Source organism: Lygodium microphyllum, chromosome 11 (genome assembly GCF_053477565.2).
Source record: "Lygodium microphyllum isolate KBCC chromosome 11, Lygodium_microphyllum_v1.1.10, whole genome shotgun sequence".
Lineage (NCBI taxonomy): Eukaryota > Viridiplantae > Streptophyta > Polypodiopsida > Schizaeales > Lygodiaceae > Lygodium > Lygodium microphyllum.
Genome location: NC_141145.1, coordinates 118,442,734 through 118,514,822, shown reverse-complemented (window position 1 = coordinate 118,514,822; position 72,089 = coordinate 118,442,734).

Below are 72,089 nucleotides of genomic sequence, written 5' to 3'. Positions count from 1 at the left end.
AAGAGATTGTGAGAGAGAGCTTGAGAGAGAGAGAGAGAGAGAGAGAGAGAGAGAGAGAGAGAGAGAGAGAGAGAAGAGTTACCCTGAGAGGCTGTATAATTCCCTCTATCTCGATCCTCAACGTAACTATCTTCTCTTACACTCTCCCATCTCGAATCTATTTTGCATTCTTAATCTCTTGAGTCTAACTGTGGACAATGGCCTCCAAGCGAAGAATGTCGCATGTAGATGGCAATCCTACAACCAGTAAGGAAGCTTCAGGCGAAGGCATCACTGTCAATCCAACTGCGGTTCCGGTCGTAAGTAATGTATTTCTAAATTGATAGATGCTTGCTTTGATTCTTGCATGAGATACATTAGGCCCATGCTATGATGTATGAGAATAGGTCATGGGAAGGGATAAGCCTCTTCTCATATATTCGAAAGATGGAGTTTGCAAAATGCATGTATCAAGGGAAGTTAATTGCACTTAGTTGCATATTGCTTATTCGTTGATAGAGCAATCGCTCAGGGGTTATGAATAGCATAATCGTAAAAAGAATGACATTAAGAATTGAGCATACAAGTATTAAGTAAATTTTGCATAGAATCGCTCTTTGATCCCAAGGGGGAGGGCGAATATGCGATAGAATTATTATCACGTCTATTCTTGTATTGTTTGAGAAAAATACAATTAGTTTTGTTGGGTGATTGAACATAACTGATTGTTGCATTGTGATTTGGATAAATATTGCAAGTGCTTGTGTTTGATGGTAAAAGCATGGCAAGGGTCAGAAGTGACAAGTAGCCATGGGAAATAAATGAATGTTTCATTGGAAGATGATATTAGGTTGATTGCCTTGATCATGTTTGATTCCTAAATGGATTAATTAAGGAAGGATATTTGCACGGGTGGATCATCTCCAAGATCGCACCGCGGATTACCCTGAGAGGGCACTGCTCGATTCATGAGCCGAAGGTCGAGTGGTGAAAAGGCCAACCACGGATAGTGTGTCTCACTCCTAGGTCTCTTGGGGTTAGTGGAGCTCTGGACAATCCTTGCCAAGTTTGGAATGGAGTTGTAGACTGGTGTGAGCCCAACGTCTAGGGCATTGGAAGGTCCTATTCTAGATAAAGGATGGACATAAATGTGGTAGGACCTAATTAGAAAACTAAAGCTATCAAGAGAAGCGGGTGGGCAGAATCCCCGATGGGTTCATCTTATGACAGGGTGGTCCCAGAGAACTGGGAGGCTTCTCACAAGGTTTTACCGTCATTTGACCTTTAGGTATTGTTAATTTAGAACCCGATTCATTTTTTATAGGGGACCGGAATGGGACTATGCCCTATCGGCAGAGAGGTTGAGTAACACATCCCTCACGTTTCCCATTCTCCTTAAACCAAGTGTGGCATGGGTTTGCTTCGGATTGGGTATCTCTGCGTAAAGTAGGATGTCCAAAACTCGATGCTAGAATGTTGTTAGGAGACCTTGACAACTAGGAACCCAGATTTCAAGTCAATCCTAGTGGGTTCGATCACGAACATTGCGTTGCAAGGCGGACTCGGGAAACCCTAAGCGACAAATCCTGGAACATTCCATGGGAGTGATGGGTGGCGACGCTTAGATTCATTTCTCCATGGACCACTAAAACGTGCTTGGACAGCCGATAGGCGGGCACGTTACATTTTCAAAGTGTGGGCAAGCTTTATCTATTTTTAATGCCAATTACTCATCATCACTGATAAAGGCCCAAAGGCATAAGGCCTCATAGTAAATCATTTAGCCAAAACGATACTTATTTGGACAATTTTTTATAGGTAATTGGAAACTCACTCAAACCAACTGTAAGGCTTGATCTTAGAGTTTTTCTCATTTTTGTGGAGTCTTTAGGGTGTTGAGAAGGATCAAATTGAGATATAGACACCCGTCAACATCACAAGCCAGTATCGTGTGAGTTGGGTGGTGCTTGACTTGAAGCCTTAGACGAAGAAAAAACTCACTTAGACATATCGTGAAGAAGTGCAAGGCCAAGTCGAGTTATCAAAACCCAAGAGTTGGTGAAAACCTCTTGATTTCCAACATAGTGGAAAATTGTGATTCAATTAGAAATCAGAACAAAGGATCCACTTATCCCAAGCTCAACAACCCAAGAGTTGTTGAAAACCTCTTGATTTCCAATATAGTGAAAAATTGTGACTCAATTAGAAATCAGAACCAAGGATCTACTTATCCCAAGCTCAACAATCCTAGCTCTAGGTGGAGTTGATCACATCATCTTGTTGACAATCAATTGCACCTAGGATCCATTAGTTACATGAAGCCTTAGATGAAGAAAAACCTCACTTAGACATATCATGAAGTGCAAGGCCAAGCCGAGTCAACCAAACCTAAGAGTTGGTTAAACCTCTTGATTTCCAACATGGTGAAAAATTGTGACTCAATTAGGAATGAGAACTAAGGATTCCACTTATCCCAAGCTCAACAATCCTAGCTCAAGCTAATCAGATCATCTTGTTTGACAATCAATTACACCTAGGACGTGTCAATTACATGAAGCCTTACACAAAGAAAAACCTCGCTTAGACATATCATGAAGTGCAAGGCCAAGCTGAGTCATCAAAACCCAAGAGTTGGTGAAACCTCTTGATTTCCAACATAATGAAAAATTGTGACTCAATTAGGAATGAGAACCAAGGATCCACTTATACCAAGCTCAACAATCCTGGCTCGAGCTGATCACATCATCTTGTTGACAATCAATTGCACCAAGCTCAACAATCCTAGCTTGAGCTAATAACATCATCTTGTTGACAATCAATTTCACTTAGGATCCATAAGTTAAATGAAGCCTTAGACGAAGAAAAACCTCGCTTAGACATATCATGAAGTGCAAGGCCAAGCTAAGTCATCAAAACCCAAGAGTTGGTGAAACCTCTTGATTTCCAACATAGTGAAAAATTGCGACTCAATTAGGAATGAGAACCAAGGATCCACTTATCCCAAGCTCCACGAGCTGATCACATCATCTTGTTGACAATCAATAACACCTAGGATCTATTAGTTACACCATTCTATAATTGACCGTAGATCTCCACAATTGAGGGTAAGATTTGGGGCACCTATGGAACTTTTGCAAGTTAAAGTTGGAAAGGTGTGCTAGGATCTCTTAGGCTTGCCATGTGAAGCAACAATATAAGAACCATGCATGTACCACTTAGAAGCCTTTTGTGAGAACAATCTGAGCTAAGAAACTGAACGATAGAAGCCATTAACACCTCTACAACTACAACTAGATTGCTAAGAGTGACCTTCTTGTAGACCTAACACCTATAGACAGAAGCCTTTACACGTGAGAAATTGCAAGTGGTTGATTTGGGGCACCTAGGTGTTCCTTTTGCAAGTCAAAGTTGGAAAGGTGTGCTAAGATCTCTTAGGCTTGCCATCTGAAGTGACATGAACCATGCATGTATCGAGCATGTACCACTTAGAAGCCTTTTTGTGAAAACAATCTAAGCTGAGAAACTAAACTATAGAAGCCATTAAGACCTTTGCAACTAGATTGCTAAGAATGACCTTCTTATAGACCTAACACCCAAAGATAGAAGCCTTGACACATGTGAGAAATTGCAAGTGGTTGAATCATTGCAAATAGAGTTGAGAAATTGTGAAATGTGTTGCACTAATTGTGGCTTAATTCTTGTTCATGCACATCACACTCAAATTGCAAAGTAAAAAGCCTACTTGAGTACCATAGCCACAATATTGCTTGCATAGCATTGGATCGCATTGCTCATGGAAAACTGACAATAGTGCTTGAATAGCATTGGCTCGCATTGCTCATGGAAAATCGACATCCAAATCTTAGAAAAGCTACAATAGAAGAATTGTTTGCTATGTGTTGCTATGCTTGGTTTATGAGTTTTCTTGTGAATTACTAACAAGATTTAAGGAGGATATGTGGCTAGATCCACAGGACCAATAGACCCATTGGTAGTTGGACTCATCCCAAGGTCTCATGGGAGTGGCAAAGTGATTGAGATGGCCCAAAATAGTACTACTTGGTATCCAAGGCCAAGAGCTAAGTTGTGCGAAATGCCAAGAACATTGTTTTTATATCACCTTAGTTAGAGAATCTTCAAGGGGCTTTGACATAGTAAATCCCTAGGTAACCTATGATAGGGACATAGAGCTTTGTGATCCCCATTGTAGGGATGAATGGCCTTGAATCCTAGTCAACTGGTGGAATGACATTGAGAGGATGAGAGTCCTTGTAGGAATTGATATGATTTATACACATTATAATAAAGAAATTTAACCTTAACTACAAAGAACTAAAATTCAATGTTTGGTTATTTATGCTATGTGCCTAAATTACATGTAATAAATATCATGTAATGGGATAATAAAAGGAAACTAATTTATATGTTCTCATAGTGGAGTACTAATCAAATCACTAAAAAAGCCATTGAGAAAAGTGAAAAACATTGATCCTAATGATTGAGCATCTATGGTTGGGTGGAATCGATAAGTGTAGTAGCTTTCCTCTAAGATACTACAATGTTTCCCCACTTCAATTGAATGGAACTTGACTTAACAATGTTTTAGGAGACTCGAATGTGACCATTACTCATCCTAATTGCCATGAAAGTTTAAAAGGGACTCCACTCTCTTTGAACCAAGTGCAATGTTAGACTACTCTCACCTTTCATTGGTTATAAAATGACCATTCTTAGATGGATGTTACGCTCTCTTTGAACCTCGGGGGGTTTACTATATATATATTCTCTATATAACGTGCGTTCATGGTCTATTTATAAATATCCTAATCTATGAAATTTTCTTGAATAAAACACAACCCTTTTCTATTCAATCTGTAAGTACACCCTTCTGTATGTAAAAAATGTATAAAAATAGTATTTTAAAAACCCCTTATTTTTAACTCACGTTATATATACATATATTCATGAGTGACCCCCCCCCCCCCCCCCCCCCCCGAGCTTTGAACCAACTGCAATGTCAAAATCACTCTTACCTTTGATTGGTTACAAAATGACATTTTCTTAAGTCAATATTAGAGTGTTATCTAAGAGACTTTAGATATTTAGGAACCCTTAGGCCAAAAATCCTTCCAATTGAGCTCTTCATGACTCGCTATGAGTTAACTTGGAAACTATTCAACTGCTTAAGTCCATGTATCCTATGGGGTCTAAACAGTGTTGCTCAGGGAGAGGTGTAATAAAACAATTTTGTACCCTTTAGCTTAGGAGGAATTAGCTTAATTGTTAGGATTGGAGTATAAAAGGCAAGAGTATGCCATTGTAAACATATTTTTAGCACATTTATAAACTTCTCCATTTTCTTGGAGCTTGAGGGTTCTTGTCTTCCCCACTAAAATCGAGGGTAAAGACTCAATGCCCACCATCGCAAGAGGTCCATTTCTTACAATAGTCTCTTATCCATGATTCTCATTGTACTTTTGATTTTCTAGCTATGGCCTTCATTGTGTTGTATATTTAATACATTTTCATCTATGGCATGGCTAAGGCCAATTGATTTGATTGTTGCTTCTTGATTTTCCTATTATTTTAATTTAATCTAGGCTAAGTTCATTTCAATGGTATTATAAGCTTGAATTTGATTCTTGGCAAGGTTGTTTTCAAGCCTAGATCTAGTTATCAACACCAACCAAGGTAACTGGAGTTCAAGATTTGGTTACAATACTTAGTATAATTTAAACTATGACTAGTTGGGGTTTCCTACAATTAGTCTTTACTATTTTTGGAGCTCTTGGAAAAGATCTAAAGGAGGGATCTTGGATATTTTGCTAGGTCATCGAGAAGAAAAGGCCCATTTTGAAGGCTCCAAGACAAATCAGGATTAATAGAGTTTAGAAAAAGCCTAAATTGGATTACATTTTTTTAACCAAAGATTTTCTTATTCTCTTTCAACCTATCCCAAGCTCCCATGGCTGAAATCTTGCTTAGATGTCATCTCCATGCCAAGATCTTTTTTCACTGGGTACACTTCATTCCCCTCATCATCTAGAGCATTTGGAGCAGTGGATTGACCAGCTTATGGAGTAGATTGCCACGTGGATTGATCAGTCTGATCAGCATGAATTGCACTACATTTTTTGGGCTAACTCTTGGCCATTATTTCTAATTGAGATCACCTACCTGATGCATCAAGAATCATCATTGTCACTTCATGAAGGTTCCTCAACAAGTTGATGACATTCTTTCACTCAAGGATTGTATCAAGATTCAAGGTCACCTATGGATTCTCTCTCCTCCCCTTGCTGAGTATTCAAGACAATAGCGAATCTTCATCAAATTCTTCAAGATTTCATGGGATTTTCACTTCTTTAAGCTCTTGGAAGCATTCTCCTATCTTATTCTTTAGACATGGAGCCATTTCCTCCTCTTGAAGCTTCTTCAAAACCTTAGCTATGGGGTTTATGGATAATAAGAAAAATGTTACTTGATTCTTGTAAATTTCATGGGGCTTTTACTCAAATATCTCCTGAGTATCACTCTTAACCTTTAGCATGTATGACGAGGCAAGATTGAAAAGCATTTGGATAAGATTTTGAGAATTTTTTGTCTCTAATTTGGGAAAAACAAGGCAACAAAATATTCTTCAAAATCTTGATCAATTTGTGGTCTAATCCTAGTGATTATAAAGTATTTTACTTATCAAGTACAAGGCCATTCCATCAAGATTGATCCAACATTGGAGCAATAGACCTTGGTTCATAGCATTTCCTTCTTCTTGAATGCTTGGATGGTTATGGATTACTAAAATCACTTGGATTCTTGTTTTTAATCAAAGAATTGAAGTATTTCTTGAAGATTTTGATTGATCTTTGGTCTTACTTGAAAACATTGGTTAAGATTTGGGGATATTTGATCACTCTGTCATTGCAAGAAACAATGGTTCAAGATTGGCATTCTTGAAGCTTTTGAACACTTCAAGTGGAGTCTTAATCAATGGAAGTCTTATAAAGAGTTCCCATCAGCTATTGTGAAGGCACTTGATCTATTTCAACAAGCTACATCAATCTCAAGCTGTAAACAAGGTATCATCTACTCTTTTTTAATCTCTTCAATTCCAATTGTTGAGGCTTAAACAATTGTTGAAGGAGGGGTTGAATTGGGTATGTCCTCTTTGTTTGATTGACAAATTCACTTCACTTATGTTGAAATCTAATGCCCATTCATTGGTTGATCGAATATCTATCATGAATGATGAATAATTCAGTCTTTTAGCTTGATTTCCATCATTGATATTTTCATGGTTAAAACATGCATGATAGTACATTTCAATCTAAAAATTTGAGTGAATTCTTATTCATGTGATTTCTTAATCTTTGAATATTGATTTCTTGTGATCCTATACTTTGAGATACCTAAGAAAATTATAAAAGGTGAGTTTAGTATATTAGTGAGTCATTGATTACTAAAGGCAAACCTTTCTTAGCCCTCTTCATTTCATTCTACTTTCAAATTCTTGCATCTCATCGAATGTCCAAAGCTTTACTTCAGCTATACAAAGCATCCTTGGTTTCTAGAACACTAGCTCTACCATGTATACATAATGACTTAAGAAAAAAGTTGAAGCTAGATGAGATAACAAGACAAAAGAGAGATGACCCTCCTTTGCTATTTAGGACTCCGTAGGGGTGCATAGCCTGCTGATCCTGGAAGAAATTTTGCACACCTTTAAAAGTTTCAGAGCCCATTCAGGAACCTCGTCTGATGTTTTATTCCTTGCCACAAGTGGAGGACTATGAAAGACCATTTAGGATAGAGTGAAAGAAGATTGAAAAACTTTGGAAAATAGGGCACTAAAATATGGTGAAATAGGGTAGTGAACACTAAATAATTACAAATCATTATAGGTGTATAGATCTTTTACACATGGCTATATAGTATTTGAAGAGTACATGTGTTGTACTTCAGTGGACATGTGTATGATGCATACCCATGATCAAATTTGACAAAACATGACAATTATAGAATCAAATAGGTTGTTGTCATAGTTTGGACATTCATAGAAAAGTGAATTTAGAATTAGATATTTTAATTGTAACATAGAGCTTTTGTACTCCATGGGTAGAGGACAAAGAAAGCTTCAATTCTAACCAAGAAGTTTAGCAATTAGAGTTGTTGAGAAAAAGTTATGCCCATTAATCTGATAGGTGGTCACTAAAAATAGCTCCCAGATAGCTAGGTAGACTACATTGTTTTGGTCTAGGACTACCCCTTACTCAATTTTAGCTTGTAATTTCAGTAAATAAGCCCTACCTACACATAATAATCTTCACGTTAAGCCCATAAACACAAGGATTGAAGGAGTACAACTCTTTTTATAGTCCATTTAATAATAGATAGTCTTCTTTTACGGCAACCATTTCAATGACCAGAGATAAAAAGTAAGAGTAAATGTGAGAGAGCATAAATGAAGACTTAACTGAGTATCAAGGAGAGATAAATTCATCCATTAGAACAAAAAATCATGGAAAAAATGATAGGAATGATGGCAACATACATTAAGAATCACAATGACCAAGAGATCCTATTAATGTGGTACATATGTCTAAAGCGAATGTATCACATGATTCAAACAAGTTTCAATAACTTTCTCATAGGATTGAATGCATGAATGAGGGTATCGTTCAATTGAAACAAACCATTCATGACAAGTTTAGACAAATGGTCAAGCATTTTGAGAAGTTTGGGTAGTATAATCAATTGTTGGGCACTAAGTTTGATCAGGTGATCACCATTCTTAGCAAATCGGGTAATAAGTGGCAAAGAACTCCACCTTTCAATGATAATGGGACATCAATTGCAAATGACAATGTGAAGTCAAGGGCAGTCCATCAATTTATACACTCAACCTATGAACAAGGTGATCCATCAAGGATTAAGAAAGCAATTCAATCTTCTTCTAACTCATGGAATAGGGGGATAACAAATTTTAACCCTTCAAAGGATCGTGGATAGCTTGAGAAAGCTCAACATGCTAAAAAAGAACAAGAAATTCATGGGCGTGACTTTTTCTATAAACAGTTTATCCACTGGCAAACTCTTAAATGCCTAATGCAAGGAATAGACAAAGTCAACACCTTCAACTAACTCACTCGGTCATTACTCTTTTGGCAACAATGAAAATGGTTAGCAATCATTTAACAATAACCATGGATAGCCAATATTGGATAATCTCTCTCCAAGGTAGCAATCAAGTGGTTTACCCACAATAATGATAGCCATCATTATCACTATGATAGAGAGTACAAAGAGAAAATCAGTATACCATAGTTCAAAGGGGAGAAACCCTCAACCAACGGAGATTGAAGAATGGATCAATAAGTTGGAAATGTAATTTATCCTCTATGCACACCATGATGAGGCAAACATTTGCTATGCAACTTAACAATTAGAGGAATATGTACATACATGCTAGGGATGCATAAAGAAAATTGGGCAAGATTTTTAAACATGGGAGGACTTTGTTAGAAGTGTAGCGTGGAAACCCTGAGTAAGCAAGGGTGCATGAGCGAAGAAGAATGATCTGGAGGGTAGGAAAAAAACCTAACCCTAGCCCATAGTGAGGCTATACAAACAACTTGGAGGCCACTTTGAAGTGTAGCGAGAGTGTACAGATTGTACTTGTGAGCAACTTACTAAGTAAGATCTTCTTCTTGTACTTGAGCTCTCTCTCCCTCTTGTGCACACATCTATAGGCTCTCACTCTAATTTTCAACATGGCATCAGAGCCATCTCTAATCCGTTGAGCTTCCCACAACCACATCTTAACTTAAGTGTGCATGAGACTTTCATCTCTTTAACCTACCCTCCTTTCCACCATAGCTAGTTTTGAGCTACCTCCATTGGAGGAGCTAGTGTGAGCAATGGAGGCCATACCTGCTTCTGATTTCTTCTAAAGTATTGTTTCTCAAGTCAAAGCATAGAATCCTAGTATCTTAAACCTTCACATTGGGCAACCAAGAAGGCGACATTGAAGAAAACATAGAAAAAGGCACAATTCGGACATCATCAACTTCATCAACTTGACGTAACCTATGAAAGTGCAATGTTGACAAGATTCATGGGGATTTGTTAGCCGCACAAGTGGACTAATCAACCCTAAAAGGGTTTCCTCAAATTCCTTCTCTGCTACTCACATAGAGCAAAATCCTAACTATATACCCTATAGAGGCAGCCATAGCCAAAACACTTGAACTTCATTTTCTTTAGTTTTTTAATCACTGAATTCATGAACATTAATTCTAATAATTGATTGAGTAAGGTTCAAGCTCATTGCAAACCTAGAAGCTCATAGCTCAAAACTTATTGCCTTGAAGTTAACTCTCAAGTTGACATCGACTCCAATACAAGCACTTCACTAAGGTTGGATACTAGTGCTTTTGAACACTACTGATCAAACCACTAATCATTTATTGCTAGTTAATCTAAAAAATCTAAGTTTTTAATACATCCTAAGAATATTCATTAAGTGCTTAACTGTCACCATCTCTCCTAAAAATTGTACGGCTATGTGTCAGATATAAACACATAGACTATTTTCTTCTCTTCATCTAATCTATTTGTTTAGTTGTTTTCAACTTGATTGCTTCCAATTGTATTGCCAAACTTGTAAAGAAATAGATACTTTCATTGCCTTGTGTAATTGGTAAGACCTTTCTATCATGGCCTATGTTGATGTAAAGCCTCAAATCCGCAAGTTTGATGGAAGAGACTTCCACCCATGGAAAGTTTTAGTAAAATATAAAATGATGGGGAGAGACTATTGGTCCTTGATCAAAGGGACTGAATCCATTGATCTATCCAACCCTATGGATGTTGAAGATGATGAAAGAGTCCAATCCATAATAACGTTGCACCTAGATGAATCCTTAATTTACCATATTAACTAGCTTGCAACTACAAAAGAGAAGTGGGATGATCTCGAGAAATTGTATGGTGTAAGAGGGAAGAATTCCAAAATCTTCCTCAAGATAAAGTTCTTCAGCTTGGAATATAAGCAAGGAGAAGACCTTGGAAGGTTCATTTCCCATGTGAAGAGTCTGATGGCTCAATTAGTTGCAGTTCAAGCTCTAGTTGTTGCTGAAGAAAATGCCATTACAACACTCTTGAAAGCCGTAAGAAAAGTCTCTTCAACTCTTGTCTCACTACTCTAACAAATGTACCAAATCCCACACTTGAAGGATTCTTCAATCTTTTCTAGATGAGAAGAAGAGATATAAAAAAGAAGGCAGCATCAGCTTAGCATCTACCTCAAGAACTCATGAACAACTCTTAGCATCAGCCATTGAGGGGAGGTGTTAGAAGTGTAGCATGGGAACTATGAGTAAGAAAGGGTGCATGAGGGAAGGAGAGGTGTGAATGAACTAGAGGGAAGGGGAAACCCTAACCGTAGCCCACAATGAGGTTATATAAATAGCCTAGAGGTCACTCTCAAGTGTAGAGAGAGTGCACTAGTTGTACTTGTGAGCAACTTACTAAGCAAGTTCTTCTTCTTGTACTCTCTCTCTCTCTCTCTCTCTATCTCTCTCTCTCTCTCTTACACATATTTAGGCTCTCGCTCTAATTTTTCAATAGACTTTAAATCACCCCATGACACATGTTTTTGTATTTCCAATGGAAAAAGAAAGATTGAAAAGAAAGTGGTATGATCTTAGATAGCTAGGCTCTACAATTAGGGAGTATTCTAGCTAATTCATAAACCTTTTGATGTATGTTGAGGGAATTTCTAAATCAACTAATGATGAATAAGTATATTTTTGGATTAGATCCAAACCTTTTAGTAGAGGTGGGTGTAGCAAAGTCTATGAATATACATGTAGTCATATAGTATGTTGAATGTTATAGCCAGAAATATAGAAGAGAAGTGAGATATTTTTAGCTGAAAATAGGAGCCACTTATCATTCAAATTAACAAACAAGGATTGGATAGCAATTTAGCCAGCAATGAGAGGCTTATAGACATGAGAACATGGCTTCAAACACTTTGAGCAAGATTCTTGCATACCCTATAACATATACTTCCAAACAAGGGAACAATGTTAGGTATAATGGTGATTCAAAAGGAGATTTCAAGAGAGTTGAAAGTGGAGCTAAATAGTAACCCAATACCCTTAGTAGTACACCCTTCTCTAATGACAAGCAGAAAGGACTATGTTTCAAATGTGGAGAAAAATAGTCACTTGATCATAAACAAAAGTGCAAAGCTAACAGTGTAAAGTCTAATATGGTGATCATAGAAGATTTAGATGAAGATGAAGCCCATGAGGAAGGTCAAATACAATATGAGATAGCTCTTACTTGTGGTGAGGCGCATGACCATGATGATCGGTTTGTACAAGAGGATATTATAGTCAATCAACATGTTTCCATTCGATCTAGATGGGTTCTATAGACATCATTATTGGCTTAAAAAGATTGGAAAGTTTTTCTTAGATCTTAATTAGATGTTTACAGAGTTTACTTAGAAAGGGCAACAAGTAATAGTTATTAATGGCATAGAGAGAGAACAAGTGGAAGTAATCAACAAAAAGAAGATGAAAAGAGAAATCAATGCAATGTCTTGTATTTTCACACTTTTCCTCTCAAAGGTGGATGAAAATATCATGAAAATCAACAATCTTTTGTACCTAAAGAGAGTGATCCATGTCTTTGTAAACCTTTGGAAGAGTTTAAAGACATATTTCAACCTCCTACATCATTACCACCTAAGAGAGAAGTGGACCATCCTATTGATTTGACACCTGACACTAAACCTATCAACAAACCCCCTTATAGGTTATCAAAATATGAAAGAAAAGAGGTGGAGAAACATGTTAAAGACTTGTTGGAAATGGGGCTCATTTAGCTACCTAGTCATAGTCACCTTTTGCTTCTCCCGTAGTACTACTTGTTAAGAATAAAGATAAATTCTACAGGATGTGCATTGATTATAGGGATCTTAACAAGAGCACTTTCATGAATAGGTACCAAATCCCATGCATTACTGATTTATTGGATGAACCTAAGGATGCTAAGGTACTTACAAAGCTACAAATTAGGATGAAGGAAGGTGATGACCAGTTTTTAGAATAGAAAGGGATCTCTACCACTTTGTAGTTATGCAATTTGGGTTTTTCAATGCACCTACAACTTTCCAAGCTCTTATGAACAAGGTTTTTACAATCATTCTTGTATAGATTTGTCTTGGTAGAGAGGATCATTTATAGTATGTTCGTGCAATCCTTCTTACATTGAGACAACATAAGCTTTTTGCAAAGGAAAGAAAGTGTACTTTTATGGCCAGTGAGGTAGAATATTTGGGCCATATTGTGGATGAGAAATAGATCAAGTGGATCCAAAGAAGGTACAATGCATCAAAGATTGGTCCATATCACAAAATTCTACTTCATTGAGAGGATTTCTAGGACTATCATCTTTCTATTGGAGATTCGTCAAGAATTATGCCCATGAAACAATTCCTCTCACTAATAAATTGAAGAAATATACTTTCTTTTGGGATGCTATAGCCATAAAGAGCTTTGATGAGTTGAAACGTCTCCTTATTTCAACACCTATTTTAGTATACCCATACTTTCCCAAAGAATTTACCATTTTTGTTGACACTAATGATCATGGTATTGGGGATGTTCTATGCTAAGAACATGGTGTTACTACCTATGAAAGTAGGAATTTGGATGATAAAAAAAGAGAAATCCATGTCTATGAGAAAGAAATGTTAGCCATACTTCATGCCATTAAAAAGTGACATCACTACATTTATGATAGCCATTTCTCAAAGTCCAAAGGGATCACAAAGTATTGAAGTATTTTCTTTCATAGCCTAATTTATCTCCTAAGCAAAGAAGGTGGCTATCTACATTCTAGGATTATAACTTTGAGATCTCTTATATGGCAGGAAAGGATAATGTAGTGGTAGATGCATTATCTAAGATGTGGGCATGTTTTGTTTCTACTAGTTCTACTCTCTATAAAAGATTGGATCCAAGACATATTGGAAGAATATTCATTATATGAGCAAACAACCAACATCATGAAGAATTTACAAGAAGGCAATGAATCTGAATTTCCTAATGTTACATGATAGCAGAATGGACTTCTTTGGTTTAAACGTTGAGTGTATTTAACTCCTCAGACATCTTTTAAGCAAAGGATCTTATAGGAGACACAATCTTCTTCTTTGGGAGGACATATTGGTTTATCTAATACATTTGATAATATTCATAAATGCTTTTATTGGAAAGGACTTTTGAAAGATGTCAAAGAATATGTGATGCAATATTTACCATGTTCACATAATAAAGATTCTGATTTGTTGCCTAGTGGTCTACCTTAGTTATTTACCAATTCCACATGGTAAATAAACTAATATCAGCATGGACTTTATTACATGATTATCTACCACTAAGTAGAGTTGGAATAGTATTTTTGTTGTGGTTTATTGTCTTACCAAATAAGCCAATTTTATACCCACCAAATTCTAGTATTCAACCAAAGATCAATTCATGGAAGGAGTTTTTAGAATTCATGGTTTACTTATGAAGATTGTTTCTGATAGAGATATTAAATTCATGGGGAATTTTTTAAAAATCATTTTCACTTCCATGGGAACAAAAATAACTCCAAGTATAGCTTACCACCCACAAATGGATGGTCAAGCTAAAAGAGTCAACAAATGATTGGAAGTCTACAAGGTTCAAGTACCTTTAGCATTGTTTCATGATAAAGCGAATCCCCTTGCTAAGGAAGAACTAGAAAAGACGGAGGCCTCAATGAAACAATGTAAGGAAAGTATTCAAAATCCAAAAGAGATTATAAAATATTATGCTGATGATAAGTGAAGGCATGTGGACTTTGAAGAGGGAGAATTGATATTCTTGAAACTACCTAAATCCCATTATGCTTCTCTTAAAGGTGGGCATAATAAGCTTGCTCATCGTATTATGGTCTATATCAAATTTCAAGAAAAGTTGGAGATCTTTCCTACCAAATTGACTTGCCTTCAACCACCTGTATTGATAATGTTTTCCATATCTCTCAATGGGCCTGATATTTAAGTTCTTGAGGAACTACCTCCCCTTGATGAGAATGGGTTAATCATCTATGAACTCGAGAGGATTGTTGGAAAGTACGAGAAGGTTCTAATGAATCGTATTATCATGGAATATCTTATTAAATGGAAGGGAATGCCTATGGAAGAATCTTCTTGGTAGGATGCTCGCATGATGCTTCGTATTTGAAATAATTTTCATGGCTTCTCCAAGAGGATACTAGCTCATTGAATAGTGGATAGTTTGCTATATAAAATTTTTGCATTCAAAATAATTAGTCTACTGACATCAAAATTGTATTTTGAAACCATGGATGGATATCTAATGAAGTATACTTCATTTCTATACGTCCCTCATATGCACCAATCTGATATGTCTATTTAAAGTTATGGGCCAATTTTTATAGCTACCCTGTTCAAGTCAGAATTTCAAAAATTCACTATTTGATCTTGATAAGGCTTCTACAAGGCTACTCTAACATTGGGAATTATCTATTCATTTCTGCCATTCATTTACCTTTTTTATCTTCAAGTTTTGAGGAAAAAACTTTTGGGTAGGGATGGATTGTAATAAAGCAAATTTGTACCCTTTAGCTTAGGGAAAATTAGCTTAATTGGGGATGGAGTCTTAAAAGGAAAGAGTGTGCCATTGTAAACATCTTTTTAGCACATTTGTAAACTTCTCCATTTTCTTGGAGCTTGAGGGTTCTTACCTTTCCCACTAACATTGAGGTGAATACTCAATGCCTACCATAGCAAGATGGGGATTTCTTACAGCAGCAACCTCTCATCCATGATTCTCATTGTACTTTTGATTTTCTAGCAATGGCTTTATTGTGCTATAGATTTAATACATTTTCATCTATGGCATGGCTATGACCAATTGTTTTTTCTTGGTTTTTTTGTTATTTTAATTCAGTCTAGGCTAAGTTCATTACAAGAGGTATGTAATTGGCTACTAAACATCACCTCCTCTAGCTTAGCTACTGTTACAAAACATGGTTTGAGCAAGAGGATTAGAATGAATTATGGAGAAAAGAAGAAGAAAAAGTAGGCAATCATGATGACATGAAAGAGACTTGCTTGATTGATATTCGTGACAAGTACATTCTTTTATAGTTTTTATAACTATGATACACTTCCCTCTTTGCTTATGAAATGAAGTACCTTACATGTGCTTATAGTTAGAACACACCCTTCCCTCTTTTGTAGCTAGGATGTAGCTAGGATACACTCTTCCTTCTTTGCTTATGGTATGTAGTAACTTACATGTGCTTGTAGTACTGCCTCTAGCACCATACATTTTAATACCCCCACCTTTGGTGCTAGCTTACCCTCTATCACCATACATTTTAATACCCCCACCTTTGGTGCTAGCTTACCCTCTAGATAAATGCATGTAAGGATGTAGCTTCTTCCCCTTAATGATTACAAGGATATTTAGGTTATGTAATGTCAAAAGAGTATAGACAACACAACTTTTTAGAAAAGTATTTCATTACATTGTTTAGAAGATGATGAAATACTTTTTTGTTCTAGTAGCACTTCTTAGTGTTCACAAATTTGTTACAATTCTTCCACTTGGGCTTTTCTTTGTTCCAATAGTCTTGCTCCTTATCTAGACTTCTTTAATGCCTTGCAAACAATCTTGAAAGATCTTTTGCTATAGAGTGCAAATATTATGGATTTCGGTGAAGTTTCTTGAGTCTTCTCTTTGAGTTTGCTTTCTTTTTCATAAAGAGAAGCTTCCATTGAGTTAAAATTTCTATGTTGTACATTTTTCAAGGTTGCTACCACTTGTTCATATCCTTTGTTAGGTTTTTCCATACTATTAAGTAGCATAAAAATTGCTTCATCTTCTTTGATGTTTTTATTAATAAAGCTAGTTGCACCTTCAAGCTTTTAAATTTAGTTATCAATGAAGTTAGGGAGTCTAATTATTTAAAAGATGCAACTATAAGTTTTATAAGTCCTTTTCTTGGGAGCCAAAGGTTTTATCCAGTTCATCCTGTTGAGAATTAGGCAATCACACCTAGCGTAGTCTCTTTGTGTGGAGAAATTGGGCCAAGGGAAATGCAAGCAATCTAGAAGAAGGGACTGAATCCCATAAGCACAGTGGTGAAAAGGGCTATCTACCCAAAAGACTATAAATCATTGTACTTGCCTATCATTTGAATGCAATGCCATTGTACTTTTTGTCATTTTAGTCAATGTCATTGTCTACACACACAAGATTGTGTTTATAAGTCCAAGCTTCCAACTTGGAACCTAATTCACTTATGTGATAGTCATTGTCTCTAAGTCAATGTTATCATGAGTCCTCTCTTTCTCTTCCATCCTCCATAGCCATGCTCAAGATCCATACATTCTAACATGGTATCAGAGCCATGGTGAGCATGGCTCAGTTCTGGAATCTCTTTTCTCAGCTCCTCTTCATCTCTGTCCAGCTCAGTCCAAGTGTTTGCAACTTCATCTACACTCCCTACCTTCACAAGCAACCATAGCCATCAGCCCTTGCACCTACCGTGCTTGGAGCTTTCATATCTCTCAAACCATGGCATATCTCACTGAACTTTGTTCTATGGACCTCTTTCTCTACTCTTAAGGGGCAACTTTTTATCACTTCAAACATCAACATTGCCCTACTTTGAGCCCAACATCACACAAATTCTTCATCACTACCTATTTTGCACAAATTCTTCATCACTACCTATTTTGCACTTGCGCATGTTCGTACAGCTCGATCTCCCTGCATGCAGCACGATTCCCACTAAGATCATAGGGCTTTGGAAGATATATAACTAAGCTCTCTCCCACTCAAAGGGTTTTCAAAATGGTCATCTTTGTGAGCTACAATAAGTAAAAAATCAGGTCCCTGTTATGAAACCCTAAACAAGAAGCCATAGCCATTTGGGTTGGAGCTCATAAAACACTACATTTTCTCACTCCTACCACTTGAACCAAGTTCTTGCCACTCTAAGTAGTTGATTTAGTAATTTTCTAGCAAGATTTTCCCATTAAATCGGTAAGGAGGGGAAGATCTATGAACATTTGAAGCTCATCAATTCAGTTCAACTAGTATCTCTTGATACTATTTATCACTGCCATTGCTTGTGTCACTGAAACTACCAAAGTCAACTCATTTCTGAGAATTTTGGTGCTGATTTACTATGTTCTAGTCACTCTACATGGGCAAAGACGCGACATGTTTCTTCAAAGGAGTTGGGTCTCATACCTGGCAAGCACAAATAAAGCTTATCCTGATGACAACGGGCCTATGGGCCATCACTGGTGGACAAGAGAAGAAGCCTTAGGATGCAACTCTTGTAGTTGCCTAGTAGAAAAGTGATGACAAAGATCAAGCTATCATAAAGCTTGAACTAGATTACAACTATATCCACCATGTGGATACCTATGATACGTCCCATGACACTTGGAAAAGATTGGATACTCTATTTGGGGCACAGTTAAAGTCTTCAAAATATGGTTTATTAATTGAATTTTTTAGATTGGACATGAAACCTAACACATCTCTTGGAACACATTTGAATTACATGGAAAGTCTCTTGACCCAGCTTGCAAGGATCAACGTTAAAATGGATGAAGATGTATGCATTGGTGTTTTGTTAAAAAGTGTGCCCCCTAATTATGATAATGTCTCTACTACTTTAATCAACATGCAAAATCCCAAACTTTTTCACATTCAAGTCTCTTTGTTAGAATATGAAAAGAAGATAAATTTGTTCACATTCAAGTCTCTTTGTTAGAATAAGAAAAGAAGATAAAAAATAAAGAAGAGCCAAGTACCTCTAAGGATGAACAAGTGTTAAGTTCTATCATGCCAGAAAAAGGCATCAAAAGGCCTATCTTGCAGTTGCGAAAGAAGAAGAAGAGCATGGACATGAAGAAGCAGAAGAAGAAGAAGACCATCAAGAGTAGAAGGACAAGCCTCACCAATCCTTCTATTCACACTACTCTGATAGACTTTTTTGAAACCTTGTATAATCTTGACCTAATGTTCCTCTAATAAGCTTGCAAACTCCTCATCTAACTTGGCACTATAGCCTCTGTACACTTTGTGAAGCCCTTGTTATAGCCTCTAGATGTCCACCATGTTTTTGGTACTCACACTTAGCTTTGTTTGCGACAGGTTTAGAATGATTACCATGTTTGTGGTGTACCCAAACTTTGTAGGTGGTTGCTCACTAAAGCCTCTACACACTTTGTGCCTTTCTGGTTGTGAGAGGAGGGGTGTTGAGAATCATGCAATCACAGCTAGTGTAGCCTCTTTGTATGGAGTAGTTGGGCCAAGGGAAATGCAAGCAATCTAGAAGAAGGGAATGAATCCCATAAGCATAGTGGTGAAAAGTGCTACTACCTACCTAAAATACTATAAAGAATTGTATTTGCCTATCATTTGAATGCAATGTCATTGTACTTTTTGTCCTTTCAGTCACAGTGTCATTGTCTACACACACAAGATTGTGTTTATGAGTTCAAGTTTCCAGCTTGGAACCTAATTCACTTGTGTGATAGTCATTGTCTCTATGAGAGCGGAGTTTTGAGCCCGGGATGTGCCTAAAATTTGCCAAAAAATCCGGAATTTAGGGGAAAAATATTTAACATCGAAGGCGGCGGCTCCAGCTAGGATGATTTTAAGTACCAAGTGAAAGACTGCTTTTAAAAGGCGCCCGAGTGACACTTGTGGATTTTTGATAATTTTTTAGACTGTCGTATAGGGTGTCAGGAGTTGCCAGTCAATGCGGGATGTCAAGCCGGATACCCAGGATTTTCAGAGCACGAATCGGATGTCGGACAAGGGAGGAGCCAACAAACGGTCAAGATTCGAAGAGGTGGACATTTGAGAGGCCAAAAGGGGTAGTGCCTTTTGGAGTTTGGGCATTTTATGCCACATGAAACATTTCATGCAAATCGTGAAGAGAGAAGATGAAGGAAGCGTGGCCAGAATGCACCCGAAATTTGCACCATGGATCATGGAGATGGTGATTGCAGGTTACAAACAACCCATCCAACTGATGATACCCCCGATCTTCTCTCTCTCTGTTGGTCTTATCGCCGCCCTTCGCTCGTGAAATGGCTGTGGGAATGAAGAGAACCAGATCTAGTCTTTCTCTCTCCTCCCTCTCTCTCCTTTAAAGGGTTGTTCTTACGTGCAAAAGGAAATGAAGAATGGTGAAGGAAAGATTATCTAGTTGGGACCGGATTGCTTCCGGGTTGATGTAGCCATGAAGATTGCTGATTGTGAAGATGCTGGACATTGAATCTGGGCTAACCTACAGTCCCGCAGCAAACCGAGATCCCGAAACATGGAATCTAAGCGGTAATTCATTTTTTATGAAGAAAAAATGAGTTTTTATGCCATTTGATTGATGAAACATTGTTCCCATGGGCTGAATATGCATTATGATATTGTTTGCTATGAGTTTCAACAGTTTATAATCTGAAAATCAGAAAATCATAAGTGATAAGGCTGAAATTAATGTTATAAAACCCGAAAAACACTCGTTTAAGAGGTAAACATGGGGTTTTTGCAAGATAAATGGGAAATATGAGACATAACACCTACAAAACCTGAAATTTTACTGTCAAAGAACCTAAGGGCCACAGGCCACAATCAAACTTAATTTTTTGTCATTTTTTATTGAAGAAAATAGAGAAAAAATACCAAAAATGGGAAAAAATAGATTTTAAATGGGAGAAAATTAGGAAACGGTAAAAGGAAAATTCCAGAAAAGTACATGTGTGTTTGTGCAGCGTATAATGAAGGTGAAGCATGAGGTTGGCCTCGGTTTACCCTCATTTCTATGTTTCCGTTCATGTTTATCGCTTTCTTTGTAAGGAAACACACATAAAACGATCCTTTCACCTATCAACGAATGCAAAACATTAAACGGTAGGGTGAGAGGGGAGGTTGAGCGTCAAAATATAAACTAAAATTTGGTTTATGTGTTGCATCATGCCTATAGGACGTTGTTTTAAAATAAAGGGAAAGGCAGTATGAGCGTAAGGCTCGGTGTCTTTTCTCATTACATAAACGCTAGCATGGAAATCATGAAAAGATTGGTTTCGCAGGATGCACAATGCTGATTTTCTTCTGTTTGTGCACTAAACCGTTCACATTATGCACTATGCATAGTTCATGGTATCAACGGAAAAGCTCCTGGACTGCATAGCACTTGTTTTCTTAGGAATTTGACCCACGATTGAGAGTGTAAGGTTATCCCTTGCCGTAGGATAGAGGGTCGGTTTCCTAAGAGGGATTGTTAAGTAAGGACACATGGTATATCTCTTGGATTCAAAATGAAGAGTGGAGTTTGTTCGTTTGTTTTATATGTTGAGTAGCGCATCAAGGGGCCAATCCCTGCGATGTAGGAGAGCTGCAGTGGGGTATCATCATGAGTCATCTCTTTCTCTTCCATCCTCCATAACCATGCTCAAGATCCATGAATTCTAACAATCCTAGGCTTCTTTTACTTTTTTCATCTCTAATATGCAATGAAGAACATTGTTTGACAAGCCCCATGCTATTATCTTGAATGCTTTATTATGTTTTCTTTTCCATGTTGGATCATCAGGAGCCTTAAGTTTGTCAAATATTTACCATATATCCATTTGCATTAGATGGTTCATTTTCCAAGTATGAAAATCATTTCCATTGAAATTTTCCAGTAGTTCAAGTTTGGGAATGGAGAGGTCTCACTAGTGACTTGCATGGCAATGTCTAACTTTGATTACAAGGAATTTTTGAGATTGTACAATGAATTTTTAACAAGTCAAATATAATATAAGAAGCACAAAACTTTATGTAGTTTTAGTGTGAATAGAAAATTATAATAACTAGCTTATGAGCTCATAGTGTGAAAACAATTTGAAAAATAACTAGTTTGGATACTAGGTATAAACACGTTTTAAACCAAACTAGCTTGGAAGAGGTCAAGTGTGAACAAGCCTTGAAGAGTAATAAACCTTTGACCTTTGAAGATAAGGAAGGGAAGGATCATTAGGAGCCTCAAGTTTCTCAAATATTTACCATGAAAATTTTTGCCATTGAAAATTTTCACTAGTTCAATTTCAATCAGTTTGGGAATGGAGAGGTCTCAGTAGTGACTGCATGCCAATGTCTAACTATGATTACAAGGATTTTTTGAGATTTTACAATGAATATTTGACAAGTCAAATAGGGATATTATTTTAAATAATGGCACAAGACTTTATGTAGTTGCATTGTGAATAGGGACTTACTATAACTAGCTTATGAGCTCACAGTGTGAAAGTAGTTTGAAAACTAACTAGTTTGGATATTACATATGAAGAGGTTTTAAACCATACTAGTTTGGAAGAGATCAAGTGTGAAAAAGCTTGAAGATTATTAATCTATTGACCTTTGCATATAAGAAAGAGAAGGAAAATAATCATGGAGTAGGGGTAGCCAAGTTTTTGCTACATTGGCTGTGATAGGAGCTAAGGATGTTGACATTGTACTCACTTTAGCCTAAAGTGTGCCATTGTAGTAGGTGATAGGATTGATGGGCTTCAAGCTCAATCACCACTCTTCTTTTCTTCTTATCTTCTCCTTCTTTATCTCTGATGAAGAAGCACGACCCTTAAATCCCAAGCTTGAATGAAGTAGCCCCTAAGCTTCTATGGAAATAGACCCTTCACTTGTCTAAAGCAAGCGCTTCAAGCATAGGTGCTGAGAGTGGAAAAAGACTGAAATTTTGACTAATTTTTATTGTTTTTGAGGACTGAATGATTGATTTTTGATGGATTTAGAGTGATGTATGGTTGTTAAAGGAAGTATTTGAGAGTGTTTTGGATGATATTGATTATGTTTTGGAAGTTCATGATGATTCTCATTGGAGATATGAAGTTTTGTGAGGTTCTGATAGTTTCTGATTGGTTCTATATACCTTCTGTATAGCTTCTGTTTTGTTCTGATTATCTTTTGTATGAAGCATGGATTGATGATTGATGAAGATTGAGATCTTTTGAAAGCCTATTGAATAGTTTTTGATAGTTTGGAATGGTTTGAGTATGAGTTATGAGGTTCTGATGACCTTCTGTAGACCCTCTGTAGAGCCTCTGTCTCTGCTCTGTCTCTGTACTGTAACTGTACTGTAGCTGTTTTGGTGCTGTACTGTAACTGTTCTGTAGACCTTCTGTAAGTGTTCTGTAGAATGTATGTGTGACTTTGGAAAATTTTTCTAACCTTTGGAAAGGATGAATCTAAGTTCAAAAGAGCTAAAACAAGTGGAAGAAGCAGCTGCTGAAGACTGGAGAGAAGACTAAGTGACAGTGACAGTAGTGAGCTGTGAAAGGACACTGTAGTGGCTCTGGTGACTCTTCATATCAGACATACCTCTTGGGAGGTTCATCCATGACCTAATAAGGATTATTGAGGGCTATTATGAGAGCATTGTAGTGAGGATATGATGTACTATTGAGAGAGAGAGAGAGAGAGAGAGAGAGAGAGTCAGAGATAGTCAAAACAGTATAATTATATGTAAGAGATGGAGAGAGAGAAATATGAAGACATTGAAGATGAATAATATGTGATTGAGTTCCATTCAAAAATGGTGTATTCCTTTGTGTTCTTTGTTCTATTGATGGATTCTATGAAGATGTTGAAGATTATGGTTGATTCTATCAAATCCATGGGAGAAATCTACTATGATGCTGCGTGAAGACTTGCTGTTTTCTTTGTTTTGATGATCAAAAGAATGAAATGAAAGATTGTTGATGTTACAAGATAGATTTTCTTGCAAGAGAATTCCCTTTTCCTTGGTGTTCCTCTTGGGACTCCACGTTTTTAGTGCGCAGCCGGGGAAACTTGCCATCAACAAGCACCAGAAGAGGCTGAAAATGAAGGAAATGGCATTGCCAAGAAGAGGAGAATTCAATGGATGTTTGTAAAGTTCCCTCTTCCACTGAAGAGTTGGAATTTCTCATAATCAAATCCACTTTCCACAAAAGTTCATCCCACAATGGCGGAAACATATCACCATCATGATGCATGCTCTATGTGGTGGATATTTTCCTCTTCCTGTTGACGCAACAGAAACTTGCATCTTGGTGGCAAACTGTTTGGGAACAAAATGAAGAGCAGAAACAGAGAGAATGACCATTCATGGAAGATTTGGCATTCATTGAGAAGTTTCAAGACATCATCAAGTGGGAGATTGTGAAGAAGCTTCAGGAGTCTTGGTCTATAGAGGTGTTGAGATATCGAGCTCCACTCGTGATATACCAGGGTGACCGTTGTGCATTTATGTCACCGACATGTCAGTTGCAGATGCGGTTGGTACACCACCCATGAATAATAGCTACATGATAGCTATCCTTATCTACTCTAGTTCGTGGCTCAGTTAGTATGCCACCTTAGTTAGTTGAGTTTGGTTTGAGACCCATATATAGGGTTCTTCTATTTCTTTGTACTAGAGTTCTTTTGGCTTACATAACTAAGAAGAGGAAAACTGTTTTCAGCCTCCACCTCTGTGTGTATTCCCCCATTGTGCAAGCAAGAAAGCTACAAGTGAGACTCCTTCCTTCTCTCTCACAATCTTGACATGGTATCAGAGCCTTGTTCGTGGTAAGGAGCTCAAGAAAGCAAGCCAAGCTCGCGGTGTTCTGGTAAGAGGAGCAGTGTTGCTTTCATTTTCTGTTTTGGGAGCAGATCTCTGCAGGTAGCACAACCGGAAAGTGTAGGAGTGCATTGTCTCAGGTTGAGACGCCCTTCGCGGTGAAGCAAGAGGGCAGTATATGCTGCGGGCAAGGGCTTTAGCCCTTGGCGACCTTGTTTTTTTTATTTGAGGCCATTTCGGGGCCTGTTTTGGAGGCGGAAGTTTTCTGCACGCACTCAGGAAAAGGCCCAGTTTTATGCTGTGCGACCACTGTTCTACAGGTCGGTGAAAAGTTACCACAGAAATTGCATCGTATGCTTATGTGCAGAGACATTGGGAGTTACAGAATCATCCTTGGTTCTTGTTTATGCAAAATCGTCACTAGGAAGTGACTGTGTGGTCAAATACCACTTTCGCCAGTTTTGCAGATTTGCCCTTGTGAGGGTGAAGCTATGTTTTTTGCAGTGACAGAATTTTTTGCAGTGTTCTGTAATGGCGTCTGATTCTCTTTCACAGATTGTCACTGAAAAGCTTGACAAGAACAACTTCCAAGCATGGAAGTTTAGAATGACGAATTTCCTTATGGGAAAAGGATATTGAAAAATTGTTGCAGGAAATGAAGAAGAACCAGTTCTTCCTGATGTTCCCAATCAACAGCAAATGCAGGCATTTAAAGCATGGCATGAGAGAGCCAGGAAAGTTATGTATTGGCTGTCTATCAGCATTTCAGATTCTATGATTGTGCATATTCAGGATGCAAGTACGCCAAAGGAGGCATGGGATACTTTGTCAAATATGTATAGTACAAATATGCAAGCCAGGAAAATGCAGCTCAAGCAAGAGTTGCATAATGTGCAAAGAGAAAATATGAGCATCAATAACTACCACATGAAGGTGAAGAAGATTGCAGATGCACTTGCTTCCATTGGGTCGCCAGTGGAAGATAATGATTTAGTTTTCGTGACCTTGAATGGTCTAGGAAAGGATTATGCACAATTTCGGACATCCATTTCAGTTCGTGAAAGATTTTCTGATTTTGAGGAGTTGATTGCTCTTCTAATTTCTGAGGAGCAGAGAAATGGTGGTGCATCTTCTTCAGGAGGAACTTCAAAAGAAGCTGTCTTCTACTCAAATGCTGGAAGAGGAAGAGGCAGAGGTAGAGGAGGCCGATTTGGAGGCCGTGGTAGAAATCAGAATATGCATCAAACTCAAGAAAACCAGTCCTATGGAGGAGGACGTGGTAACTCTAGAGGCAGGGGGAGCCAAAGAGGTCGTGGTGGATGGCAAAGAGGCCAAAATGCAAACAGCAATGTTGAATGCTACTACTGTGGTAAAATGGGTCATATGGCTAAAGACTGCTATAAAAAGCAGAATGACATCATGAATGGGAAATTGCAACAAGGGAATTATGCATCTTCTAGTAGACAGGGTGATGACAGAAATGAGCACTTGTTTATGGTGCAGCACATGAACAATTCTGTGACAAGTGCAGAAGAAAGCAACGATGTATGGTATGTTGACTCAGGTGCATCAAACCACATGACAGGTCATGCAGAATGGATGGAGGATGCAAGGAAAATGGAAAAACCAGGATTTGTGGAGACTGGTGATGATACTGCACATCCTATTGTGCAGATTGGAAAAATTTCCTTGTCTATGCAGGATGGGAAAAAGAAATACTTGTCGGATGTATTTCATGTTCCGAATATCACCAAGAATCTGGTTTCTGTTGGTCAAATGGTTGAGCAGGGCTTGCAGGTCAGATTTAATCCTCATGGATGCTTTGTTGAGGATATGAAAAATAAAGGTCGCTTGATAGCAAAAGGAAAGAAGAAGGGCAGAATGTTTACGTTGGATGCAGACATGTCTGAATTGAGTGCAGCAATGTTTGCTCATGGGACTGGTGTAGTTGCAGATATTGATATCTGGCATAAACGCATTGGTCATGTTAATGTACAGCGACTTAAATCAATGCAGGCCCAAAATATTGTTGCAGGATTGCCAAAATTCAAGGTTGTAGAAATGCATAAGGTATGTGAAGCCTGTCAGTTTGGAAAACATGCAAGGAAACCATTTCCTAGACATGTTCAAGAGAGTGAGAAGCCATTGGAATTAATCCACTCTGATGTGTGGACTACTAAAGCTGCATCTCTTGGAGGCTGTCATTATTTTGTCAGTTTTATTGATGACTATAGCAGAAAAGTTTGGGTGTATTTTATGAAAAAGAAAAGTGAAGTTTTTGGGCATTTCAAAACTCTTAAAGCTATGGTTGAAAAAGAAACAGGCCTGCAAATAAAATGCCTAAGGTCAGATGGAGGGGGAGAGTACCTCTCAAATGAGTTTGCAAGGTTCCTGCAGGAGCATGGCATAAAGCAGCAATATTCATGCAGTCATACCCCACAACAAAATGGAGTTGCAGAAAGGAAAAACAGGCATATTGGAGAGGTATCTCGTGCCATGCTCAACGAAAAAGACTTGCCAGATTTTTATTGGGCTGAAGCAGTTGCTACGGCAGTTTATATAATGAACAGGACTCCCACTGCAGCAATACATGGGATGACTCCAGAGGAGAGGTATACTGGTAGGAAACCAGATATTTCTCATTTGAAAATTTTTGGTTGCATTGCCTATGTACATGTGCCAGATGAGTTGAGATCCAAGTTGGATCCAAAAGCTGAGAAGTGCATCTTTATTGGTTACTCTCTGCAGCAAAAAGGGTATAGATGCTATAACCCTTCTACTCGTAAGTTTACAGTGAGCAGAGATGTTGTTTTTGATGAGATGAGTAGCTGTTATAAACCAGTAAATGTGATTGATGATGTAGATGCACAAAATGGTAATGCTGCACAGAATTCACAGCAGCAGTCACAAAATATTAGTGGACCTGGAGCGTCCTCTAGCAGTGGTTCACATTCTTCGCCATGGACAGGCAGATTGAGATCAGGAGAATCTTCTCAAAGCAATGCAAATAGTGGTATTCAGGTATCACGAAAAGGAAAAGAGAAGGTAGATCAGCCCATGTTTGATGTGAATGCAGGTCACTCTTATGTGGATAGTGAATCCAGTGGCTCAGAACAGAGCATTGATGATGAGTTGGGTATTCCTTCTATTGTTACACCTGGAGTAAGGAAGACCAGGGATATTTTGAGAGCACCTGGGAGTGAACCTACGTTGCGCAGGTCTACCAGACCTAGGTATCCTGTGGATAGGCTGAAATATGATGGATTTACAGCCATTCACTATGCATATATGGTCAAAGTGATACAGGAACCAGAATCCACTTCTTTTGAGCAAGCCATGGGAAAAGAAAAATGGGAGAAAGCCATGGATGAAGAAATGGATGCCTTGGAAGCAAATGCTACATGGAAGTTGGTACCTTTGCCTAAAGGTAAGAATGCAATTGGCTGTAAGTGGGTTTATAAGGTGAAGCACAATGCAGATGGTTCTGTGAATAGATACAAGGTAAGATTAGTAGTCAAGGGGTATGGACAAACATATGGCATTGATTATGAAGAAACATTCAGTCCGGTTGCAAGGATGGCAACCGTAAGAGCAGTCATTGCTATGGCTGCATCAAAGGAATGGTCTTTACATCAGATGGATGTAAAGAATGCCTTCTTGCATGGTGATTTGCAAGAATAGGTATATATGGAGCAGCCACCAGGTTATGTGCATGCTGTTCATCCTGAGTTTGTTTGCAGGTTGAAGAAAGCCTTGTATGGCTTGAAGCAAGCACCTAGAGCATGGTCTGACAAGATAGGACAGTATCTTGTCACTATTGGCTTTCAGATTTCCAAGGCAGATTTCTCACTTTATGTAAGAAAAATAGAGAAATGTATTATGCTACTTGTCATTTATGTTGATGATTTGATTATGACAGGCGACAGTGATGAAGATATCCTTCATGTGAAAATGCTATTAAAGCAAAAGTTTGAGATGAAGGATTTGGGAGAGCTGCGTTATTTCTTGGGCATTGAGGTGATTAGATCACCAAGTGGGATACAGCTCTTGCAGAGGCAGTATGGATTGGACATGCTGTCCAAATATGGGATGACAGGTTGTAAGCCTATTTCAGTTCCTTTGGAGCAGAATGTGAAGCTGAGCGCATATGCATGTGAGCTTCTGGAAGACCCTACTATGTACAGACGCATAGTAGGAAGCTTGATTTATATGACTATTACCAGGCCAGATTTGAGCTATGCTGTTGGATTGGTAAGTCAGTTTATGCAGGCTCCAAGGAAACCACATTTGGATGCGGCTAGACGCATACTCAGGTATGTGAAGTCCACATTGCAGTATGGACTATTTTATGAGATTGGGGTTCAGATACAGTTGCATGGATACACTGATGCTGATTGGGCTGGTAGCATTTCTGATAGACGATCTACCAGTGGATATGTGTTCTCTTTTGCGAGTGCTGCAGTCACTTGGAGCAACAAGAAACAGCCTACAGTTGCCTTATCCAGCACAGAGGCTGAGTACAGGGGCGCAGCAATGGCTGCATGTGAGGTAGCTTGGTTGCATAAGCTACTTTATGATATGCATCAGCCTACAGATGGGCCAGTTGTCATTTATTGTGACAACATGAGTAGTATACACTTGGCAAATAACCCAGTCTATCATGCTAGAACAAAGCACATTGAGGTGCATTATCACTATGTGCGGGAGAGGGTTTTACTAGGTCTTATTGATCTAGTTTATATCAGCACAGAGGATCAGGTAGCTGACATATTCATGAAGGCATTGGGCGCAGAGAAGCTGCGCAAGTTCAGAGACCTGCTTGGTGTGCAGGAATTGGGATTGAGCTCGAGGGGGAGTGTTGAGATATCGAGCTCCACTCGTGATATACCAGGGTGACCGTTGTGCATTTATGTCACCGACGTGTCAGTTGCAGATGCGGTTGGTACACCGCCCATGAATAATAGCTACATGATAGCTATCCTTATCTACTCTAGTTTGTGGCTCAGTTAGTATGCCACCTTAGTTAGTTGAGTTTGGTTTGAGACCCATATATAGGGTTCTTCTATTTCTTTGTACTAGAGTTCTTTTGGCTTACACAATTAAGAAGAGGAAAACTGTTTTCAGCCTTCACCTCTGTGTGTATTCTCCCATTGTGCAAGCAAGAAAGCTACAAGTGAGACTCCTTCCTTCTCTCCCACAATCTTGACAAGAGGTTCACAAAAACAAGAAGGAAAAGAGTTGGAATTTGTTCGTGGATGCTCAACAGCAAGATACATGGGATGCTTGGTACACTGATAATCTTCTGTTTGTCCAATTAGCAACCCACTGGAAGTTGATGGACAGAGTGTTTTTCACAACATACACTGTTGAAACCCTCCGAAGTTGGCATTATTATAATGACACAACAATGATCCTAAGAAGAATGAGTTTTGATACTTTCAGAACAGAATATCTTCCCCTCTGTAGTGGTTTGAAAGTCGAATTCAGAGATGTTGAAAAAGGAAGTAGAGGAGATGTTGGCCAAAGAATCCATTAGAGACTAAAGCCCTCTCTAATACTATCCTGTTGAGTCCAGAACAACTGGTTGAAGCCAACCCCTGATGAATGACGCAATAAAGAGGCAAGCATTAGAACGAGTCCAGAGGTACGTGAGAAGAGAGAAGGAAAAAATCAAAGCTGAGAACGAGCTCGCAGCAGAAGCCTCCTTTGACGCCTTAAAAGCACTCTTTACAGAAGTCCCCATGGCGACTCAAGGTCCCCTTCCTAGTCAAATTCGTCGTGGAAATATTGATGACAGGCCAACAAATGTAGCCCCATTGCCAATTTTTAAGGGAGAGTACAATGAAGACCCTGATCTTCATGTAGCAGAGTTTATGGTAGCATGTGTGGCTAACAATGCCAGAAACCCTGAGCATTGGTTAGCAATCTTCCCCACCACTTTCAAGGGCGCGGCATTTCAGTGGTATGAGAGACAAGCAGCAGGAACTTTTGGCACATGGGACGACCTGAAGTTGGCCTTTCTCACTAAATTCAGGCGTGAAGGTTTTGAAGAGCGGATGCGAGAGGAGTTCATGAATCTAAGTCAGTCCTCTGGAGAAAGAGTAGAAGCTTATGTCTCGCGAATGGAATCCATCCTGAAGAGATGGACTAACCATCATTTGGATGAAGGTATCCAGAAAGGAGTGTTTCTCAGGGGCCTACAACCAAAAGTTCGGAAGTTTATGGAATTGAGAAGACCAGTCAATCTGCAAGATGTAGTGGAAGGTGCAAGATTGTATGACGAAGTTGAAGCAAGGCTGTCAATGACTCCAGGAAAAGGAGTCTTACCTTCCCCCATGCCTGGAATGGTATACCCACCAAATGCAGTCCCAGGGGTAGTTTCCTGTCCCTATCCCCAGATCCAAACAATGCCGCAGTATAGTGCACCTAATCCAGTGTGGTCACCGTAGACGACAGTGCCTCAAATGATGGTTCAACCACAACAACAGTGGCCTCAAACAGTTCCTCCAATGGTGACTCAACAATAGTGGAATCCTACCAACTAGAATCAACAACCCCAAGTCTCAATAAGAGCTCTGAATCAGAGTCAGAACAGAGGACCTTCTGGATCAACCCAACCAGTTTATGCAGTAATTATAGACGCTTCCCAAAACCCTACTACAAGTACTTCAGGAGGTGAAAATCTGAAGGACTACTTATCCAACTAAGTTGCAAGTATCAAGAAAGAGCTTCTGGATGTGATTACAGAGCAGCTACAGACGTTGAAGGTGAATACTGCCAATATATCTACTCCTGCAGGAGCTAGAAGAGATGTGATGCGCTCTAATACATGGTGTAGAAAGTGTCATCAAGCAGGACATTTAGCCACTAAATGTACCCAAAAATCAACCATTCTTGGAGCCTTCTGTTCCTATTGTTTGTAGAAGAACTATACAGAGGATATCTGCTCTCTGAAAGAGATGCATGAACGAAGACAGAAGGATGAAAATGCAAGATTCAACTTGCTAGAATCCAAAATGACAACACAGGATATTGGACCCAAGACTAGGGAATTTGGTCCTAATTTCGGTCCAAGGAGGTTTCCCTCTCAAAGTTATAGAGAACGACAGTCTGGCGGTGGTCAGAGATCAGAGATGGAATGTTACAGGTGTGGAGAAAAGGGACATATCTCCCCGAATTATCCAAACCCTAGATGATCTGTGGATTACAAGCCCTTATGCAGTCGATGCAAAGGTGAAGGCCACACTGCAAAGGACTGTCCCAATCTAGCCCTTGCAAAGGCCAATGCCACTGATAGCCAACAAAAGGTACAAGAGCCTGCTTCCAATTTGGTAGAGTTGGAAGTTGCTGTTGTTACGCGCACCAAGAAGAAGGAACCAATGGTTCAGAATGAAAATAATTCTCCTACTAAGACTGTGAAGTTCAACCTACCTATAGAGGGACAGAGCAGTACAGAAAAGAACAGTACAGTACAGAGCACTACAGTGCCATAGAAAGCTACAGAGACAGTCCTAGAGACAAGACCAGAGACCCAGGAGATGGATGATACATAAGCACTTCCAGAAACAGAAGAAGTGCCGATGTTGCAATTATTAGAAGAAAAAGGAAAGATGAAAATGGATGTAGCCCCATTCCCTAGCCGGCTGGAGAAGCCTGTGGATCCTATTAAAGATTATGACTTGGTCAAAGACCTAGACACTTTTAAACAAAACCTAACATTCTGGTAGTTGCTGATGCTGTCTCTCAGGCTGCCGAAAGAGATTCAAAAGCATTCTGACAAGAAGACGTGGACTAAGGATCGCCCCTTCAATAGCAACCAAGACCAATAAGGCCCCAGAGCCTGTAAAGGAAGTAGATGTGGCTAATGCTTTCCTAGATCCTGGGACCCCAGAGATTAGTGTATGGATAGAAGGGTGCTTTATTTCAGATGCATTGACTGATGGAGGCTCATCAATAAACATAATGACAGATATTACAATGAAGGACTTAGGATTGCAAGGAATTCAACCTACACAGTGGCTTATCAGATTGGCAGACCAAAGCAGAGTCAAACTGTTGGGATCCTCCCATACATAAAAACAACCCTTGCAGGAAGAGACTATTGGCTGACATATTTGGTGGTCAAACCAAATTCTTATGGGACCTCATACCCTCTGCTGTTGGAAAGACCTTGGCTTTTTGAAGCAAGAGCCAGGACGGATTGGTTCAAATGAACTCTAACCCTAGGCAGAGGACCTAACAAAGCGGTGTTAAAGCTGTATGGCTCGCAAAAAGGCAATGGATCCACATTCATTGAAGTCATAACTGACTCCTCTAACGAGGTAACAGATGGTAGATCAGGAGATGAAGAGGCTGTTAAGCAAATCTTTCCTAAGAAAACAGAGGCACAATCCCTAACAGTGGGCACTGTAAGCCAACTACCAAGGGAAGTAAAATCCTTGTCTATGGGTGAATACCTCCTGCCTCAACTAGAATTAACTTCCGAAATCACGTCTGACAGTGAAATAGAAGCATAGATGTACTGTTCTCCCTATTACATGACAGTCGCAGAGACAGAGCAGAGTTAGTACAGAGACAGTACAGAGGCAGAGCAGATACAGAGCGGCTACAGAATAGAGACAAAGCGGATACAGAGACAGTTACAGAGACAGTAACAGATATAGAGCCATAGCCAGAGCTAGAAGCAGAGTCAGAAGCTCTGACAAGAGCAGAAGCAGATGCAGAGGTACAAGATCTGTTCTTCTCCTACAGAGCCTCTACAGAAGCAGAGACAGAGCCTCCAGAGAAAGAGGATGAAAATGATGAGGAAGAAAATGAAGCGGATTATGAAAGTGCAGATGAAGAATTCCCTCTAATAGAGGATGATCTGGTTGATGTCCCTATAGAGACCTCAGAGGCCGAATATCTCAGGGTACTAGATAGAATGACCATGGTGCCGTTCGGGTTGATCAATGGACCACAAAGTATGCAGAATCTGTATAAGAAATGGATTAAAAGCATAAAAATTAAGTTCACCAGTGGCTCCTGTCGCCCTGATTGTTCAGTCCAGAGAACGGACAATGATGATGCCCCTTGCCAACAGAAGCCAAAGCCCTCAGAGCCACGGTCTCTAGAAGGTCCGTGCTATGTGACATTCCTGGATGTATCTTCTGAAGATGAATCCCCGAGTCCTGAAGAAATCACTACTCACACAGAAGCAAACAAAGCTCTGATCCCCTTCCAGCAACCTAAACAGACGAATGAGTCATCTGTATAGAAGGACGACATTGGTTCTAGTGGGACATTAGACGAGGATACTACTCTCTTGAAAGAGTCAGACCTCTATCCAGAAGCAATCCGTGGGACATTTATCCGTGAAGTGGAAGGTGAAAGACAAGTAACGTTCTTGGATGCTGATGGTACTGAACGTCACCTGAAAGTGGGTCTCAATCTTCCAGAAGAAGAACTAGTGGTCCTACGAGACCTACTCAAAGAGAACTTAGATGTGTTTGCTTGGTCATATAAAGACCTAAAGGGGATTGATCCCACAGTATGCCAACATATCATTGACCTAGAGCCTGATGCCATGAAAGGTGAGAAGGATCGAAGCTTGCACGCGAGCTATGGCGGGAGAGCAAGAGCAAGAAAGAGAGAGACAAGAAATGGAAACTCCAACGGTCACAATGTGTGACCGGGCCTTCCTTTATTCAAACTGTCACTAAAAGAATAAAGACTAAAGTGACGTGACGGGCGCCCGCCACCTGCAGTGTGCAGTGGCGGGTACTGTCAGTGTAGTAATACACGGGGCAGCACGATGGAGGCGCCTTTACCCCCAACAACCTCCCACTTAAAGGCGAATCTGCCCTAGTGAGAGAGAAAAGAAAAAAAGAAAAGACAGTACAAATGTACATAGGTACAAGGGATGAGGAAAGGTGACATCTCATCCAACGCCCATCAACCTCCTGAGGAAGGCAAAGCGCTCAGTATTGAGGCTCTTCATGAGCAGATCTGCAGGATTCTCGTCAGTGGAGATCTTGACAAGGTCAACAGACCTGTCCGCCACGACACCACGTATGAAGTGATACCTCACCTCAATGTGTTTCGTCTTCGCATGGAAGACCGGATTCTTAGTCAATTGAATGGCACTCATAGAATCCGAATGCAGTGTAGGTGTAGCATCAATCCCAAGGTCAGCAACTAGACGGCCTAACCATATGGCCTCCTTGCAAGCCTCAGTGGCTGCAACATACTTGGCCTCAGTGGTAGACAAAGCCGCACACTTCTGAACCCTGGACATCCAAGAGACAGCCCCTCCAGCATAGGTGAATACATAGCCAGAAGTGGACTTCTTACTATCTGCATGTCCTGCATAATCGGAGTCAGTGTACCCCACGACTCCTGTATCCTGGCTGCCATAGCAAATACACATATCTGTTGTGCCCTTCAGGTACCTCATGATACCCTTCACGGCATCCCAATGTCTGCTGCCAGGTGTAGCCATATAGCATGCCACAACACCAACTGCATGCGCAATATCTGGACGAGTGGCTATCATGGCATACATCAAACTGCCCACGGCTAAAGCATAAGGGATCTTGGCCATCTCGGCCCTCTGCTCATCTGTCTGCGGACAATCGGCCTGTGATACCTTCACATAAGAAGGTAATGGACAGCCAATAGGCTTTACGTCCTGCATGCCGAAGCGCTCAAGGACTTTATGAATGTACTCCCGCTGTGAGAGATACAAAAACCCCTGATGCCTATCGCGCTTAATGCGCATCCCAAGTATATGTGAGGCCTATCCCAAATCCTTCATCTCAAAGCTCTTCTTCAGCTGAGATTTAAGAGCATCTAGCTCATCATGAGCTTTCCCTGCTATCAGCATATCATCAACATAGAGTACCAAGATAAGCAAACTGCTATCAGGGGCTTTCTTCGTGTAAAGACAAGGATCCATAGCACTCCTGCTGTAGCCCTGTGACTGCATAAAGACATCAAACTTATGATACCATTCCCTAGGTGCCTGCTTCAAGCCATACAAGCTCTTCTTCAACTTGCACACTAGGTGCTCCCTGCCAGGTTCTGCAAAGCCCTTAGGCTGATCCATATAGATCTCATCATGCAAGTTCCCATGTAGAAAAGCCGTCTTGACATCCATCTGATATAGATCTAAGTCAAGCTGTGCAACCAAAGCCAAGACTAAGCGCAGGGTGGTCATCTTAACCACAGGAGAGAAGACCTCATCAAAGTCCACACCATGTTCCTGCTTAAAACCCTTTGCTACCAATCTAGCCTTGTATGCCGGCTTGGGGTGTCCAGGGGTACTTTTCAGCTTGTACACCCACTTGCATGGCAAAGCCTTCTTGCCCTTAGGCAAGGCAACCAAATCCCAAGTCTCATTCTTATGCAGGGAGTCTATCTCAGACTGCATAGCCCTCTCCCAGGAGTGACTGTCACCCCTGCGCATAGCCTCATCATAAGTGAAAGGCTCTCCTGCATCTGTAACCAAAACATAATGCATAGAGGGCTGAAATCTGTCAGGTGGACGTCTGTCTCTAGCAGACCGTCTCACCGCAGGCTCTGCTGCCTGCCTAACTGCCTGTCCAATACCCTGGCCCTGTGGAGGAACTGCTGCAGGCTGTAGTACTGGCTGTGCTGGAGCTCTAGGCTCCTCCTGAAAGATCACTCTGCGGATCTCAACCACCTTCTCAGGCTGCCTGTGCATCTTGTCTTCATGGAAGACGACATCATGGCTGCGTACTATTTTCCTCACCTGCGGATCCCATAGGCGATAGCCCATCTCTCCTGACTCACCATAGCCAAGGAATATGCATTTAATGCTCTTTGGATCCAATTTACTCCTCTTGTCCTTGGGCACATGGCTGAATGCCTCACATCCAAAGACACGGAGATGCGCATAAGAGGGTGGCTTACCAGCCCAAACTTCCTCTGCAACCTGGAAATCCAATCCACTGGAAGGCGATCGGTTTATGACATGCACTGCCGTACTAACTGCCTCAGCCCAAAAACTCTGGGGTAGGCCTGCATGGCTAAGCATAGAGCACACACGCTCCTGAATAGTCCTGTTCATGCGCTCAGCCAAACCATTCTGGGGTGGGGTGTAAGGGGCGGTCAACTGACGCTTAATACCCCTGTCATCACAAAACTGCTCAAAAGCATGCGAGACATATTCTCCCCCATTGTCAGTCCTAAGATTTCAGCCTATACCCAGTTTGGTTCTCAACAAGAGCAAGCCAACGCTGAAAGACTGCCAAGACATCGGACTTTTGCTTTATGGGATAAGCCCACACTTTCCTAGAAAAATCATCAATGAAGGTAACAAAGTACTTCGCACCACCCATAGACATGCAAGGCATAGGCCCACAAACATCGGAATGCACCAATGCCAAGGGCTCACTTATGCGTGGCCTACCCGATTTCTTATGCGTAGACCTATTCTGCTTACCATAAAGACAATGATCACACGAGTCAAAACATGCATAATCCAAAGGCAGAAGATACTGCAAACCAGATAACATTTTCATTCCCTTCAAAGACATGTGCCCTAAACGAGCATGCCAAAGTGATACATGTGGGATAGAACCCACTGCCAAAACATGGTCAACTGAGGACCCAGATACAATAAGAGGATAGAGGCTGCCAGCCTTGGCGCCTCTAGCAAGCACAAGTCTGCCACGAGTAATCTTCCAAGCAGAATCCCCAAAATATACATGAAATCCTGCATCATCCAGCTGTCCTGCAGACATAAGACTGCGCGTAAGCGCAGGTACATGACATACATCCCTAAGCAAAAATGAACTGCCAGTGGAAAACTGCAACTGAATATCACCCATGCCCACAATGTCAAGAGACCTATCGTCTCCAAGTCTGACTGAACCAGATATAGTGCGGTAAGAGTGGAACCACTCACGGTAAGGCGTCACATGGAAGGATGCTCCGGAATCCAATAACGAGCACTGCGCATACATACTAGATGTCTCAGTCAAGTGTGAAGCATCAGAAGAACTAGCTGCAAGTATAAACTCATCACCACCATCGGACTCCTTAGTCTGCGTGACATTAATTTCCTCAATCTTGACGCTGGACTTCGCAGGTACTATGCTGCGATCAGAGGACTTCTCCTGCACTTTATCTTTCCCCTTATCCTTGCGCTTCTCATTGCGCAACTCATGACACTATGGTCTAATATGGCCCTTTTTCCCACAATGATGACAAGTGACATTTGCATTGCGCCCACGCGACTTACTACGCGACTTGCCATGAGATTTAGACCGACCCTTCTGTGAGTCACGGCCACGGTTATTACCACGATCATTCCTGTCATTCCTGCCTCTAACTGTCAAAGCATGACTACCACGAGAGGCATCCAAGTTTTTGCGATTCACCTCTTCCTGAAGAAGAGCACTCTCAACATCTGCCAATTTTAGAGTAGCACTAGAGGCACAAGGAGCAGTGCGGAATACATCCCATGACTCATTCAGAGTCCCAAGCAAGAAAAGAGGAGTTACTTCCTCTCCAAAGGTGATATCCTGTGAAGTCAGGTTCTTCAGTATAGCATGGAACTGGCTCAAGTGAGTAGACATAGTCGCATTATCCTTCATGCGCAGATCCATAAGCTGCTTCAACCAGTACATCTGACTCGCCGGACTTTTCTTATCATAAAGATTCTAGATCTTATTCCATAGATCCCATGCACTCTGTGCTTCCTCAAATACATTATAATGTACCTGTTCAGTGAGAGATAATACAATCGTGGACTTGCATAGCTCATCAAGTTCAAGCCAGTCGTCATTGTCCATAGTTTCAGGCTGCTCCCCACTCAACCGAAGTGGCTTAATCTGAGATTTCTACACCAAGACCTGCCAAATTTGACTCTTCCAATAAGAGTAGTTGGTACCATCCAACTTTTAATGTTAAAGATGGCACTATCATGCGAAGATGACGCCATTATGCAGGCTGGAAATGCCCAAACAGTCCAAAACTGCTTGCTGTTTTACTGCAGAAACTGCCCAAAAATGACAAAAACGGGGTCCAAAGGGCGAGCAAAGTGTGCCAAAAGTTGCTGCCCACTTAGTACTAGGTGCGGTACACCAAATCAGGATATTTCAGCATGAAAAGTACACCTCAGTCCACCAATAACTGCTTGCTGTAATAAATTGCAGGTATGCAGTCTAGAGAGCAAACTGTCCCAAAATAGGATCCAATGTCAAGCAAACAATGCTAGGTCCAAAGCTGGCATGAAACGGACATAAGCAAGGCCAATGACAGTGAAAAGAACATGAGCTCAACACCGAAGCATGTCAAAATAACATCTGCCAGTGAAAGGCACACCCCCAGACACTCTAGGCAAAGCTGCCAAAACCTGACACAAATAGTGTCTGCTCAAAGAGAAAGATCCAAATATGAGACTCAGCTCATAAGCATCCTATGAACCAAGAGTACATCAATGCATATCCATAAAGATCGGAGTATGATCCCAAAGTCTCAATGCGTATGTAGCTGCTCAAGACATAAACTGCTCCAAATACATGTAAGTGCTCCAATAGCATGCAACTGTCAAAGGTCAAGCAAGCATGTAAAATGCTCCCACTGGCACAAAAGGCTTACAAAGCGAGCTCAGAAGCTCAAACAACCCAAGAGAAAGCACCAGTGATAAGTGACCCTGTCAATGCATCAAGCGCATCCAAGAGAGCATGACATACATGAAGCACCAGTCGTATTAACCATGAAGCAATACATAAGCCCAAATAAGCTCTCGGTCAACTCAATGACATCCAAATAGCAACCAAGGTCAGTGATCAAGTAAGCCGGGAATGCTCAAATACATCCAAATCCAAGTCCAAATGTCGGTATGGCATACACGAACCAAATAGCATATGTCACGAACCAAAGCATGTAATGCAAAAGCCTAACTGTCAAGCAGAGACATGAGGCATAGGCGGTCCACGAGCATGCCAAGTCGGTCCAAATGCTAGTGAAGACGGAGCTAATGCGAAGCTCAAAAGCATCCCATAATCTCATGCATATGCTCCAAGTCGTCCCCAAATGTCAGAGACATCATGCCAAAGCTCAAAGCATACATCCGGTATCGGTAGGTAAGTGCCAAAGCATGTAAAGTACCTTCAGCCCATTGTTATTCCAGCATGTATTTACTGTTCTAAACAGTAGATTTCAGCCCCGAATTCAAGCCAAAATCATGGTCAAACCAAATGCGTACATCCCCAATACATCCGGGTAGGAAGTAGACCGCATACGGGCATTAAATAGCTCCAATGGAATGAGGCATAAGTAACAAATGTCAGTGTCAGGGGTGCTGCCCTGTTTCCAGCACTATTATGCAGTGAATGACAGTTTCAAAACTGAGAATGATCAGCTCCCAACCTCAATGTCAAGCCAAAGCATCAAAATGACATCCAAAAAATGGCTCAAATGCCCTCCAAATAGGCCAATGATGAGTGCTCCATGAGCAACAAAGCATTCAGTTGTAAAACGTGGAGGTCAAAGTCTGAAAATGGGCACCATATTCAGCGTGTTGAGGCCTGGAGTGCTGCTGCCAATCACATGGAGTTAGGATGGTTAGGGGGGGCTCAATGATGGCCCAAGGTAGGCACATACCAAGCCATGAAGGCCCAATGCAAAGGGGAGGGAAGATATGAGCTACGGAGCTCAAGAAGAGTGGCTGCCCTTTGTTCCTGCCCTGTTTCAAACTAAGAATACACTCAAATGCCTGCAAATGCTGAAGCAATACCTCAAGGGCAAGGCCTGATGAAGCTCAAGAAGGCCGGGATGGAGCTCGGGAAGCCGGGGAGAGTTGGGAGCTCAAGAGGTCGGCTATGGCTGCCGGGATGGAGACCCAATGCGTGAAGCGAGTCGATGCGAAGGTCGGGAAGCACCGAGTCGAGCTCGAGCAAGAGAATGCCAAGGTCTGATACCAGTTGAAAGGTGAGAAGGATTGAAGCTTGCACGCGAGCTATGGCGGGAGAGCAAGAGCAAGAAAGAGAGAGACAAGAAATGGGAACTCCAACGGTCACAATGTGTGACCGGGCCTTCCTTTATTCAAACTGTCACTAAAAGAATAAAGACTAAAGTGACGTGACGGGCGCTCACCACCTGCAGTGTGCAGTGGCGGGTACTGTCAGTGTAGTAATACACGGGGCAGTACGGCGGAGGCGCCTTTACCCCCAACATGCCAAACTTGTAAGGCAAAGGCAAAGACGGATGAATCCTAATTATTCTGCTCTGGTGAAGGCCGAATTATTGAAACTTCTTGAAGCAGAGTTCATCTATCTCGTGGCTAATAGTGAATGGGTTTCGCCCATTGTGGTAGTACCCAAGAAGAATGGGAAACTTCGAATATGTGTCGACTTTTGAAAGCTCAATTCGAAGACAAAGAAGGATCATTTTCCCATCCCTTTTACAGACCAACTGTTAGACACAGTGGCAGGCCATGAGCTGTATTCCCTCTTGGATGGATTCAACGGATATAACCAAGTGCAAATCGCAAAAGAGGACCAATCCTAAACAACCTTCACCATAGAATGGTGGACGTATGCCTATAGAGTGATGCCATTTGGGCTTTGTAATACTCCTTTCACCTTCCAATGAGTAATGATGGTTGCCTTCCAGAATCATCTGCATGATTTCATTGAGGTGTATCTTGATGACTTTTGTGTCTATAGTTTGATCCGTGAGCACTGGGGACACCTAGAGCAATGTTTTGACACATGCCAAGAGTATGGGATTTCTCTCAACCCCGACAAATGTGTCTTTGGTGTCTCCTCGGGAGTTCTTTTGGGCCATATTGTCTCTGCACAAGGGATTGCAACAGACCCAGCAAAGATTGAAAAGATTGAAGCCTTAACAGCACCAACAAACCTCAAGCAATTAAGAGGATTTCTTGGCCATGTGGGCTACTACAGGAGATTTATTGCACATTTTGCAACTAAGGCCGCCCCTTTGCACAAGCTCCTAAGGAAAGAGGCAGATTTCCTTTGGACAGATGACTGTGAAGAAGCCTTTAATACCCTAAAACAATGCCTGATCCAAGCACCTATTTTGCAGCCTCTTGATTGGACGAAGGAGTTCCATGTGCACACCGATGCATCAGTTGAAGGGCTAGGTGTTGTCTTATGTAAAAAGGGCCCCTCTAAATTAAATCAACCGATATATTATGCAAGCCGAAAGGTCACTGATAGGGAACGAAACTATACAGTGAGACAGAGCTTGAGTGCTTGGCAATGGTGTTTGCACTGGAGAAGTTTCGACACTATTTATTGTCAACACATTTCAAGTTCTATGTGGATCATGAAGCCCTGTCCTTCTTGATAAACAAAGCAGATGTTAAAGGATGACTGATAAGATGGTTACTCCTATTTCAAGAGTTTGACTTTGAAGTGGTCACTAAGCCTAGCCATTCCCATGTCCTAGCCAATCATCTATCACGGATCCCTCAAACAGAAGAAGAGGAATAGGATGATCCAGATCTTCTTGATGCTTCCTTGTTTCTAGTTGAAATAGTTACTCCTGGGTATGCAGACTTAGCCAACCTCTTGGCAACTCAACAATATCCTCCTGGCATCTCAAGCCGTGAGAAGAAGAAGCTTCTGTTAGAATCAACCCCCTACACTTTGCTAGGCTGTGCATTGTACAAGAAAGGCAAAGATGAAGTGCTGCGAAGATGTGCTGCAGGAGATGAAATCGGCATAGTATTGAAAGCATGCCATGACGAACCATGTGGTGGACACTTTGCGGGAGAAGCGACAGCCAGGAAGGCTCTATTAGCAGGATACTGGTGGTCGAGACCCTCCACAAGGACGCATATGAATACTGCAAGAGATGTGATGCTTGTCAGCGAATGGGGAAACCCATCAAAACAAGTGCCATGCCACTGCAACCCATTCTTCCCCTAAAGCCGTTTGAGAAGTGGGGGATTGATTTTGTGGGTCCCATTGATCTACCCACCAGACGGAAGCAGAACAAATACATCCTAGTATGTACAGATTATATCACAAAGTGGTGTGAAGCTAAAGCCCTGAAGCGGGATGATGGTAATAGCGTAGCCTTGTTCATGTACGAGAATATTATCACCCGTTTTGGCAGTTCCTTTGAGCTGGTAAGTGACAGAGGTACTTATTTCCTTAGCAAAATCATGGAGGAGCTGACGGAACTGTATAAGATCCGCCATCGCAAGTCCACTCCCTATTACCCCAGAGCCAATGACCAAGTTGAAGTCATTAATCACATCCTTTGTTCAATTTTGACAAGAACAATTGCCACACATCGTCGTGACTGGGACGATCGACTTACAGAGGCCCTCTGGACGTACAGAACCTCCCATAAGGCAGCTACAGGACAAACCCCTTTCCAGCTAGTGTATGGTACAGAAGCTATCTTCCCTGTTGAGTTGGAATTGCCCTCTTTGTGAGTGGCAGTTAAAGAACTCTTGGGAGATAATGAGTCACTGCAACGCCGTCTCCCGCAGTTGGAATGCTTGGATGAGATACGGCGGATGGCCTTACAGTGCATGGAAACCACTCAAGTACGACGCAAGGCTTATCATGACAGTTTCATCAAGCACAAGGAGTTCAAAGAAGGTGATCTTATCCTAGCCTGTGATTCAAGATTTGGCAAGTTTCTTGGCAAGCTTCAACAACGATGGATGGGCCCGTACAAGGTACTTGCTATCAATCCTAACGGCTCTGTTCAGGTGCAGACCATTGATGCCTCTGATGATCCTTTCCTGATCAATGGCTATCGCCTGAAAAAGTATTTTCCTCCCTGGGGATCTTGACAATCACAAGCGACCTACCCTCTCCCTTTTGGGCATTGCACTGTCCTTCTTGTCATGCTTCTGATAGCCCTTATGATTCTCTTTATGACGCGGTCTCGTTCTGCTACCCCCTCGCAGAAACATCTCAATCTGACATTGTTCTCTTTTCGTCTGATCCCACAACGGTGGCGAGGTTGGTCCTGATATATGGTATTTCTACCATTCCCTTTATTAAGAAAAAAAAGAAAAGAAAAGAAAAAATAAAGAGAAAAGAAAAAGCAAAAGAGAGAGAAAAAAAAACAAACAACAAAACTGTTATGGGAGAAAAGGAAGAAATTCCCTGTCATAACAGGCCTCGTTCCAAGAAAAGGTGGAAACACCCTTGGGCGCGAAGTTGACTGTGAAAAAGGTGGTAACACCCCGCAGTTCAGGATAGCTGACTCACCAGCAGAACCTCGTTAGCAAGCAATTTGAAGCCACCTCCCTTGGTGTGCTGTCTTTGCAATATCAATCCGTCTGCCCTTCATAACAGAAGACTTTTCTTACAAGTCATTGAAGTATGAGATTTATAGGCTGCCTCCCTGGGTACGCCTCGTCTTTAGGATCCTTATGATACCAACAGCCCACATGATCTTCATCACCAATCCCTTGAGTGATGTGAGCGTTCATCCTAACAAGATGGGGATGTGAGTATGGGCTGCCCTCTGTATTTATTAGAGCGTGAGACAGAGGGTGGGGTGAGTGACCAGTCTTTCCCTTCAAATCAAATGAGAGGTGAGATGTGTAAATGGAGTGTTGCATGCAGGGGATGGGCCTCTCAATGCACAAAGCACGATTTGTTCGTGTGCACTGCACCATAAGGCTCCCTGGCCTTCCTTCTTGCACTGTATGCCGGCACAGGGTGGGATGCACAGTTGCACCATCAAATGCGCACAAGGCATACAACCTCTGCACAAGTGACGGTGCGGATTACATCAATGGGTTTTAGGAAAGAGTTGCCCTCTGTATCTTTCAATCGAGCGTGAGACAGAGGGTGGGCTGAGTGTGACTGGAGTTTCTTCAATCAATTATCGAGAGGTGAGGATTGAGGTACGTTATGATCGTTGGAGTCAGGTACGTTCCTATTTTCCTATGCACCCACGGGATGGGTTTCTGCCATAAGCACAAGACACATCACTCTGTTCTATACACTGCACTACAAGGCTCCCTGGCCTTTCTCCTTGCACCTATGCCAGACGGATTGGACGCACTGATGCACCATCAATTGTGCACCCTGGCATACTCCCTCTGTATCATTCCCTTGTCGATTTCTAAACCGAGTGTGAGCTATGGGTTTCATCTTGATTTCCTCGAGTGATATTAGTAATGGGGCGAGTGCCTGCTCTTTCAATCCATTTGAGTGGTCGTGAGTTGAGTGCAATTTTCCTCGTCATCAATGAATTTCCTGTGCTTTCTTCAACCAGCTACCTCCCTGGGTGCTGCCGCTTGGTCACTGCCACAAGGACAAAGGACGTGTACTGTGAAGATACCTTGTTACCTCCTGCAGCCGACAATGCCTCCAGACGTAACCTCAATAGTCGACATTCCTTCTCGGCAATATGAGCCAAGTTTTTCTAACCCTATACCTTTTGTTTCTCAGTGATGGTCATGTTTTAAGTATGGGGACGTTTGTGGTTGGTCTGATGTGGGGTACTAGGTTCGTGAAGTTTGGTTTACCCTTCCTGCTAAGGTCTTAAGTGTGGGGACGCGTCCCTGCACGTCCATGATGCATACCCCCATGCATATATCCTGTTCTAATCATGCATCTATGCCGTCATTTTATGTTACCCTAACGGGGTCCCTTCTCCACCCTTCCGTTCTATTTCACCATGTCCTCGGGGTTGTTCCTTGATCGTTTGCCCTTATTCTGGGTTTTGCGCTTCTTTCATCCGAATGGACCTTACGTTAACCAAAAGCTCAATCTAACCTTACAGCCCTATTCGTCCCTTCAAACTGCCTATTTTTTCTTTTTACTGACCCCTGTTCTTTTGATGATTTTCAAGTTATTAATTTTTGAAGCAATTCCCGTAAATTGGACAGTTTTCCATGCGAACGTGTCATGATTACTTCGGAACCCTGATCTGATGAGTCAGACCTATCCTACCCATTTCCCCTGACACTTTTTATTTTTATTCTGTGTCCTTTCGATGCACGGTTCATCTGTTATTAATTTTTGCGGGTTTTCAAACCTTTTTCGTGTCCATTTCTTACATTTTTCCATGTGAACCTGCCCTATTTTTACCAAAATTCCGGTTTGATTTGACAACCGTGTCTTGCCAGCCTTTCTCCCACTTTTTCCTTTTCTCTCCCCCCTTTTTCGACTGTCGAATTTTTAGTTATTAATTTTTTTGAGTGTTTTTAATGCATTTTTGTGTTTTTTCCATGTGAACCCTTTCTAATTTCCCCCAAATGAAGCTTTCATATGCCAGTCCTGTGAATTCCTTTTTTTTGGACATTTTTACTTTTTACCGCCTGCTATTCCGATGCACAATTCTTCCCGTATTAATTTCCGAGTCTATTTTTTGACCCATTTTTGGAGTTTTTCCCATGTGAACGCGTCCTATCTCGATCGGAACTATGTTTTGACGTGATAGGATTGTTGGACACATTGTTCTGCACACTTTTCCTTCTTTCTGTACTTCGTTCCGATGCTCGGATTTTTCGATATTAATGCCCGTATGTGTTTTCAGGTTGTTTTTTTGCGTTTTTCCCATGTGAACACCCTGATTTTGTCCCGAAACTGGTGTTGCATATTTCCAATATTTTTCCCTCATCCCCCGGCCCATTTTTTCTTTTTACAGATTTTTGATCTGACAAACAGTTTGGCTTTTATTAATTTTTCTTTCTTTTTTCCGTTAACTGTGTTTCTCGCCTCGCGCGTGAATGCACCTGTTTTTGGTTTTACGCGCCTCGGGACGCCCCGTGGTGTCCGTGGCTTGCGCGTCACCATCCCTGCCTGTTTGACCCCGTCACTGCAAAATTTTTTTTACCCCTGCCTGTGCATGCGCACAGGCCGAGTATGTGTTCTTTTCTTATTTCTTTTATTTTTTTTCATTATTTAATTTTTTAAAAAAAGAGAAAAAAATGCATAAACTATACACAAAATTTATAAAAAAAACACAGATAATTAAAACAAAAATCTAACTTTTAAAAAAAAGAACAAAAAAACAACAAAGAAGAAATGAGAAAAAAAACACACACACATACACATAAATCCCAGCGGAAACTCCATATTTTTTAAAACAAAAAAAAACACCCAATGGAAAAAGAAAAACAAGAAAAAGGAAAAACAAGATAAAAATAAAAAATAAAGAAAAAATAAGAGAGAGAGAAAAAAAAACAACCCCACATACTTGTCGTTCCGTTCATGCCTCCTCCCCTTCCTCCTCCTCCTCCTTTTCCCTTCCCTTCCTCCTCCCCTTCTTCTTTTTCTTCTTCTTCTTCTTCTTCTTCTTCTTCTTCTTTTCTTCTTCTTCTTCTTCTTCTTCTTCTTCTTCTTCTTCTTCTTCTTCTCCTCCTTGATTTTGAATCTAAGTCCATTTGGGCCTTTGATTTTAGTTGAACCACTTGTTGGTAGTGAGAACACAAAGGACATGAACAAGTTTTTTATAATTAAGCTTAAGAATCTTAAAAAGAACAAAAAACTCATGATGGGGAGAGAGGGGGCGATTTTTCAGTGCACCCCTTCATGCTACAAAATCTCATTTTTTTGAAGTCCAAATAAGGAGAAATGCTCTTGGCCATGGATTCCTCAAATTCTTTGCTTCAAATTGCCACAAAATTCTATCAAAAGTTTAGTTTTTAGTCTTTCTCTCTCGCTATAATCGTTATTCATTTTTGTATACCTTTTGTATAGCTTGTGTTTTGTTCTGATTATCTTCTGTATGAAGCATGGATTGATGATTGATGAAGATTGAGATTTTTTGAAGGCCTATTGAATAGTTTTTAATAGTTTGGAATGGTTTGAGTATGAGTTATGAGGTTCTGATCACCTTCTGTAGACCCTCTATAGAGCCTCTGTCTCTGTACTGTAACTGTACTGTAGCTGTTCTGGTGCTGTACTGTAACTGTTCTGTAGACCTTCTGTAAGTGTTCTGTAGAATGTATGTGTGACTTTGGAAAAGTTTTCTAACCTTTGGAAAGGATGAATCTAAGTTCAAAAGAGCTAAAACAAATGGAAGAAGCAGCTGCTGAAGACTGAAGAGAAGACTAAGTGACAGTGGCAGTAGTGAGCTGTGAAAGGACACTGTAGTGGCTCTGGTGACTCTTCATATCAGACATACCTCTTGGGAGGTGCATCCACGACCTAAGAAGGATTATTGAGGGCTATTATGAGAGAATTGTAGTGAGGATATGATGTACTATTGAGAGAGAGAGAGAGAGAGAGTCAGAGATAGTCAATTCTATCAAAACAGTGTAATTATATGTAAGAGATTGAGAGAGAGAACTATGAAGACATTGAAGATGAATAATATGTGATTGATTTCCATTCAAAAATGGTGTATTCCTTTGTGTTATTTGTTCTATTGATGGATTCTATGAAGATGTTGAAGATTATGGTTGATTCTATCAAATCCTGGGAGAAATCTACTATGATGTTGCGTGAAGAATTGCCGTTTTCTTTGTTTTGATGATCAAAAGAATGAAATAAAAGCTTGTTGATGTTACAAGATAGATTTTCTTGCAAGAGAATTCCCTTTTCCTTGGTGTTCCTCTTGGGGCTCCAATAGGGCTTAAACAACCCCCTAAAGCAAAGCCCTTGTGCAAGAAATGGGAACAAAACTAAAAGTGATGGAACTTGACACCAGCCTCCTAATGACTATAGCCTTCTTCTTCTTGACAAAGATCGCCTTCGATTGAATTGGAGTATGACAATGAGCACAGTGAAGGAGATAAATCTCTTCATAGACTTCAAAAAGACTCCACACCCTTTGCAAGCCTTCATGCCAAAGCTTTAGCCTTCTTGGATAGAAACACCTTCAAAGCTCAAAAACTTGATTTTCATGCATATCAATGAATGCTCCCAAACCTCACAACATCAAGGATGATTTTTGATACCATGTTGCAAAACATGGTTTGAGCAAGAAGGTGAGAATTAATTATGGAGGAAAGAAAAAGAACAAGTAGAGAACCATGATGACATGAAAGAGAACTGCTTGATTGATAGTTGTGTCAAGTACATTCTTTTATAGCTTTTGAGCTAGGACACACTCTTCTATATTTGCTTATGGGATACCTTACCTTACATATGCTTGTAGCACTACCTCTAGCACCATGCATTTTAACATCTAGGGCTAGGTATATCACACATTGCATTAGAGAAAATGTTTGTCCAAGTTTAAGGCTATGAGAACATAACATTTTGAGAGCACAAGAGGTTCTAATTAAAAATTAATCTCGATGCAACTTTCTATGAGGAAGAGATTTCTATAATTAAGGGAAGGAAAGGGATGGACTAATTGAAAACGATCTAGTAAAGTCAATTCAGGTATTTGGATTGAGATTATTTGTAGAAGCCTAAAGGAATATTGTCTTGAGAGTCTAAGACTAAGTATTTTTCTAATCTCAAGAACATGAGGACATAACCATAGTTGACCTTCAAGGGAAGAAATTCCTTGTCAAGTAGGTAAGCCTACCAAACTTCAATGGCAAGGATACTAAAGTTGAGGTGGTGGATACAAAAGTCTAGGCTAGTAGTATGGATGATTCCTTCTCTCTATTAGGATCAATTAAATGAATAGATTCATGGTAGGACATTTACACATCCATGATGACATGGCGGAAAAGTGATGACATGGTGGAAAAGTGATGACTTGATGACATGGTTTTAAAGCAATCAAGGACTTGGGAGGATATAATAGTTGAAGCAAGAGAAAATACCTTTCCGCCTCTTTTGAAACCTTGCATATGAATGAATTATTGGGCTTGCAACAACTTGATCTAACCCTAGAGTAGTATTACTCAAAGTTATTTACTCTTCGAAAGTTTGTTGTGCATATGTCTACTACAAAATGGAGCGGCAACATTTTGCCAAGGATTGAAATTTTGTTTTAATCACAACCTTGAATCAATGAGCCGAATCACTTTTGAAGATGCCACGATATGAGCTAAGACCTTAGTCAAAGAAATTAGCAAAGACCGTGGGAATGCTCACGTTTCAAGAGGGAATGAAAATTATTTTGCTATAGTATTTGACTCATAAGGTTATCATGCTTACATGGTAGGAAAAGCTCAAGGCATTCCTTGATGCTACATTTGTGATAAAGTAGGTCATTTCAAAGCAAAATTCCGAAAAAGAAGGCATCTAGGACCTTGGTTATTATTACGATTTCCATGGCCTCTTTAGATTGTTGGATTAGGGTTTTGAGGATGATTAAGGCTTTCTAATCCTTGAGAAAATTATTTCATTACACACTTTGTAACAAGGGGTTATTGCAACTTTATTACAACAAAAAGTTGAATATATTTGGGTTCTTGATCATATACTTGTACAATAGTATAGTTACAAAATCAAGGGGTTTCTCTATTACTTCTAAGGCTCTATAGGCATTAGATAAAGAAGGATATCCTTTGATAGTATATCCATTCCAAGCAAGTCTCTTATGTGCCATTATACGATCAAGAGGTGCAACTTGGGTGAATTGACCCAACGATGTAAGGTCATCATTTTTTTGTTAGTCATCATAGTATCATTAGTCCTTTGTCTTTCCAACAAGAAGTAACAAACTAATTTTTGCTCTTTTATCCATGAAATTCTCCTAAGATTGATTCAAATAATTTCAATTTGATCAAGATTGATCATGAAGAAATGAGGAATTCTCCATGGCATCCCTCATAACTGTCATGTTGGAATTGGGTGTAGTGTGGATTTCATAGATTTTCAAGGATCTTCATCATAGTCACACAAAAATCAATGTTTATGGATTGACAGGTAGATGTGTACATTAATTTAAACACCATGAATCATTTATAAGCACAATCATTGTTTTGAAAGATCTACATATCTATCAAAAAATAAGAACTTCTTTATTAATATGTCCAAGTATAAGAATTCGATAATGTATCCCATATTTTATTACAAAGAAAGGTGCACTAGCCCTAGTCTTCAAAAATTAATACCAGCTTGGGAGATCAAGATACTTAGTGAGTTCATAATTTACTCACTCAATAAGAGCAAGCCTATCATGCCAAATAACATTGGCTTATTGATCATATATCCATTTATTTATCCTTACAAACTCTCCATCTATAAACTTCACTTTATCTTTTTAATGAATATTGTACTTATAAAGTCCATTGAATTTGAGTTCCTCGAGCCACTTTAAGAATTCAAGATGAGTTTCCATATCTTCATACAAGCTTGCATCTAGATAAAAGTATGCCTATTCCTGAAGCCTTTTTCTAAGCTTCAATAAGTTCAAAAAATGTCTTTTCTAAGATAATCATAGTGTTCTCATGAAATTACAATACAACTAATTGATAAGTACTTTCATATGTGATTTCATATTGCAATTGCATAAGGTATATATAACAACTCAACTAATAAGCATGGGCACTATACTCAAATTTTTCTACAACAACAAATGTTATTGTTATTTATGCAATAGCAATTACAAAATCTACTAACCATAGTCATTCTACCAAAATACGATTTCATGAATTATGCTCTCATGAAAATCATCAGGATCTAGATCCTCATATTTTGGTGGTTTCTCTTTAGCATGATTGATAATATGTTTAACAATCTCTCTTGTGTATCCCCAACATCAAATGCTAAGACTAGGCCTCCTTGACACTAGAAGTGCTCTTTCACATGGTCTATGGCTAGCTCATACATTAGTGAAAAAATCCCCCTCAATTATGTAGCCTCTTCTTCTTTGATTTCCTATGGGTCATAGTGCACTTACTAGAATTTATGGACAAAAAAGAGATTCATTAAAAAATATATCATTATTTAATTAATTTGTTTAATTTGTTGATCATGTATCCTTTAATACCTTGGCTTTGATACCATGTGTAAGGTGCCTCTACTAATAGACCCAAAGGAGTCCTCTACTAGCCGCCGTGTCCATACACATTACCACCTAGTCTCCCCTTGAGAACATCAAACTTAGTTAAGCATGGGACTCTTGATTCTACTTCATAGGGGAAGCATAAGCATTTTTATTATTGTTGTCCCCTTTTATATTATCTTGCAATGTTTGTTGTCTTGAAATTACCTTGCAGGAGTATTGAATGGCATATTACCACCAACATAACTGGCCCCAAACTATCCCTATCTCACAACAACTCTTTGCTATCCAAAATATGACTGCACATGCCCTCTTTATTGTCCAAAACATGGTTGAGATATCCTCTTTGCTATCCATAATGTGACTGAAATGAAGTATCCCTTCGATACTTTTGAGAGTACCTTTCGGCCAACTAAATGGCCTTGAACAAATCCAAAGGAGATTGTGTTGAAACATCAATTGACAATTGGGGATCTACCCCATATATGTATTTGTGCAGCTTGCCATCATCACTAATTGATTCTCATACATGGTGAGGTTGAGAAATTGATTGTGTAGTTATAAACAATGAGATCAAGCTGCTCTAGGCTGTACCATTGACAAGCAAGCTTCTCTTTTTCCACAAGTGACAAAAGAACTTGCACCATAAGTGCCTTGAATGCATCCCAAGTGTGTATTTGCTAATTTTCTCTTTTTATATATAGCCACCATGTGTGAGTGTTAACCTCAAGACAAGAAGAAAGCGAAAAAAGTGGAAAAGCACAAGTCAGGAGTTAAAAATGGAAAACGCTCGAAAGAGAAAGGGCAGCTTCAAAAGCTAAGTCAAAAGGAAAAAGTGCATTTTTAAATTCAAGGCACCCCTAAAACTTTTTGTAAAAGAGCACCAGGCTCCCTCCTGTGCAAATTGCAAAGGTAGATGGGTGGTAGAAAGAAAGCTAGGAAGAGAGGAAGACAAGGGGAAAAAGGGCCTAGGCGACGGGATAAGGGGATAACTGCCCAAAATGGATTTAGGGTTTTGTATATAAAGTTGAAAAGTGAATGAGGAGCTCATTCTTTGGTGTGTGGCAAAGTGGACTCATCTTGTTCTCTTCTTCTCTCCTTCTTGCTTGCTTGTGTGTGCTTGAGAGAGGGAGTGTGAGAGTGTGAGGGTGAGAGATCAAGGAGAAGAATCTCTCCATCATCTCCTCTCTTCTTCTCTTCTCTTGTCTTGCACAAGGCTATGGAGGATGGAGCTTGAAGGTGGAGGCTTGAGGTTGCTTGAGCTCGCATCATGAATCATGGAGCTATCAGTGTGCTTGAGGGAGGAGGAAACTCGTTTGGGCATCAGGGAAGCTCATTACACCTTGATAGGATCAAAGGTGTGTCAGCTAGGTGAGAGATATCCATAGGTGCTCGGTTGAAATGCTTGAAATAATAAGTGGTCCATGGGTCTTAGCGGTTTGCCTCTACATGTTGGTTTCCATTGTCAGGACCAATAGATTCAAGCTTGAGTATTTGCACATCTCGAATTGAGTAACAAAGTAAGGGTTTCATCCTCAAACTAGAGCTTGAGATAGGTAGGAGGTTTTGGTTTTTTAATCTTTGCAATAACAAGTAAGTATTTTGGTTTTTTTGATGATTAGGCAAGTAGAAGGAAGCATTTCAGTTTTCGGTTTTTTATTTTTTTTTGCATTTAGAGTATGATAGGACCAAGAAATTGAAGGAAAAAGCTTTAGGGTTTTTGCTGTTGAACAGGCCCAAACAGGGCACAAACATGGAGAAAAATGGAAAAAGGAGTACTTGGAGGTGTTAGAATTGCATTAGGAGTGATCGGGACCAAGAAATTGAAGGAAAAAGCTTTACGGTTTTTGCTATTGAGCAGGCCCAAATAGGAAGAAAAATGGGAAAATGAGTACTTGGTGTTAGAATCACATGAGGAGTGATTGGGTAGATTAAGGTTGACTAGCAAGGGTTTAAGACCTCGAGAGGCAAAGGGAGACCTCATTTTTAGGATCTACAGAGAAGAGTGAGAGAGAGAGAGAGAGAGAGAGCTTGAGAGCTTGTGCAGGACTTGATGCTTCTAGCAAATCGATCGAAGGCCACATGAGTTTATTGCTTGGATCAGGTGTGTAGAAACGTTTTTGTGTATCTAACCTTTGATTCTGGTGAATCTTGCTAGCGCATGTGGCCAAAAATTGGTGACAATAAGTGATTTTTGCTCCCATAGTTTGTGTTGGCAGAATTGGACACGATTTGCAGGTGTCCGATTCCTAGAATTGGACACTTGGACACTTGGACGCCCTGGGTTTGTCCGATTCCCAGAATCGAATGCTGGTGAACAACCCAAAATTGGACCACTCGGACTTGACAAGATCGATCGATCAGACCAACCACCCCAATAATCAAACCACTACCACACGTTTGACCTTGAGGATCAGACACTCGGACCACCCTGTCCGATTTTTGGAATTAGACACACTCAAATCGGACCACCTTGACCTGTCTGATCGAACGCACCCTGTTCGATTCCTAGAATCTGACATCCCAAAATTAGACGTCCTAAAATTGGACATCCAATAATCGGACAAACCCTATAGAATCAAACACCTATCAAATTGGATGTCCGATTTTGAAAATCAGACACCGCAAAATTGGACTTTGCAAAATCAGACTAGATTTTGACACATCAAAATTGACAAGATCAGCAAGTCCAGGATGATAAAAAGTACAACCCGCAATAGGAGAATTCACAGAAAGCCTTACAAGCTAATTTAACCTTGGAAATTTTAGCCAAACTACCAGCCACAGTACTGACACTCATATCAGCATAGTCGATACAGTTAGAGCTGTAGGCTAACCAACAGACCCCATTTGACCCTGAGCAAGAGCTGAACAATGTAGTATAGACCCTAGAGACTAGAGGAAACGACCAAGATTTGAGTTTAGAGTCCCATTAGGCTAGGAATTGAGATGAGAGTGCGAGAGCTGCAATTGTCACTTTGTATTTGCACCCATAGTGTTTTCCAACACTTGAAGTGCACTTAAGAAAAGTTGAAAGCCTGATTTCGCACGGTGCACAAAAGATAGCACACACACACACACACATCGAGTGAATTTAATTGAGGATTGTTAATAAATAATAAGGAACTCACTGAGACCTAACAATCAAAATGAATCCACTAGTAAGAGAAGACCCTAAAACATAGTCGGGTGATCGAGAACCCCAAGAATAGGACCAAGTATGGACATGACCCAAGAGTCAGATGCTACAAAGAACAAACACCATTGGAGGAGTGGATCTAACTGACGTGATCAATCTCATCAACAACCTAGAGCATGAGATCCTGAATATGGCAGAGTCAAGCACAAACCACAGACATGGCGAAGAGCTTGACCTAGGTGGTTTCCCGACAGAAATCCAACGGCTTATCACCAATTATGACCTACAGACCTTGATAGATCACCACAATAGGATATCCAAGGATATCATAATAGACCTCGAAGAGGAGAGGAGACTAGCGCGGGAAGCTTTGCAAGACATAGTGGCCTACAATCAGTGGCCTACAATCAGAAACAACAAGCCAGAAGCTTGTGACAGAACAACATAGAAATGAGTGAGATTTGGTGAGTACAGGCCCTAGAAAGTAGAAATAGGACAAGACTTGACACAGAGAGGGAAAGAGCGCTAGAAGGTGACCTCACATTGAGCGAGCTTCTTACAAAGCAACTGCTAGACAACTCATCGAGTAGGGTACCACTGCAATGGTAACCTTGTTGCTTGTTGTAGGTTTAGGAGTTAACCATGGCTCTAAGAGACAATCAAGAATTCCCATTGTGGCTAAGCAACTAGACAAGTATCAGCCAAGTGATGACTCGTATATCTTCGTAGAGTAGTTCGAGCAAGTTTGGGAGGCCAACGGCCTTACTGATCTTACTTAGCACTCGCAAGCTTTTGGTCTATGCTTAGGAGATAAGGGTAGGACCTGGTACACAAGTCTAGATGCTGCTGAGCACACTGACTTCAACAACCTCAAGAATCTCTTCATTAAGAGATTCTCTGAGCCTCGGTACTCTGATAACCTTTTGGTGCAGTTGATGAATATCAAGCAAAAAGACAAAGGGGATGTCAAATACTACATCACCCACAAGCGGAGTCTCTTCAAGAGGATCCCAACTAGTGAGTGACCTACCGAAAGAGCGGTCTCCATAGTCTTCATCAATGGGATATGAAGTGAGGAACTCTACAAGGCCTTGACAGGAAATTCAAGCTTGCAGCGGGACATGCTAGCTAGGGTCTTTGATGAGGCAATCAAAGTGGAAAACCAGCTCAAAGAGAGAATCTCCAAGAGCTCGACCCGAGAGGAGACAAATGCTAGGAACTCTGAGAGAGTTTCAACGTCAAGTGAAAGATCAGGCCTAAGTACTCAGGATAAAGGAAAGGGCACAGATGCAAGTCAGGAGCTAGCGGAGATGAAGACAGAGCTAGCCAAATTATAGGAAATGAGGAGACGACCAACATTCCCTCACGTCCAATGCGTATATTGTGGTGAAAACCACTTGCCGGTCAAGTGTCAAGACCTGAGGTCCTGACCTTGCACCGATTGCAGTAGGTTCGGTCGCAATGTCATGCATTGTAGACTATTGAGGAGACTCTCATACTCGCAACAACCATATGGATAGCCTTACCTAGCAAATAGGCTGCAAAACATCTTCAAAGGGGATCCCCATTGGCTCTCTTGGCACCTAATGATGCCAAACCAGCCATTCCTAGGATGGAGATAAACCTCAAGGCATATGTAGACCACTTGGACCCTATGCAACCCATCCATTGAGTGATGCTCCAGTCCATTATGTGGAGGAGCCGTACCACGAGGAGCCTTATGTGCACCCCTACATATCGTATGATGAAGAGGGCAATGCAATCCTTATGGATTACCAACCTGTACCGGTGATGGCATTAGGTAGAGGTAGAGGTATAGGCTTTTGAGGGCAAACCCAAGAACCAATCTCATGTAGGACTTGTGGACACCCAGGACATATCTCCTCATGCTGCCTTGAGCACGAGCAGACTAATCGAGAGAAGGATGACCTTAGATGCCCATAGTGTGGAATCACTCACCTATTTGCGGAATGCCCTAGACGAAGTCCACCCTCTAGTGTGGCAAATGAGCCATCTGTACCATTGGGGATGTTTGGAGTTGAGACATTCAATAGAGGGGACACACCCATCCCATTGTATGTCATGACCCACACGCAGACAAAGCAGGCTGGCATATCACTACCTGGACCCAACAACTTAGATGTAGCCTCTATCGAAAAGAAAAGTCATAGGTGAAGGAGAAAGAAAGCTAATGCAAAGGTCACACTAAAGATCAAGAGTGCCACGCCATTTCCTATTGGAAAAAAAGTGGCGGATGCAGAGGCAGAAACGTTAGCTCCAAAGATAGATGAGAAGGGAAGTGCAAGGGTCTGGGAGTACTCCAACCCAAAGCGCCAACTCAAAGCCATTGAAAAGGTCAAAGAGTGGGTAAAAGAAGCCTAGAAGTACCTAAAGAAATGGCCATTGAAGATCATAGGGATCTAATTCTTTGTTGACTTTATAGTCATGAAGGGAGTAGACTATGACATCCTGTTAGGCCAACTTTGGATGCACAATGCACGGGTTATACAAGACTGGGGCAACGGGTTGATCTTCTTAGGAAATCGAATAGAGGTAGTAAGAGTAGAGATGGATACATGGAAGACCACATCAATTGACCTAGATGCCATCTCCACCATGCTAAAGGGTGACACACAAATTAGGAAATCTTACAAGCCACTGACCAAATATATCCCCTATCCCGAAGATGAGCAATACTAGATGCATGTGCTCACCATGATAGATATGCCATTATCGAACAGTGAGGAGCATGAGCAAGCTACTAAGACAACGGATAAGCCTAGAGATGCACCCTTTGTACTAGTCTACATGATGGCCATAAGCTCACAAAGACAACCCAACCCTATCAAGTTACGAGTGGCACCATCACAAAAATTTAAGATGAAGATGAGGAAGTGGTGGAACGTGCCTACCTACACTTAGCCGTGACTAACCAAAAGACGCACATAGTTGTATTGACGAGGAAGCTAACTGTAACATGCCTGAAAGGCTACCTATGATATTCTATGTGATGCCTAACACTAAGACCGTCGGTAAGGAATCACTGTGGGATGCACGATCAAGAAACAAGTGCATTGCAAGGTCGACTATGATTCACAGTGCATTCACCTTGCCATTGGCAATGTTAGGATAGTAATGGCTTTCAACAAGGGTAGCTCAGCTCCATCATAGCCTACCAAGCCATCGATAGAGAAACCTACTATTGAGCCTAAGAAGGGAGATTGCAACTCGCCACAACCTGCCACACCTCAATCCCAACAAACCACAGAAATCAAAGCCAAGGCCTAAGAACTACAGCTCAATTGGATGCGTACATCTTCAGGATGCGTACCTCCTAGAATCAGGCACAACCTCGCAACACAAAAGAATCACACCCGAGAGCTAGAAGGTCGCAGAACAGGTTGGGTACCTAAAGCTAGAATGGCCACGGATCCTACTTCGACATCGCTCCTATAATTAACCACACAAAGCCACATGACAGACAAGGCACCAATGCCACAAATGACTCAAATTGCAAAACACATAGAGCCTCATATGTAGAAGCTGGTAGAGACTAAACAAGTCTATCAACCAAAGCTACACCTTGCTACTCACACATTGCCTCAGCCCAATCCTACTAGTGGCCCTACAATCTCATTACATCTAGCAGTGCAACACCCACAACTCTAACCAAGCCCATCACACAAGAAGCCCAGCCACAATCTCAGGGGAAACTTAAGCCACAACCATCAGCTACTACTGAGTTGTCTAGTTAAGTCAAACCCTACCCACCAATAGGTCTTAAACCATCCTACAAATGATGACCGATCATCATGTTGGCTAAAGATCTAGCTAAAAACACAGGAGATGACTTGATTACCTGCATCAAGCGCTTGGATTCCACACTCACCCTACTCGCTAAGAGCTATGAGTGCTTGGACCTAGATTTGCTTGATCCATCCCTAGCGGATGTTTGCTCTATGACATGCACTTGGGAGGAATACAAAATTGTGATGGTAAAAACCCCCACGGTTATGGAGGAATTGATCGCCAATTTTGAGATATCTCGAGATCAAGACCTCAAACAATGTGGCTGATCACCTCCTATAGAAGAGTAGAGTTATTGTCGCAAGCTGGCCGATAATGACTCATATTTCTTGAGGAAGAGGTATGCTCTCAGACTCCAGTGGGAATAAGAAGGCTGTCAAATCATCACTAATTCCAAGCAATAACATGCCATTAAGACCTCCGAGTATGATCCCACTTATGTAGCTCCTACCTCTTTTAGGGTATTGACCATCACTCGCAACAATAAATCACTAAAAGAACATGTCATGAGCCACCCTTACCTAGATTGTGTCCTTGCTAATGAGGAAGAGTTATGCATTGCTAGCAAGATCGACTTTGGTGACTTCCTCACAGATGTTCTCACCTACATCACTCAAGTAGGCATCCGCCCTTCCGACATGGACCTTCATGCTAATCTTGAATACAATCCAAACTTCTATGATTGGCTCATGCGGAAGTGAAACACCACAAGCTAGCGCTGAATTCCCTTGACTCCTCAAACCTTAATGCCAGGAAGGATTCTAAGGCAAGGTGGAATCAAACATGTGAACAGGCAAGGTGAATGAAACATATGAATGAAACTGCCATCTGACCAAGAGCAAAAGAGAGTGGATAAAAATCAACTCTTGACTGATGAAAAGTCGTAAAATGTTTGGAATAAATGGATTGCTTGAAGGAAAAAAAAATATTTTCTTTATAATTAAGCATGTTATTCTTCCCTAGAAAGCATAATCAATTCCTGCTCACCTTTTTGCAAGAAATTACCTTGAGGACATGAATGGTGAACTATGGCATTATGACAGGTATCCACTATGGCAGGCCAAGATAAAAGCAACAAACTTCCATTTTCAGAAGAAGAGCACACAAAGTATGGCCTCTCATTGGAGATGAGGGCTTATAATCAATTCAAATTCAAGTATATCATGAATCTAGAAGACATAGTCGTGGAAGAACCAGTAATCTAGCAATTTGTAAAGCAGTGCAAGCTTTGGAAGTACATGGAGGCAGTGAACCAAGCCATTGACTATGAGAAGTGTGCCGAGTTCCTTCAGACCTTCAACTCAAATTGGGGCACTATCGTGGTGCACCTAGAAAATGAATCCCGCTAAGTAGAAATCGAGTTGAGCCTTGAAGTAATACAAAAAGCACTAGGCTTACAAAACAAAGTGGAAAAACGGCCAAAGAGATATGTCTACAACATGCTCGAGATGGACAAAGTGATAGTCCACACAAATGATGGCATCAGTCACCTAGCTAACATCCCTAACCCCAAGGTTCAAATCCAGGCCACAATGGTGTAGGCTTTGTTCTCCAGTCAGCGATACAATGCATTAATGAAATGAATCAACGTACCAATGCTGGAGAGCATTACTACATGGTCATTTGACAAAGTAAACCTCAATGGCTTTGTGAGGAAGACAATAGAGACGTTGGCAAAAGCATTAGCCACTGGTAGAAGACTTGCGGGGGGAGAGTCCTCGGTCTTCAAGACCAAAAAAGCGTCATCCTCAAAGGTGTCCATGATTGGTTTCGGAGGAAGTTGGTAAAATTTCGGACAAGTCCTTTCTACACCAAGGATAGGAGCAGTCCAACAAAAGGACCATGAGTGAGGACAAAGGAGAGCAAGAAGCACAATCTAGCCAAGGGAGGGCCAAGAAGTTAAAGAAAGAGACTTCACAGAAGAAGGCCAAAGAAGAGAGGGAGAAGGAGAAAACAAACCTACACAAACCACAAAGTGAGTCCAAAAGCACGCAAGAATAACAAAGGAAATCCAAAAGGGACAAGGTAAAGAGAATAAAAGAGAAATCCAAAAGAGTTGAGGACAAAAGAAAGGTAAGAGTTGAGAGGTGGAAGAGGCGGAGCTCAGGAAGAAGGAGGAAGAAGACATAGCTCTCACTATCCACCTCTCAGTGAAGTAACCTTCAAGGCAAGAAGAGTTGGCGGCCATGAGCCCACGTTGACATGAAGGTCCAAGCACCACCTCCAAGGCAACCAAAGACCTACCACCCCCAGTGAGACAGAGGGAAAGAGAAAGGGTTTAATCCACCCTATCCCAACTGTCCTACTACCTTCCACCCTGATCACTGCACCCACCCAAGACTCCTCTACCATGATAGATGCTAGCAATCTTGTGGCATGGGTGTAGTTCTTGGTCAACAAGGAGGCAACTCAAGGTGTGAATGTAGGAACCCCTTTGACACGAGCAAGAAGGCAAGCAACTTGCAGATGCAAAATCTAGACTGGACCTCAATCAACTAAAGATTGTAGCAACCAATGGTCCCTCTGCACTGCCCTTTTCCACAACCTACGATGCCTATGTGCAAGAACTCCTATCATAGCTAGAATGGGTGAAGGAAGACAAAAAGATTGCTATAGCTGAGCTTGAGGCCAAAAGGGAGACAATGGAAACCTCTTAGGTTGGAAAGAACTTGTTAAGTGACCCTCTATCAAAGAGAAAACAAGGAGCTATAAGAGAAGCTTGAGACCAAAAAAGAAAAAGATGAGAGATGGCAAGAAAAACTCGCAGCGGAAACACACAATCGCATGAGCCTACAATACAATTTTGATGAGCTGGTGACACTGTACAAGGATCTGCAAAAAGAAAATGAAAAAATATGAGATGCCGCAGAGCAGCTAGCAGCAATAGAAGAAGAAAGAAGCCGATGGCTCCTAAAGCATAAAGCAAATCTGGAACAAAGTCTGGCCTGAAAGCGTGAAGAACAATAGTGCTTGGAAAGAGAAATCAAAAAATATGAGAAACGACTAAGGGTCTTAGCCTATAGGCACAACCAAAGTCTGTAAGACATGAAGCCCAACAACGTGCCTTCCTCTGCACTCTCTTGGACACCATGCAATCTAAGGAAGAGGAGGCCGTTGAGTCCTTAAGAAAAAAGCTGGCGATTACCCGCAAGGCCCTACGGCATGGGCTACACATCCAAACGCAAATTGCCAGGCCCACAAAAGCAGAGCCACCAGAGCACAGGGGAGAAGGGAGGTGGCTGGTAGACACATAGCCAAGTTTTGAAAGGGGCAGCAAGCTACAGCTCCTTAGTGGTAGGTTTTGCAACCAGGATACCGCCCCCCACCCCTCTTTTTGACCTTAAACAGTGACAAAGATATCTGTGCAATGACTTGATCAATGTATGGCAAAAAAGAATAATAAAAAAAGTAGTAGTCAGCTCCACATGTCATAGTCAGTGCACCTAGGGGTTCTCAAGTTAGGCGTGTCTGGTGGCTTTGGTCGGCCGGCTCCGTCCCTAGCCCCCTAGCCCATTTTCACCTCCTCACTCTATGCTTAGGGCATCTCAAGGGAAATACTTCCAAACTTGTCTCCCTAAGTTGCGCACCACACCTCTAATGATGCACAAACTAGGTCCTCAAGTGTGGGACAACACCTAGGCTTGACCCAACTCCCAGTTCCAATAGCATGAGCACAATGCACCACACAAAAAGGTAGACACACCTCCACGTAGAGCACCTTCTTTTCTTTTTAGGTACAAACAAAGGATACAACCTACCAACTTAGGAGGCCTCATCATCCATGCAATACATTCTTTGCTCCACCACCTCAACCGGTTAATCAACCTCTCCAAAAAACCAATCCCCACGAGGCCCCATCATCATCATCGACTCACACAACCACCCTTTTCAGTCCACAGAATCTTCATCAACTCAACATTGCAAGTGTCACAGAAACTTAATTATGCGTTTGTTGATATGTAGTCTAATGTTTACCTTCCCTTCTCCTCAGAGGGAGATCCCATAACATATGGGCATAGTGCCTCGTAAGAAAAACATAAGGAAGCTCCCCTCGGCTGATTGGCCGCGGCTCCATTACGACTTTCTTTCACATATTTAGGGTTTCTTCCTTTTGGTTATTTTTAGTAGGCTTCTCTAATTGCCCCACACTAACACGACCTCCTAGAACAGCTGCTTAGCAGGTTAATAGAACAGGGTCACTAGAACTCCCATCTTTAAAACACGTCTTTTAGTGCTGCCTGACAATGCCGATATTGGAGGCAATGACTACTCAGACCTCCCCTAGACATACAAAACCTAAACTTGGGACTTCATGTCTTGATTGCCGGTCCCCAACAAACAAAAAGAAAGCACCCTTACATACATATGTATCATTATTTGCTTAAGGAAAAAGACTCGGAAAGGGGATGAAACCACCTGGATTGGCCACAAGAAGCTCCTCTGCAGCAAAGGCTCCCTCCAGCGATTTCGTCAACCTGTATGATGTAATCACTAAAACAACAAACCATTAAACACACCTGCACCAAACAGACATAGGGCCCTCTTGGCCTAAATAAATAGCACATTTTACTACAAACTAACTGGCCGTCTTGGCCTAAAGAAATCAAGAAAACTAGCTCATATAGATTCCTCATTAGAAGAAGGAAGATATATGAAAATATGCTCCACTCCAAGGAAAAAATTAGGGCTCTTAGCCCTAAACTAAATGCATCAAGTTTTGACCCATCCCTCCTGCATATATAGAAATAGGCAAATGCATAACATGGCATATGATCAACCTATGGGTTCAGGATAATAGTGGTAGATGGGTCTCAGCCACTCTTCGCATTACCCATATCAACCATCGCCTGCCATATAACGTGTGGTCTGATAAAACTCTCCACAAGCGACTAGGTCCTATCTCATGATCAATAGCAACATCCAGACTAGGACCACAGTTGAAGAAGAGGTCCTCTTCATAAGAAAAATTTGCTTATGAATCCGCAAATTGATTCCAAGAACGTGGAATCAATTGAAGAGATACTCTCTCAAAGTTTGATGATACATGCAAAGGATAGGATTCCGGACTGTATATGTCCCATTTAGTTGATTTACAATCAGTTGGGAATCCCCTTTTACTAACAACCACCGAATACCACCTTTCTTGGCAATATTTAGTTCCATAATCAAGGCTTTATACTCTGCCATGTTGTTAGTGAATCCTGCCTCGAGATAAATAGCTAATTTCATCATAACTCTATGTCAAAGATCTCAGATAACTACTCCAACACTCCCTTTTTTATTAGGGCCCCTGGACGCTCCATCAAAGTATAACGTATACGTCCAAAATGGGTTTACATAACCAGCCATCAAGAACTCCCCTATTCATAATTATGATAGTCAAAATTCAACATATTTAGAGGATAAACTGACGGCTCCATCCCAACTTCTTCACTAAACTCAACAGGGATGCTTGTCAAAATTTGTAAATAGTGATGGCAAAAAACTTTAATCTCCCACAAAAAGGTACCGTCTTCATGCTCAATCACTTTGTATTCTTTTCTCCACCAGATAAGCTTCCCTTGATGATACCTTTGCTCTAGATATGGGTGATTCAAATAAGGGATTAACCGCCCCATCAACCAATTTAAGCTCTTATGCAGGTCTCAAATCAACCCCAGCATGAACTTGCAATGCATTTAGCGTGTTAGAATATTCATAAATAATAAGGTTTAATCTTGTTAAGATTAACCTTATTTTTAAATTCCACTCCCTGTAGATCAGCTAGTAAAGCCGTAGACTTATTTTTACCTATCCTAGCTATCTTGTAAGGACCATCCCATCTAGGTTCCAACTTCCTTGGAAATAGCTCCCTACGCACATCATAATACAGAACTAAGTGTCCTTTCTTAAAGGTATATTTTTTCACTTTTAGATCATGCAATTGCTTCATCCGATGCTTAACCACTTCTTAGTGCAACAAACTATGCAATTTGAGCTCATCCAAGTGGGCTATAATCGTAAAACGCTCGAATAAGGCATCTTCCTTACCAAAGAATGATTGATTGCGAATCTTATGGTCAGCAACTCAATTTCTAAGGGAAAGACACACTCCTCCCCATAAACTTATTTGAATGGGGTGTGGCCAATGGCTTGTTTAAATGTTGTATTATATGCCCAAACCGCCACATATAATTTTGTATCCCAGTCCCATTTCTTTTCGGAGACTATTTTGGATAGGATACCCACAAGCTTCTTATTGGTACTTTCAACTTGTCCATTTGCCTGTGGATTATAGGAAGTCATCTTATTGTGCTTAATTTTTCAATTTTCAGTCAAACTTTTAATCACCTTATTCAAAAAATGGATTCCACGGTCTGATACTATTTCCTTTGGCGGACCGAAACGACAAATGATATACTCAAGTAGGAAATTGGCAGTCTCTTTTGCATTGTCTTGCCTCGTCGCCCGTGCTTCTGACCACTTTGTAAAGTAATCAGTGGCTACTATAATGTATCTCTTCTGAGTGGTAGACAATGGGGTAATAGGACCCACAAAGTCGATGCCCCACTTCTCAAATGGAAGGATAGCCATAATAGGCGTAAGTGGATGCTTCCTTTTCTCTCTACTGTCATGTCTTTTACATGTATTGCATCTCTTAACATACTCAAATGAATCTTGAAAGATAGATAGCCACCAATATCCAACTCTTAAAGCCTTTTGTGCTGTCAACCGCCCAGCAAAGTGCCCTCTACAAGCAAATTCATGGCACTCCTCCAAGAGGAATGGAACCTCGTCAGGCATCACACATCGGCAATAGATATCGTCAACACCCTACCGATATAGTGTTCCTGCGATCAATGAAAATTTCAATGCTTTCTGTTTAATTTTTCTCTTCCTGAATTTTGATAAAGTAGCTCCAGTCTCTCCTGAAGATAAATAATGCATTATAGCAGTATACCAGGAGGGAATAGATGCCGCTTCAATCTTAAACAATGTTTCCATGTCACTTCCTTCAACCAAGACCTCTTTTGGCTCTCTGAAATCCACAAGACATTTTACAATGCCCTGTGGCTTTGGTGGCTTGCTCTTGATCTCGTAATCAAACTCCTGAAAAGTGATTAACCACTTTGCTAAACGATCAGGCGATTGTAACTTATTCAGCAACAATCGAAGCCCTTCTGCCTTCGTATAAAAAACCACCTTCTCATAAAGAATGTAGTACCTAAACTTTTTGGTCGCAAATACCATCACAAGACATAACTTCTGAATATAAGTATAGTTAATTTCTGATATGCCTAACTTCCGACTAGCAAAGGCTATCGGATGGTACCACTTTTCCTCCCAAATTTGGGATAAGCAGCAGCTAATACTATACATGGTGGCTATTGAAAATATATAGAACATTTTGCCCCTTTTAGGTGCTTTTAAAATAGGTGATTTGGCAAGCTGCTGCTTCACATCATCAAAAGATACTTTGCAAGCATCACTCCATGCAAACTGACAATTAAAGTACAATAGTTTTGTCAATGGCAATGTTCTTTCTGCCAGGGCATTGATAAACCTCCGATAATATCCTACCGATGACAGAAAGCTATGTACTTCCTTTGGAGTACATGGCGGACTCATGGCGACTGTGACCTTGATCTTTTCAGGGTCAGTCGTAGTCCCTACTGAATCGACTACATGACTTAACAATAGCCCATATGGCACTCCAAAGAGGCACTTCCATGGGTTAAGAGCTATGCAAAATTGTCTACATCGCTCAAAACACTTCCGCAAAAAAATCAATTGCATTTCCCTTGTGGTGGCTATCCCTAGGTCATCAATGAATACCTTTAACTCCTTTGGGGAGATGTCACCAAAGGTCTTGTCGACTATTCTTTGCCACAAACCAGGTGCATTACATAAACCAAATGCCATCAGATGGTACGCAAAGGTACCAAAGATAGTAATAAATGTCGTTTTAAGCTTATCTTGCTCAGCACTTGCCATTTGGTTATACACCGCAAAGCAATCCATGAATGAATATATTTCCCTACCCACTAATTGATCCAAAATTTGGTCAATAAAGGGCAATGGGCAGTATTCTTTAATAGTATATTTATTCAACTCTCTAAAGTCTACACAAAGCTGGATTTGATTATTCGTCTTATTTCTAATCACAACTAGCAAACACCATCAATATGTTGAATAGGAAAGATCAAACCCGCTTTTTGCAACTTTTATAGCTCCTCAAACAACCCGTCCCTTAATTCAAAAGGCATACGCCTTACTTTTTGACGTATAGGGCGGGTACCTTCCTATAGGAATAGTATGCATAGCTAGACTAGGGGGAATGCCCCTAAGCTCGCCAAGCGAAGATGTCATAGAACTCCTAAATCATGGACACATAGTCCTCTCTCTCTTCGAACTGAGCATGGAACCTAATTTAATTGGCCGCAAATCATTAGGTGTACCAAGGTCCAACTTTCTTAGGAATCACAAATTTGCTGATGTATGTGTGCGAGGGTGAAAATGGGTTGCTCGATTACACTAGGCAGCTCAATGATCAAGAGTTCAAAGTATTTACAACTTGCCAAGCAACCATAAAAAATTATCATGATTTGATCGTTGCACATCAACTTCATATACAATAGCTCATAGGACAAGTGGTACAGCTGAATGACACTATAATTCAACAAAAAAATCAAATTATTTTAATGTAGGATGTTATCCATGACATTGGTATCTCATATGAGGAGCCAAAGGCACAATTGGACGACTTGAGAAAGATCAACAAGCTAACACGAGCGCAAACAAAAGAAGAATCCAATCAATGAGTTAATTGTGAATAGCGGCCAATGGAAGTGACGTATCAAAGTATGTAAGGTAGCTCAGAAAGAGAACCTAGGTGAGGGTGAGGTTGGACCATGTATTAGTAGATTGCTAAAGGAAAGTACATTGGAAAATGCTTTGAGCAATCCTAAGTCTAAGGCTGTGAAGGAAAAGGTGATTGAGTGCACATTAAAAGATGTGTCAAACGAGTTTTCAGCTGTGGATGCACAATCTATTTGTGACAGGGCCGGTATTAGCACAACGACTTACTCAAAGATATTCAAAGGTGTGAAGGTTGGGTTTGGTCGTGTGCTGAAGAGAAATAGAATAGTGCCTCTTCCTTAACCTTCAAAGTTAATAGAGGCCCGACGGCAACTTAATACAAAGGTTTGGAGCTGATACAAGATCCCATGCATGTTCAACACGTGCAAATACTAAAGTTTGGAACAAAAAATGCATATGAGATGAAGTTCATTGAACTCAACAATTACTATTTAGATTTGTACAAGGTGTAGTTGGAAATGGTAATGTACTACAATATGTCTGTTGAGGAATGTGATGGTAAATTTTAGTTTGTTATAAAATTAGATAAAAGTGAGGTTTTCAAAAGAGTAAAGCTTGAAAGAGTTAGTGTAACTATGATGAATAGAGCTTTACAATTCAACAAGAACAACCCACGGAATTTTAGTGTTCAATCCGAGCACCATGTGTGGTGGCTCGTTGCATTTGAAGTTCCTAAGGAAACATTTGAGGTGCTGCAGTTGCTCCTTATGCATAGAAGCATTCCAAGCATCATCGATCGTCAGGAACATGGTAAGATGCCCTCAGTCGAAGGGTATGGTCAATACTTGGTTGAATGGCATCTTGCACGAGATTTGAAAACTTTAAAATTCATGTGTGAAATCTCCAATGGTGCAAATACAAAGAATCCATGCCTATATTGCTTGACATAGAGGGTGGAAGGAAAGGATGGAAAGAAGAATTGGCAAGAGTGGCAAGTGTTTCACCGATGCACAATAGAGAATATCCCACTTGGAAGCCCATCTTCCACATTCCATTAGATCGTATTCACATTTGTTCATTGCATGCTTTTGTCAGAATCATGGAGAAACTTGTATATGAATACATTTGCTTTGCTTATAGGATGCAACCAGAAAAAGAAGCCATTGCAACGTGTAGGAATGTGGAGTGAGTGCTATCAGAAATTGGGCTACACAAGCATCAAGTGACGATTGGAAAAGATGAGAAGAGATCAGGAAAATCTGGTAACTTGCCAAAAAATCCTTGCTTTGGAGGAGCAAAGGCTAGGAAGTTTCTCTCAGCACCCATCAATGAGGAAGGGAATGTCATGGTTCGTAGGCCGTAGGACTACGATGGGTGGAAAAAGTTACATTTTGCAGTTCTCCTGATCAAAGTAATGGAGGAAAAACAAAGTTGGCCAAAGCTAAGGTTTGGATAAGTTTTAACAAATGGCTCCCTTACTTCGCAAGATGGTGTTTAACAACGTAGATAAGTAAGAATTTATCAATGTTGTGCATAGCTTCTACGAAAACATAGTGGAAGTGTGGGGCAAAAGCTCTATCACACATTACATGGTGCATACCAAGTTAATATTTTAAAATTTTATGAAATGTATAAACTATTGAGCTTAGTTTTACTTATATGTGATATGTGTCTTTGTAGCATATCCTTGAGGCACATAGGCCATGCTTTGCAGAAAAAGGAGGCATCGAAATTTAGTCCACATAAGGGATAGAAAATTCACATTGGATAGCGTGTGGTGCATACCAAAGAAAAATCAATCATGGTGGAGGGGTGAATGGTAACAATCCAATGATCCAATTGCTATCTTGGTGGTATAGGATTATAGTAGCGGATGAAGCTAAACTCTCGCAAAAAGGAACAAATGAAAGTGTTGATGAATCGACTGCAGACATGATGGAATCATGTTGTGTCACTAAAGAGTACGTTATGAAGCCTCAACTGCCAAAGAAAACCATGCCAAGTTGCTAGAAACAAGGCTTCGACAAGTCATCAAATGGGTTTGAAGAGAGCTAAGATAGTAAGATGAACAATGTGTTTAGTGTGAATGCAATTCATAGTTTAAGAGAGAAAGAGAGAGTGTGCATCTATGTGAATGAGTCTTAAAATTTGGGGTTATATAAAAGAGGGTTTCACTTTCTATCTTATTCATTGAGTTCTCAAATCTCTTGTGTAGGAAAGATGGCTAGGTCTAAGGTAGTTGCAAATAAGCTTCTGCTCAGAGCCCCAATGTATCGTGTTCAGCCCCTTGGAGCATCTACTAGCTTATGCACCCCTTCTCAACCTAACCCATCTTTCTCAAGATGCCCTCATAAGGGTCCTCCTCAGCATCCCCACAAGAACTGAAAGTGGAAGCTAGGTACATTGGCCCTGAGAGAAATTAGGAGGTATCAACACTCTTTTGATCTCATCATTTTGAAGGCAAACTTCTTGAGACTTGTTTGTGCAAGACCTCTACCGCACAGAAAGCAGGAGGTGTTTTTTGGCACAAGGTTAGGATAGACCTGATTGCTTCACAAAAGAATGTCCTCATGCTCTAGAGTGTGCTGTAGAGGCCTTTTTAGTTGACTTGATGTGACTGATGCTCAGCATTGTGCAATACATGCAAAGCGCATCATTGTAACTCCCAAGGACTTCCAACTTGTAAGAAATCTTAAAGTAGTGAAGGATGCATTCGTTCCAATGGAATGAACACAGTTTGTAATGTTATATTTTTTGGCAGTCTTATTCTCGTGCATTGAACATATGACTATGTCCCAGTGCAAAACTATTATATGTGCCCTTAAAATATGAATTAAATTTTTACTCGTCCTCCGCTCTCAACTTTGAATATGCATCTTCATTTTATTTTCAATTCTTACTTACAGTTTTTGTTAGCATTATCAATTTCAATAGGAAAAACATGCAAAAATTTACCATTTCTTGTTGCAGACTTTACTCCTGTTGTCTCTAGATAGTCTATGTGGTGTGAAGTTTCTAAGGGCCAATAGTCGCGATGTTGATTTCTCAATTATCAATCCATCCATAACTTTGGTATGTGATAATTTTTAAAATACTAAATTATATCGGAATGCAATGAAACTTCACACGCACATTCATTAGGTAGCCAAGAGCCCAAATTATTAATTTTTTGAAAAAAAAAATTAAACCCTTGATCCAAAGTCTAGCATCTGGAGTCACTTTTCTAGTGGCAGGAAAGATGCTAGACTTCCGACCAGGGGTTCATAAGCATTTTTCTGCAAACCCCTGGTTCAAAATTTGGCATCTAGAGTCACTTTCCTGCCAAGAAACTGGCTCTAGATGCCAAACTTTGGACTAGGGTTCTGCATGTATTATTTTTCAAAAAAACAAAAGGGCTCTTGGCTACCTAACGAGTGCATGTGTGAAGTTTTGTCGCATTTCGATAAAAGGTTATGGTGCGTATGAAGCTGCATTAACCCAAATTTGGGATTTAAATGGGTTAAAAGTTTATTTTTCTTCTTATTTTCACATCTTGCTTTCTTTACTTCCTCCATTCTCACACCCCCAACCTCTATCTCTTCTTTATCTTTTCCTCCTCTAGCTTGCATGGCACACACCAAGCAAGCATGTCATCGTTGCCCAGGAAGACCTCACACCAAGGCCCGCCACTAGAGCACAAAGTGGAGCCTCCTCTAGTGCAATAGCAGGTGCTCCTCATAGAAGAAGAGAAGATGGAAATCGGGCACTGTCACCCTTCGAGAGATAAGGAGAATCCAACACGGATATAAGCTTCTCATCTTGAAAAGTTATTTTCATAAGGTTTTTCAAGAAGTCATGCAAGACTTGGAGCTGAAAGGGATGGAAAGATTTTGGGTGCAAGTGCAGGATGGCCCACTAGAAGGAAGGTGGACTACTGCAGCTATGGAGGCCCTACAAACAGCTGGAAAGGGGTTTCTTATTGACTTGTTCGATGATACACAATTTGTGGCCATCCATGCAAAGTGTGTCATAATCACAGATAAAGACATGTCAAACTCTATCATTCAGCTTCGACACGGCAAGGGGACTCCTCCATAGGTTATGAGATTAATGATGTAAGGTTTTATAATGAGTGTTATAGCACCATAGTATCTTGGAAGGCCAAAAAAGTTTGTATACTCTACCACATTGGAATATTTATTTATATATACATAATATCTCATGTGATGTATATTGAATTCAAATAATTGAGTAAAGTTGTTTTGTTTTGTTTCTTAAAACGCACGACTCTTAATTTTCGTTTTAACGTACGAACACATCAAAATTAGTAATACATATGGATACGAGTTACGTTACTGCTTATGCACAATTGCAAGTGCACTACTATATATTGAATTATGTTAATGTATGCGAATGTATCATTCAGGTTAACCTCTTCTTGCAGAAGAGCACTCTCAACATCAGATAATTTCAAGGTAGCAATAGAGGCATATAATGCAGTGCGGAATACATCCCATGACTCATTAAGAGTACCAAGTAAGAAAAGAGGAGTGACATCCTCTGCAAAAGTGATGTCCTGCGAAGTCAAGTTCTTGAGTATAGCATGGAACTGGCTCAAGTGAGCAGACATAGTCACATTCTCCTTCATGCACAAATCCATAAGCTGCTTCAGCCAATACATCTGATTCGTTGGACTTTTCTTGTCATAGAGATTTTTGATCTTATCCCACAACTGCCATGCACTCTGTTCTTCCTCAAAGACATTATAGTGAACCTGTTATGTGAGAGACAATACAATAGTGGACTTGCATAACTCATCAAGCTCAAGCCATTCCTCATCTGGCATAGTTGCAGGCAGATGCCC